At 42.4% G+C, this 72,089-nt stretch overlaps 2 protein-coding genes across 3 annotated transcripts; both read left to right on the top strand.

Moving 5' to 3' along the window:
• Positions 1 to 14,345: 14,345 nt before the first annotated feature.
• MEAF6 (MYST/Esa1 associated factor 6) lies at positions 14,346 to 23,271 on the top strand. 2 transcript variants are annotated; one of them, XM_063444488.1, is made up of 8 exons: positions 14,346 to 14,467; positions 15,992 to 16,107; positions 17,015 to 17,102; positions 17,645 to 17,690; positions 18,527 to 18,719; positions 20,291 to 20,320; positions 21,138 to 21,171; positions 22,968 to 23,271. In XM_063444488.1, the coding sequence occupies exons 1-8, from the start codon at positions 14,378 to 14,380 to the stop codon at positions 22,974 to 22,976; spliced, it is 606 nt and encodes a 201-aa protein (XP_063300558.1). In that variant the 5' UTR covers positions 14,346 to 14,377; the 3' UTR covers positions 22,977 to 23,271. The 2 variants fall into 2 exon arrangements, with proteins under 2 accessions (XP_063300558.1, XP_063300559.1); XM_063444489.1 differs by lacking the exon at positions 20,291 to 20,320 and having other exon boundaries at positions 14,347 to 14,467.
• Positions 23,272 to 48,383: 25,112 nt separating this feature from the next.
• Positions 48,384 to 50,486, top strand: LOC134611105 (tigger transposable element-derived protein 1-like). The gene is made up of 2 exons (XM_063454719.1): positions 48,384 to 48,456; positions 48,673 to 50,486. Exons 1-2 carry the CDS (start codon positions 48,384 to 48,386, stop codon positions 50,484 to 50,486), a joined length of 1,887 nt encoding a protein of 628 aa, XP_063310789.1.
• Positions 50,487 to 72,089: the final 21,603 nt, after the last annotated feature.

The following is a 72,089-nucleotide window of genomic DNA, read 5'->3' as shown; positions in this document are numbered from 1 at the left end:
AGTCCTGGGGGCTCTAGTTCTTACAAGGACTTTCCCAGCCGAATCCTCCACAAGCTGGAACAAGGTGCTGAGAAGTGATTATAGCCCTTTACCCTCCCAGTAATTACATGACACATAGCTGTGGGAGTACAACTGATTTTAATGAGCCAAACTCTGCCCCTCCCAGGAATCTCTGAGCCTGGGAGATAGTTGCGTTACAGACTGGTAAGTGGTTGAAAACCGCGAACCAAATTGTCCAGGAACCGCACGGTCACCTCATGCCGAAACCTGCTGAGGTGACCAGGAACCCATGAATTCCTCATGTCGAAATTAGTTCCATAGTCGTCGTGGGTACGTACCGCTGAGGACTATTCATGGATTTGGCCGCCATAGAGCTAGTGTTTGGTTCCATTTGTTTGAAGGGAAAGTGCCGAACCAGGGGCACCCAGGGCAAGTTACTAATGGCGGCTGGGCAGGGTAACTCCCAAACGGTGTCCCAGACCTGGACCATAGACGGTGGGCAAAAGACCGGCTTCCACACTCCTCCAGGAGTGTGTGGCAAACGTACATGGGAAGGAGCATTTGTCACAGTTTCCATTCCAGAACTACAAGACATACACCACTACTGGCCCAAAAGCACAAGAAAAGTTGGCTCCAATATTTTCAAAATCATATAAATAAGCCATAGAAATGTTGGGATTGTTCTGTGGAGCAATGAAACAAAACTGGAAATCAGCCCAATGGATCAGCGGTATGTCTAGAGGATGAAGACTGAAGTATACGCTAAAAAGAACACTCTGCCGTGCGCTTCCCGGACAACTTGGTTCGCGGTTTTCAACCACTTTGAAATCCGCCAGGAGAGTGCTTTTTGGAGGGAAGGTGCCTGAGACTAAGGGGAACAAACTCTACCTAAGAGTCAGGCGAAGCATCCCGTATTGCGGCTGCAGAAGCTCCTGAAAGTTGAGCAGCAAAAGCACCAATGCCCTAGAACTATTTTGGGCCTAGGACCACGTGTGCCGCCGGTCAGAACTTTAACATGGTGTCGTTTCCCCTACATTGCATGGATCTTAGTGCTATTTAAAGAACTTGGGCACTCAGATCAGGGCTATTTGGGGATGTATTATTTGTGGGGTAATTTTATGTTTTTATTATGTTTTGGGGTACTCTTATGTTTTTTATATTTTTGTGTTTGGCTCTCTGTTCCTGCGAGATAATTTGCGTAATGGTCTTTAATGCAATTATCACCCAGGCCCTGTCAGGGTATTTATATCGGCAGACATTTTGTGCTATGATAGAAATACAAAGTATATATTCTGAAGTAATCTGAACATACCAGACTCCATTTTGTTAGTTTCAAGCTAACAAAAGAGACACAAAATTTCTATCCTTTCTCGAAAACTGAGCCAGAGCTTAGAATGTCTTAACCAAAAAGATAAGACATTGAGAACGGGGGATGGACAGACTGTCTGGGTACTAATGGAATAGAATAAATTCTATACCCAGACATAGGTGACAGAAGATTAAATAATTTTATTTTACTTTCGATATTGTACAAGATTCCCATTGTAGTCTAAGTTGAAACTTAGTTCACAAACTGTCATATTAGGAATTATTACAGAAAATGGGGACGCATAGTCTGGATAAAACTGAGAAAGACCCTTTGAAGTGAAAGGATATTTAAAGTTATAGCCACCATATAGATAACGTAAGTGACGTCAAAATAGCCACCAGGAAAAGTTAACTCTTTCCTGGATAGGTATGTTTAGTGGGACAAGACTGCCATCTAGAGTCCAAATACTAAAATAGTTACCTGGAAAGAAACCACACCCCTGGTCTGCTATTGGTTCTCATTTTAAGGAATTTTCCCTTTAAAAAGTTAAGACAAGGGAGGAGATTGACATTCAAAGTTTGAGGAGAGAGATCCAGGGAGAATCGGACACTCAGAAAATCAAGACACTCCATGCAGAGCAAGAGAGAAACATTCCTTGACACTTAGCTACCTGAGAATATCTGATGAGAAAATATCTACTTAACTGGTAAATATACTGGCTTCCATTAATTAATTAAAATTAATTAAAATTAATAGCATGATATATGACTGGATAAATCACAATTAGATTTCAATATTTAGAAATCTTAATTAACTAAGAATTATATATTTATAACCATTTCATACTGCAGATGAAATTGGGATAAGTGTTTATTTCTGTGACATATCACAAATTTGTATATTGTGACATTTATCCAGCTGTACGGATTTGCTCTAAAATAAGATAAAATATCTGTTAGACAAATTAATTAAATTATCAGCTTATATACATAGTAGGTTTCTCATTGGATGGATCAAGGAAGTGATTACTGACTGATTAAATATTATTTTAATTAAAATTACATAGGAGTAGATCTTAAATCCCTAGAAGAGGTCTAGCCAGCACTGAAAGTAGGGATCGACCGATTATCGGTTTTACCGATATAATCGGCCGATATTCGGTATTTTCGGCAATATCGGTATCGGCCAATAGGGATACCGATATTGCCGATAATACCTCCCAGGACCGCCAGGCTCATTACAAACCCGGCGGTCCTGGGGGGGCGGGCAGCAAGCATTTACTCACCTCCCAGCAACTCCTCCAGCTCCCCAGTGTAAATCTCGCGAGACCCGCGGCCAGCTCTGACGGCCGCGGGTCTCGCAAGATTTACACTGGGGAGCTGGAGGAGCTGTTGGGAGGTGAGTAAACGCTTGCTGCCCGCCCCCCCAGGACCACAGCTAAGCCAATGCCACTGACTGCCACTGACCCCCCTCCCTGGCAAGGCAACAAACAGGGAGGGGGGACAACAAAAATAAATAATTATTCTCTGTGAAGAAAGGGTCATAAATCTTGTCTTGACGGCCTAATGTGTAGATTCTAAGCTACATCTTAGTCATTAGGGGATGTTTTTAATTGCCACATTGTATTGCATATTGCTTTATACTGAATTTCCATTGCATGTTACTCATCATTATTATTTAAGTTGTTAAAAATAAATGATCTATTTTTATACAATTTGTGATTTATTATATGGTTTACATTTCACTTATAATGATAACGATCTTTGGGATCTGAGAATTGAAAATCGTGGGCAATTCTCTCTGTTTACAATTATTATCCCATAAATATCCCCACAGCCCAGAGATTCCTGGGAGGGGCTTGTGTTGAATACAATGCTGGGGTTTGTGCATAAAAGGCTGAGTTTGGCACATTAAAATTAGTTGTACTTCCAGAACTATGTGTCATCTAGTTACAGGGAGAGGAAGAGCTATAATCACTGCTCAGCACCTTGTTCCAGCTTGTGGAGGATTTGGCGGAGAAAGTCCTTGTAAGGACTAGAGCTCCCAGGACAGTGTACAGTCCAGTCCCTTGGAGGGAATAGAGCTAGTCCCCTATCCTGTTCAAGGACGGAAAGGCTCCAGGAGGACCTCAGTCAAGCCACGGCGACTGGGGAAGAAGCGCTGAGGTTTTCCCCGGTTTCAGCTAGGAAGCTGTCCTTGGTGGAGGTGATACCGGAGAAACTGACGGAAGCCAAGCACAGAGAGATGGACACAGGTTTCTTCAGGAAGGAAGAGATTCTTTATTGGATCACCGATCGGGACTCAGAGGGACTAGCGTCACCAAAATACAGCAAAGTCTGAGTACTGAATACATAGAGTACATTCCTTATATAGCACTGTAGCTCCTCCCACAATTAACTACACCCACACATACCCTTAACCTATTTAATGAATAGAGTCTAAACTCATCCATCCGGTCTAACCACGTGGCTCATCTGATACAAAGGAGAGGGACGCGTAATTCCAGTTCTTACATTCCTGCACCTGGTCAGTACAGTGATGACAGTATCTTAGCTACGTGTAATTAACCAACTGATACTACAAACACATATACATACATATGCCTTGTGGCAATCTTAGCCTGCTAAACTTGTATTTTACTGGAATTACATCACATTCCCCCCTTTGATGCCTCTGATATTTCACAATTACTTGAGGCATCACTTAACCTTGGTTTGCATATACCTCAGGTTACCATGAACCAGACCAGACTTATCTTATGATGTGAATCTTCAACATTCATCTTCTTGCATTGGTTCTCCCTGATCTAGAGCCTTATACTTATATATCGCCATTATCTGTGCAGCAGCCTTCCTCTCTGCTATACTTCCTATCAGGCTTTGCACAGACCTAACTACTAAGGGTATAAGACACGGTAGGAGTAGACACAACAGTAAAATCAGTAGGACTCCACCTACCACTGCCTTAAGCCCTCCAAACCACTCATACCAGCTACCAAACCAACTACTTGGATTGTACCCTTTCCATACCTGAGTAGGCACATGCGCTAGTTTAACCATATGGCTAGTAAGCTCAGCTATTGCTTGCCCTTCGTCATCTATTTGAAGACAGCAATTACTTAGGTTAAACTTCCCACATACACCTCCCTCTACTGCCAAAAGGTAATCCAAGGCTAATCTATTCTGGTATACTGCTGTCCTCATCCTGGTATTATGCTTCGCTAGAAGATTGAGCGCTTGTGATGTTTCGTTAGTGATAATCTCAACCACCGCCTGTAATCTTATAATACGGTTGAGCATATAAATAGGGGTTCTATAACCAAAGGTACCATCCTCAGCCCACGTGGCTGGCCCATAGTAATCTATAATACGCTGGGGAGGCCATTCATCATCTTCCCAGGTGCCTATCTCTATGGGTCCCCTTTTCTTCCTATGATTCACATCATACACTTTAACACCTAAAGTCTCACCTGTTTCAATCGGTAACAAGAAGAAGGATGGTTTGAGCATACCCAACACACATGCCCCTTCCCAGTCCTGTGGCAGCTCCGAATAGGCTTTCTTACCACAGATCCAGTACAAATTTGCTGGGGCTCTCCAAGTAGATGTGATGGATAGATCAAACCACACATCCTTTAAATTGGCATATCTAGCAAACGGGTTAGATGGTTCTGAGACATTTGAAGCCGACCACCAAGTTGTATTTTTAGTATCATCATCATAAGCTTTTTGCCCTAGACAAGTTAATTCTCCTACAGAAGTATTATACATTATTCCTTTCCTTGCTATGCAAACATAACCTATGATGGAGGTCTTTAATCTCCACTCAGATTTACCTCTAACACTCATATGATAATCGGCTTGTGTAGATATTAATTGGTCAACTGCCTCAGAACCGGACATTACCTCCTTTGCTTCCCAAGGCCATTGGTCTCCCATGTTAGTACCTCCACACACATAGCAGTTGGTAACATTAAGACTACCGGCAATACTTTCAGCTAAATCGATGAACAGGTTTTTAGCATTATGGGGGATCTTATTATCTATACTCATCTCTTCGTAAAAGGAATGGTATACTTGATGAGTCTGGGAGGATACCGTATCAGTCTCTATTCCTATAAACAATAATGTCCCAGGATCTAAACCCGTCCCGTATATTTGAAACCCAAATAAATTTCCATACTTATCTAAGAACTTGTCGGGGTTATTAATGAGTATATGGACTGGGTTGCATTCCATAGACTTACAATAAGGGCTAGTCGGCAACTTAGTCACTATCATGTCTTTGTCTACTGTCTGTCCCCAAGTTGCCCACCCCACACAAGACCAATATGGGCAAAAGTTATAATCTCTATTTGGGCATCTAGGACTTACATATTTATTTTTGCTACTGGGACAAATATATTTATCGTTAGACCCATACGTCCTCTCCCATCTAAGATCCCCACATACATTCCACGGTTTTCTACCACTCGATATCGCTTTACACGCATCAAATAGCAGAACACCCGAAGAATGTACGGATTCTAACACCGTTTTATTAATTAGGGTCCCCTGAGGATCTCCATTCCTGAGAGTCAACCAAATTGTACGAGGCTGATACTCCGGACTGAAGCACTTAGGTTCTCCTACTCCTAAATGGCACACACTATAGTCTATATTTAAGTATCTACATCTCGATACATCTCCTTTACACTCGTATTGTGAATGCCAAATTAGGGTTTGGGATATATGGTTACCTGTTCTCGTAGTCTTAATGCATACCTCACAGCTAGGAGTGTCGGTACCTCTACCTTCCTGAATATAAAAACACATGTAAATAAACACAATCAAAAGCACATCTTTCGCCGTCATCCTCAGTCTTCGTCCGTGCGATGGAACCTCAGCTTCCAGGATGTGAGGGGCTGCAGGGAATGGAGTTCTGCTCATCTTCACAGGTGTCCCTTCGAGACTTTCCTGGCTTATACACTATGTGTTGGTAAGCGGACAGGCTTTATTATGGCCTTCTCACTCACACCTGTAACAATAAAATTTGTAATCCACAATAATTCCTCGTTACTCCGACTGAGTAGTGCGTTTCAACCGGATCTTGCAGGGATTCTCTGGATCTGCTGTAACTTGCCAAGAATCGACTGCTGCTGGTTTAACCCTGGAGTGATGTATCCACGGAGTTACTTCGGCTACTTTTATTGCTGTAGGGGTAGACAAAAGAACAACATAAGGACCTCTCCACTTGGGCCCTAACGGTACATTATTCCACTCTTTAATCCACACTTGGTCTCCTGGATGATAACTATGAACAGGGGGATAAATATTCACAGGTAATCTATCTTGTACCCATTTCTGTACCTCCTCCATAGTCTTACCCAACTCTACAACCTGCTGCCGGGTAATTCCTTCTCCCAACTGACTCAAGTCCCCCCTTAAGTTACCAAGTACGGGAGGTGGTCGCCCATACATGATTTCAAAAGGAGAGAGGCCCATCCTTCTGGTAGGGGTACTGCGGATTCGCAATAAGGCTATAGGTAAGAGAACGTTCCACTTAAGTTGGGTTTCCTGACACATTTTAGCCAACTGGTTCTTTATAGTTCTATTCATTCTCTCTACCTTACCAGAACTCTGGGGTCTATATGCAGTATGAAGCCTCCACTTTATACCAAGCATATGAGTCAGTTGTTGTAGGCACTGATGAACAAAAGCTGGACCATTGTCCGATCCTATAGAACAGGGTAGTCCATATCGGGGTATTATTTCTCGTAGCAGGAATCTCACAACTTCTCCTGCTTTCTCTGTACGAGTAGGACATGCTTCTACCCAGCCTGAATAGGTGCACACAATTACCAACAGGTAACGATGTCCACCCGATTTAGGCATCACTGTAAAGTCTATTTGTAGATCGGACATGGGGAGTCCCCCCATAAACTGAACTCCTGGTGGCTTTACTGGTCCTTGTCTTGCATTATTCTTAGCACACGTTACACATCTGCGTACAATGGCCTGAGTCAAGTTGGACAATCTTGGTATGTAGAAATGTTTCCTGAGAGATTCTTCAGTACTGTCTCTCCCAGAATGTGTCCCGTTGTGATAATTTTGGACAATTTCTACCGCTAGTGATGCTGGTATGACTATTCTTCCATCTTCTAGCTGATACCACTTGTTCTCCAAATACTTTCCCGGTTCAGTCTTTAACCACTCCTCTTCTTGAGCTGTATAAACTGGAGTCCATTGGGACAGTGGAGTTGGTATAAGAGCAGCTATATGCCCTACATACTCCTGTCTTCCTGATTCAGCAGCACGCTTAGCTGCACTATCTGCCATCCGATTTCCCTTGGTTACATCACCATCTCCTCTCAGATGCGCTCGACAATGTATGATACCGACTTCTTTCGGCTCCCACACTGCTTCCAATAGTTGTAGGATTTCAGCTGCGTACTTGATTTCTTTGCCTTCTGAATTCAGTAGTCCTCTTTCTTTATACAAAGCTCCGTGGGCATGAGTGGTTAAAAACGCATACTTAGAGTCCGTATAGATATTTACTCTTAAACCTTCAGCCAATTGTAACGCTCGTGTTAGTGCTATTAATTCTGCCTTTTGTGCTGATGTTCCTTTCGCCAGTGGCCGAGCTTCTATCACCTTGTCTATTGTTGTCACTGCATATCCTGCATAGCGGATCCCTTCTTTCACATAACTACTGCCGTCGGTGTAATATTGAACATCGGGGTTCTGGATGGGAAAATCACGAAGATCTGGTCTACTTGAGAATACTTCATCCATTACTTCCAAACAATCATGTTGACTTTCAGTAGGTTGTGGCAAAAGGGTAGCTGGATTTAAGGTGTTTACAGTCTCTAAATGCACTCTTGGGTTTTCACACAACATTGCTTGATACTTGGTCATACGGCTGTTACTAAACCAATGATTTCCTTTGTAATCCAACAACGTCTGTACTGCATGTGGGACTCGTACATAAAGTTCTTGACCCAGAGTGAGTTTATCGGCTTCAGCTACTAGCAGGGCGGCTGCAGCTACGGCTCTTAGACAAGGTGGAAGTCCGCTGGCCACTGCATCCAGTTGCTTAGACATGTAGGCAACAGGTCTTTGCCATGATCCCAAGTACTGTGTCAATACTCCCACAGCCATTCTTCTTTGCTCGTGTACATATAAGTAGAATGGTCGTGTGTGATCAGGTAGACCTAATGCTGGGGCACTCATCAAAGCCTTCTTCACATCTTCAAATGCCGTTTGCTGTTCTTGGGTCCATAAGAAGGGGTCGTGCTCTGTACCTTTGATGGCTGCGTACAGAGGTTTTGCTAGTATCGCATAGCTGGGAATCCATATCCTACAGAAGCCTGCTGCCCCCAAGAATACTCGCACTTGTCTTCTATTCTTGGGTATTGGTATTTGGCAGACAGCTTCTTTTCTCTCTGGCCCCATAATTCTTTGACCTTCAGAGATATGGAATCCTAGATACTTGACAGTTGGCAAACACAACTGAGCCTTCTTTCTAGACACCTTGTATCCTGCCTTCCAGAGAATGTGTAGTAGATCGTGCGTTGCTTGCTGACAGATTTCTTTTGTAACTGCTGCTATCAACAAGTCATCTACATATTGTAACAATACACACTCTCCTGGGATGGACTCGAAATCCAATAGATCTTGACTTAGGGCTGAACCAAATAGGGTAGGTGAATTTTTAAACCCTTGGGGCAGTCTTGTCCAAGTCATTTGGCGTTTTGAGCCCGTTACAGCGTTCTCCCATTGGAAAGCGAAAATACATTGACTTTCTGCGGCAATTCGGAGGCAAAAGAAGGCATCTTTGAGGTCTAAAACTGTGAAGTAAGTAGCCCCGCCCGGAATTAAAGCAAGCAGGTTATATGGATTGGGTACAACTGGATGTATGCTAACAACCGCATCATTGACTGCTCTTAAGTCCTGCACAGGTCGATACTCATCTGTGCCGGGCTTTTGAACAGGCAGCAATGGGGTGTTCCAGGGGGAAGTACAGAATTTTAGGATACCATACCGTATGAACTTATCCAGATAGGATTGGATGTTCTTCTTAGCCTTCTGCGGAATGTGATATTGTCTTAGGCTCACTGGATAAACCCCATGTTTCAGTTCAATTTTTATTGGTGGAATATTGCGGGCCAGTCCTGGTGGGTTGTTCTCTGCCCAAACTCCTGGTATGTTAAACAATGTCTCATCACTCCTAGGGTTTTGGCTAGTCAACACTGTATAAAGTCGCCACTCTTCTTCCTTTGGTACGGATAAAGTCATAATACCTGAAGGTCCATTAAACTTTAAGGATGTTGTTCCATTTGGTAGGAACGTAATCTGCGCTTGTAATTTTGATAGCATATCACGTCCCAGCAATTGGACTGGACATTCAGGCATATAAAGGAATTGGTGTTTTACTACGTGGCCTCCCAATGTACAGAGTCGACTTTTAAGAACCGGTTTTTCAGCACTTCTTCCAGTTGCTCCTATCACAGTAATAGTCCTTCCAGATGGAGGAGCAACTAGATTAGTCACCACTGAATGTTCAGCACCAGTGTCGATCATGAACGCACTCCTTTTCCCCCCTATTGATACATCGACCATAGGCTCCGCTCGACCAAGGGGGATGGAGCCCGGTCGGTATCAATAGTCCTCCATGACAGTGTCAGCCAATCCTACAAAGTCCCTACCTTCTCTATCGCGGGACCTTTGCGCTGCTGGAATATACCTGTCTTCCCTAACACTTCCTCTGTTCCCATTACTCCCTCTATAACCATTACTCCCTCCGGGGCCTCCTCTACCTCTCGCTCTACCTCTAAAGTTTCCGTAGCCTGCCCTGGGTTGGTCTCTCTCGTACTGCTCTCTTTGCGGACATTCGTTCCTCCAATGCCCTTCTTCCTTGCAATACGCGCATTGATCCCTACTCAAAGGCTCCCTACTCCATCTATTATTGCCTCTATCTGGGCCCCGTTTATCTACGCCTGCGATCGCTACCGCTAGCATATCAGCCTTTTTACGCATCTTGCGCTCTTCCTCTTTCTTGCTTTCTGTTTCCCTATTCATATACACCTTATTTGCTACCTCCATTAGTTGGGTGATTGACATACCTGCAAACCCTTCTAGCTTTTGTAGCTTGCGCTTAATATCTCCGTAAGCTTGGCTGACAAAGGCGGAGTTCACCATTCGGGAATTGTCTGCGTCTTCCGGATTAAAGGGGGTGTACAAGCGGTACGCCTCCAATAATCGGTCATAAAAGACACTGGGCGCTTCATCGCTTTTCTGAATCACCTCAACTGTCTTTGACATATTAATAGCCTTCTTTCCTCCGGCTTTCATGCCAGCAATTATAGCGTCTCTATAGGCTCTGAGTTGAACCATATCAGCACCATTTACGTTCCAATCGGGATCAGTGTTGGGATAGTGTGTTGCGGCCCATGCTGCTGGATTGGCTTGGTTCAAAGCACGGGCTCTATCCTCTAATGCTTTAATGGCTGCTTGATTTATTCTTGTCCTTTCCTCATTGTTAAATAAAGTCATTAGTAACTGCTGGCAATCAGCCCATGTCGGATTATGCGTCTGTACTATTGAGGTGAACAGATCAGTCATAGCTTGTGGTTTCTCAGTATACGAGGAATTATGGGTCTTCCAGTTTAAAAGGTCGGTAGTGGTAAATGGGACATATACGAAGACTGGGTCAGCGTGTGCCATTTGACCTGCGGCATCGATATAAGCTGACCCGGGATTTAGGCGAAGAGGCATCTGATAGTGCTTTAATTGTTGGGCACCAGTCAACTGTCGGGTTTGGATGGGGCTACGTAGAGAGGCGTCAGTCATGGGTTCCAGTCGGGGAGAAATAGGGTATGGGGATGTGGGAGTTTGGTTTTGGGAAAAGGAGGTAAATAAAACACTTCGGGCCGAGCTAGATGAAGCTTGACCGGAAGTCTGAAGTGGCGCCAAATCAGGATATTCATTTTTAATGGGGGTGGATTCTGGTTCCGGAAGGGGAGATTTAGTACGAGGGGGGGTGGATCCTGTACTGGAGGAGGAAGCGGAAGTGGATGAGGGTAATGAGGGGAGGGGTGCAGGACTTCCTGCGTTTGCGTCACTTCTTCTTAACGGAAAGTAAGGGGGCGGCAAAGGGATCTCGGACTCAGGGGGCGTGTCCAAAATGGGCCTAACACCAGTCCTAGTGGACGAGCAAGTCCTAGCTACCATGAGGCGACACTGCTCCTCGTGGCATGTCTGGAGCCATTTTTGCGAGTCATTTACGGCCTGTCTCCAACAGTCAATATAAGGAAACTGGCCGTAAAGTTCAGGCCTACCCGATACAGCCACGTGTAAGCGCTGTACCAGAGTTGGATCCAAACTGCCACGTGGCGGCCATGCCGCAACCAAAGTAGGCCACTCCCTAGTGCACAAAGTGACCAAACGTACAGGGGACATCTTAACCCCAAAATCACAAACTTTGAATCCCTTTTTAAAATTCTTAACCATACATCCTAAGGGATCCGGAATCGTTGACTGCGACGCACCCATATTAAACAATGGAACGTCGTCGACAACGAATACTATACACGCGTACTATTCAACAGTCACACCCGTTTCCTCTGGCAACAGCACCACGTGGTACGGTTACCAAGTGAAACGTACACAATAACAATAAACACTCAGGGAATTCCCGTACACACACAGCTGCTACACCAGTCACTATATAATCAATATTATGCCCTTTGGCGTAACTACACAGTCACCCACGCTATAATTCTCTATATACGAATTACCCGTCTATAACACACCCAGTAACATCGTCTTTTACAAATAGCGGTTACAGCACGGTTAGCATAGGTCAAAGCACAAGTTAAGGTCACAATACAATTATTAGTGGTTATGGTGTTAAAACATGCAATGGACGACAATGATTAGTACTTATTATACAATGTCAGTAAATATACAGGGTTATGGTACCGTGCACTATAATACAGCAACACACTATTAACACTCTCGCTAGACGGCTGAGCTCGCGCTATCTAACAAGATATACACTTTACTAAACAATCGTTAACACATTTACAATTCCCAACTAAACTATTGGCCAGTACCTTGAATGGACTACCTAAAACTATATACACCCGTTTTGGTTAGCCACACTGCCCAATCACCACATATATAGCGAGCTAGAGAACCGAATTTACACAGGCGCCTCTTAGTCGCACTATCAAAAGTCTAGTGGGTTCCAAATTTACACGCCTTCCCACTTAGCCCAGATAGGATGAGAACTAGCGAACCGAATTTACACAGGCGCCGCTTAGTCTCCCGGTCCCTCCGACCTAGCGAACGTAATATACACCCTAGAACGCTAGTCTAGACAAGACACCGGTGTCCGGCTAGGGCTATCTTACACCTGGACCCCGCCTGACTAACCAAATCAAACGGTCTGACTAAAGAGCGTTCGATCGAGCGGTGCGCCTTCGCTCCTTCCCTCCGACAGAGGGGGCAGATACAGATTCAAAAACCCCTTTGGGCCTACCGCACAATCGGTATACCCCTAGCGGGTCCTGCCGTCTAAAACAGCAGTTATCTTACCTCCTCGTTCCTGAACCTGAGTTCACACTCATCGACGGGGACACCCCAGCACTTCTTACGTAGAGGCCGATGATCTCCTGGACAACAGACCAGTGGCGCCGAGACGAAGGGAGGTCCACGCAGAAGTTCAGGGGTGCAGCCGTAGAGAACGTGGGCAAAGATAGACCGTCTCACGCCTCTGCCTCTCAGCTACCGTTGAACGATGAGCTTCCCGGCCAATGCACCAAATGATACCGGAGAAACTGACGGAAGCCAAGCACAGAGAGATGGACACAGGTTTCTTCAGGAAGGAAGAGATTCTTTATTGGATCACCGATCGGGACTCAGAGGGACTAGCGTCACCAAAATACAGCAAAGTCTGAGTACTGAATACATAGAGTACATTCCTTATATAGCACTGTAGCTCCTCCCACAATTAACTACACCCACACATACCCTTAACCTATTTAATGAATAGAGTCTAAACTCATCCATCCGGTCTAACCACGTGGCTCATCTGATACAAAGGAGAGGGACGCGTAATTCCAGTTCTTACATTCCTGCACCTGGTCAGTACAGTGATGACAGTATCTTAGCTACGTGTAATTAACCAACTGATACTACAAACACATATACATACATATGCCTTGTGGCAATCTTAGCCTGCTAAACTTGTATTTTACTGGAATTACATCACAGAGGAACCCAGCCAGGGTACAGGGACTCCGCTACAAAATGTGGAATGCTCTGCCTGATGTAGTGGTTTTATCAGAGTCTCTACAGATGTTTAAACAACAACTGGATGCATACTAACCAAAACATAATTTTGAATTTGTGGGGTAATAGCTTCTTAATCCAAGGATAACTATGACTACCTATACGGGGTCAAGAACGATTTTATTCCTAGTTTGTTGCAAAGTTGAAAGTGCTTCAAACTGTGTTTTTTTTCTCTCCCTTTTTTGGTTCAACAGCAAAATGTGATAAAGGCTGAACTTGATGGACACGTTTCTTTTCAGCCTATGTAACTATGTAAGCCACAATGTATTCGGAGTTCTGTATGTCATTTGGGGCATTACAGAAAGAAAAAAAGTATTCCTTGCTGCAAAAAAGGAGCCATAAATTCATAGTGGACCCCTAGTGAAAGAATTGCTAAATGCAGTGCTTCTACCCATGGAAGTGGCTGTGATTCGTTTAATGAAAAACCCTGTGTAATTTGGATTTTATATTTAAGGCCAAAATAGTTGAAAATGAAAAGCTGATTGGGAGATTTTTTCCAGTTGGGCTTTTCTGGTCTAACATTTGAAATTCACTTTGATTAAATAAACTGACATTTCCCAGAGTCAACTCTGAAAACTAACACAGAGCGAGGCCCGTCTCCCTCACAGGTTCCCCCAGGCTGAGCTCAGCACACACTGAGTGAGGGAGACTCCATAAGTGGGCCAGGCTTATTTATTCCTCTCTATAACTCTCCTCCTCCTTTCTCCTCACCCCTCCTCCTCCTCACTCCATCATGGCGATGCATAACAAGGCCACTCCACCACAGATCCCCGACACACGCAGAGAGCTGGCCGAGCTAGTGAAGCGGAAACAAGAGCTAGCGGTAAAGCCATCTTTTATTTCTCTATTACTAGCACGGTCAGAGCTGCTGTGAGATGTGTTGTAGCCGCGATTTTACTCGGCTTCACGCCATAGAGTTGACGATTGCTGCGCCGGTTGCGTACTGCTAGGTTTATTACATCCGCTACGTCCGTTGCAGCGCGTAGTTGGCTTTTAGGAATTTCCCTTGCTACGAAGTTTACGTATTCCTGCAGCCGTTGTGCGACCGAACGTAAATGGCGTAACTCTGTTTTGCAGCACTTTGTTAAGAAGAAGGGAAAAAAAAAAACTGTTTGCGTATTGCTTTTTGCACGTAACATGCGTAAGCCACCCAATGCGCTAGCATATACTTTAACTATATATACGCCGCTGCTTTTGTGAATAGTATGTTGCCTTTCGGCGGGAAAGAGAAAAGCAGGGGGCTGGGCAGATGGCTTTCTGTTGCAAAGTTGTAGAAAATGGCGTTTATTGTAATTATTATATTTAAAGCAGAAGCCTTATTTTTTTTTTTTAATGTATTTTATTATTCCCTCGGCACGAGTATTATATGCACAATTTATTTTGTTCTACATAGTCAGCTCTTGTGTTTTCCCTGTATGTGTCGTATTGTTTCCAGTTTTTATCCTGTATTAAATGTTTTATATTTTATTTTTTTGTTTGTTTATTGAAAGTGTGATTTGATTTCTGTAGCATATTATTAGCAGAGGGAAATGTTTCTAGGTTGGGTTTTAGTATATGGTTACCATGGCAACGGTTTATGCTTCTGCACTCTCCAGTATCCAGACTTTTAAGGTGTAGGAAATAAACAGGAATATAGTAGTCTCTACATTGTCACAGTATATCTCTTGACTGAATTGAAATTTCAGTGGATTTCCAATAGTCAATAGAAGTATTTGGCAAAGACTCTATCTTTATGAAATAATGATTTGAGATGGGGGGAGGCTCCTATGTGACAGTGCTGCGTCAATTATAATTCTACAATTAAATAATGTAGTGCCAACATATTCCCCATCATTGTACAATAGTTAAACAAGACCCTTATTTAAAAGGACCGCTTAATGTAGTGGTTCTGGTGGCTATAGCAGGTCTCTGCATACTTAGCAATGTAAACTCTACTCTTTAAGAGAAAAGGCAGTGTTTATTTGCCTGCAGTCACTTGCCTGCAGCTGCAGTCACTCGGTGACTAGAGGCGCTTTCGAAATCGGTGCACTGTGTGCAGCACCTACGTTCAGCACATGGAGATGCTGAACATTCCCCATAAACATGCATTGATTCAATGCATCTCGGAGGAGATGCTGATTGGCACTATGTTTTGCTGCGCATGCGCAATAGCTTTCCAATACTTTTTTTATGGGAAAACATTGGATTGGCAGACATTGGTAAGATTGATAATCTCAGCCATGCAGGCGGGGCGAGTGATGGAGCAAATATAATTAAAATGCCTTTTTAATTCCACCGACATCATTGAATAAGGTTTTTTATTTTTCTTCTTCATTGCGAAAGCTTCATTGTTGTATTGTCTTTGCAGGAGACGTTGGCGAACTTAGAACGTCAGATCTATGCATTTGAAGGAAGTTATTTGGAAGACACACAGATGTATGGAAACATTATCAGAGGATGGGATCGATACTTAACAAACCAGAAGTGAGTGTCATAAGTACTTTAAAAATACCAAGAAATTAAAGGATATAAATTTCTTTCTCATAAAGTATTACTGTGTTGTACTACTGCAGTTCAAGGATTTCAGATATTTCTGGCTGCATTGCTCATGCTTTGGTGATACTACTAGATCCAAATCTCCAACAAAAATAAATCAAATGTTAAAGGAACCCTCCAAGCATTCCAATCACTACAGTGGTGTTTGCAAATGTACATAGGGTCTGCTGCACTCCCGCCAATAATCCATTAAAAGCTGGAAGCTCCTACACAGAAATTCTGTTGGCTGTCCTTTTCAGGACAGTGTGTACATTACTGCCTAGAAACACCTTCACTGGCAGTCACTCAGACAGCCAATAGAGGTGCTTCCTGGGTCACTGACGTTCAGCCTCTGCATGGAGGCGCTGTACGCTCTTCATAGAAATGCGTTGATTCAATGCATCTCTATGAAGAGATGCTGATTGGGGCAGTGTTTTGCTGCGCATGCATGATTGCCTCCCAATGCTTTTCTTTGGGAAAGCATTGGCTCGACTGATATATGAACTCAACCGAGGAGGCAGAGTGGTGCGGTACCAGCCGTGAGGAGACCCGGTGAATAAAGTAAGGTGAGTAAAATCAACTTTTAAATTGGTTACAGGGGGCTGGTCACCTAAATAGTGTTATTACTGTTACAGTGACAGGAATACATGTTTGTATTCCTGTAACTATAGTGTTCCATTAAAGACGGACAGTCTACACTGATGGGGAATGTACCCAATCTTGTATATATCGTTTGATTAAGCTCTAGTTTGATTATTCTTTTCTCTTATTTCCCTTTTGTTGTTATATAGTCACAGCACAAATGCATATAACTGGTATTTCTTAAATATTTATTTTGGCCCCTCTTATGTTTCAGAAATTCAAATAGTAAGAATGATAGGAGAAATAGAAAGTTTAAAGAAGCAGAAAGACTTTTTAGCAAATCTTCAGTCACATCTGCAGCGGTGAGTACATCATCTGTGGCGCTGTCAACTATAACCAGTTTTTATACACTTCAGTACTGCAATAAAAAAAAAAATATATGTGTGTGTGTGTGTTTAGACAGCCACCACACACAAATAATTAAAACCACTTGTACACAAATATGATACAACAAGATGTCCACAAAAACACACACCATACCACAAACAAAAAAGCATGCACAACACAGACATCCCAAACACATGTACAACTCCACACAGTATCTCACAAAGCTGCCACCACACCCGTACATAAGAAATTCCTTCACATACATAAACATTACTTAACAATAGGATTCCCACACAAAGGGACTTCAGTGTTTTTACTTTGACAGAGTGCCACCAAACAGTTTCTTACCCCTGGTTTACATGGTCATCTGCACATTGAGAAATGATTGGTCCACATTAATACTGCCCATAACCAATGTATTTTAGTGATTTTCATTTATATAGAAATATTTTGAAATGTTTGCATAAATTTTCACAGGCCATTTTCTTTTCTTTTTTTTTTTTTTTCTTTTTTTTAGGCTGTAAGTGCATTGGCCGGTGTACAAGACCAAATGGTTGAAAAACGTAAGTATTATCTCTTGCAATTTTTAAAATTAATTTTTTTTTTTTTTTAAACTTCATTTAATAGTTGAATAAGACTTGGTGAAACTTACATTTTCACATTTGCCGCATTGTTTTATATATGGAAATCTTTCAAATCTGCTCAATGAGGCGACACCGTTACCTTTTTCCCATTTGCATCAGGAGTAATGACTCAGGAAAATCATAAACACAAAGCTCTTTAATGTCAATGTATTCTAACACAGAGCTCAACATTTCCACTCTCCACTAGCCATTGGTTAGGGAAAATGTATCCATTGTCTTTGTGCCGAACCTCAGGCTTACAGTGGCAAGTAATCTTTAAGGCCTGGCTAGTAGTGTAAGACTTGAAATGTAAGTCCTATTCTAATGTGCTCCAACTTGTGCATAAGGCAAAATAGGTCAGATTAAGTCTTTTTTGTATATATTTTTTGACCTCTATTGGAATGACATTCCATCACATGAATCCTTCATGTGTTAGTACTGGTATGTCCTGCAAACACAAACCAAGAATCCTCCTCTAATGCAATGTTTGTCTTCTGTCTCAGTGTATGTAGTCCTTAACACAACATATGAAAAACTGAATCATCCATTCCTTCCTAACTCCATGTGCATTGATTACATTTTGTTGGCACTTCACAGACCCAATGAGGTTGTGTTTTTTTTTTTTTTCCTCCATTGCTGGTCTTCTCCCAACAGAGAAAAAAGTCTCAGCCACTAGTACTGTCAGTACTCCGGCAGAGGGAAAAAATCCACTCTTCTCACTTTACCAGATTTAATTATTTTTTACTTCTCACACACTGTTGTGCTGCTATTTTTAGGAGAACCTGGCAGTGGAACAGAAAGCGACAACTCTCCAGACTTCCAGAATCAGGAGAATGAACCCAGTCAGGATGATGTAGAGGATCTTGATGGTTCTTTGTCTGGTGTGAAGCCTCAGAAAGCAGCTTCTTCAGCCAACTCTGGCAGCCATCATAGCAGTCACAAGAAGCGCAAGAATAAAAATCGGCACAGGTTGGCTAAGGAATGGTTTTATGTACTATCATTCCCTGCTAAGCTGTTACGTGCTGCAATTGTGTTTTATATTAGCTGAAACTTACACAAAATACACAGAGTGGCTTAAAGTGTTTTTTTTCTTTAAGTGCAGCAGGTTGTTTTGATTGCTAACCGTGACAAGGAAATACATTCTATGTTTGGAATACCAAATATGGAAAAGCAGCTAATATAAATTTTCATTACATTAATTTTATTGCAAAAAATGATTATTAGAAAGTATGTTAATTTGTAGAATACACTTATTTTTATTTAGATGACCTGGAATACTTACTTTGGTGTATAGGAAATGCTTGGCGTCAGCATATGATGTCAAGCAACGAGTCAGAGGCAATAGGCAACAGTAGTGTGCTTTTTGTTTTATTACATGCAAAACATTTGTGTGTAATAATTTTTTTTATATATATATATTACTTAAAAAAAAAAAAAAGTGCTGTCAATAAAATCTGATTAGGGTCTTAAGGTGGCACTGTCATTAGTTTTATTTTCTCAACTTATTTATGGTTTTAATTTCCTTTTTGCCCTTTGTATCTTAATGGTTATACTCGCCACTTACATTGTATTTTATATTGGCTATTGCTTGCTGGATTTTAATATCTGGGTGTCTGCTTTTTTTATTTTTTTTCCTCACACAATATTCTACAGTATTCCCTTCTGTAAAGTTTAATGGATTGTGGGTGAAATTGCCTTGCTTAAGCTCCGACCATTGCAAATTTTTTTTTTTTTTTAATTCACGCACTACAAAAGACGAATTAGTCGCTACTTTTTCTTATGTATAAAATGAAAACTGAATTCCACACAAAAAAAGCCCTGCAACGTGACAGTGTTGCTTTAACACATACTTTCCTTGTTTTTGTAGAGAACAGTTAGCATGAGTTGCAGATGGATACGGAAATGACTGACACTTAAAATTACTATCTATATACACATTTAAACTTCACAAAATGCATGAATATCTCATTTAAAAAAAAAAAAGTTCAGTTTCTTAGCTTTTTGGGGGGGGGGTTCACATTTAACAATTATTTGTGTTTTTAAATTGTGTTGAAAAAGTATCTGTGGAGCAAGGAGAGGAAAAAACAAACAAACCCAAAGCATTCAACAAGAAAATAAATCTTTAATATCCCCCCACTTTTTTTATTTTATTTTTTTGTATGTCGGACTCAAATGGGTTATTAAAGATGGATTGCCATGCACTAGTTAACTGAGATTTCTAAACGGCTAGAATCTTTAAAAAATATAAATATATTCCTAAGCACAATTGCAGTGGCAGCAATTTTGTTTGTGGTGGATTTGCATTTTTTTGTTTTTTTGTTTTATAACTGCTTTATTTGGCTTTCCTCTAATCCAAAGCACCAGACAGATTTACTTGTGTCTTGTTTTTTTTTTTTTTTGTAATTTTATTTTTCTTTCTTCCCTTTCTCTTTCAGATTAGCATAACATATATCAGTCCAGTTAAACTAATTGGTGTATTAATTCCTATTGCTTTCTTCTATTTTTTTTTTTTCTTTATTTTTTTTTAATGCTTCCCCCAGTCCATCTGGCATGTATGATTATGACTTCGAGTAAGTGTGCATCTTCTGTCTGTACTACTGCCTATGTGTTTTGTTTTAAAAGTAATAATGCATGATTTCAGTCTCTGCATCTGTCATTGATTTTTACCTTGAAATACTGAAGGTCATACTGTTTTATATAAGAACTAGAATTGATAAATGTACTTGGTTGCTCATTATGTAAGAATATTTAATCTTTCAATCTTCTGGCAGTAGTGTTGGTCCCACTAAAATGACTCCTCTAAAATTGTGCTACTACTCATTTATTCTGTTATGCTTATCATGTTTGTGATTCTGTAGCTGTGCATTGTTCTGTCAGACTTATGCCTGTGGTATTTTTTCATTACATTATCAGTGTCCTATGTAATGAAAAAAACGTCTATTTGGACAGCATGCATCTTGCCCCAAGTACTTATGGTATGACATTATATTTTGTAAGAGCCTGCTATAGAGCTGTTCACTCTAGTAAATATAAAGCTATGGAAGCTCTGTGTAACAAATAGATTTTGCTACACGGCTTATTTGTAAAGACAAAAAAAAGTCTTGATTAATCTGAGTATGAAACTGCAGAATGTCAAACTTTTTCCGTGGTGTTGAAGTGCTTAGGATTAATAGATGGCAGATATAAATATTTATCTTTTGTAAATGGGGAAGTAGTTAAAAAATATATGTATAAAAAGGTCTATAAATTAATATACATATTACTCAAAATTGCATGCTATAGCAGACTTAACTGTTTTACATACAAGCTTTTGATCTTGTAGATTTAATGATGTACTGTAATGTTACAAAATGTGAAGCATTTTTTTTTCCCCGTTTCTTATTCTAGGATTGACCTCAAATTGAACAAAAAGCCAAGATCTGTAAGTATCTGTCCATTTTATTCTTAATCTTGTATACTTTCATCTAGACTTTCTGATAACCGTAGATAGTGTTGCAAAATTTGAAGCTTCATCTCTAGTCTGAAAATGTGGGTTGAAGTTTGTTCAATTAAATGGGTATTCTAATCACCATAACCACTACAGTGCATTATAGTGGTTTGCTAAACCAGACATTCATACTTCCATACATTAGCATATGTACTTGTCAGCTGACATTCTCAGCCAGTAAATACTTTTCACAGCTGGTATGGTTATGCTTTAGTATGAAATCCAGTTTTAGCCTATCCCTGCTGACTAGTAAAATTGTGGGAGCCAAATAGAGCCAGGTAAGTGCTAAACTATATGGCAATTATTTGACATGTTGATAAGGAAAGGTGTTGGGCTTTGTAGCAAACCACAATGTGGGTTAATTCACTGCTCAAACCAGGGAGATCTGGGGTATCAATGGATACCTGGGACTCTGTCAGCTGGAGCTATTTTTTCACAGCTACAGACTGAGCGATGAGCTGTATGCAGCACCTTAAAGTCATTGAGAACACTAAGGCTGCACAATTGTTCTCAGCTGTGGTGATTCTAAGGCTGCAGACTGCTGAAAGGAAACCACTTTTTGAGATGGTGCTGGGACTTGCCAGCTGCCCAGCACCAATCACAGTGCAATTGGCTGGAAAAGCATGTTTTGCATCACATTACATGAAAATGTTCCTGTAATGCTGAAAAAAGCCAGTAGATGGCAGCAACATAAGTCTGTACTGGTTTAACTAGGAAACACATCTGCTATCTGTGCTGACATTTGCAGATGGTTTCCTTATGGTTGGGGGTAGTAGTAGGGTTAGAGTTTGTTAGGTTTAGGGTAAGACAGTGGTTTCCAAACCAGTCCCCAAGGCATGCCTACCAGTCCAGGATTTAAGGATTAACCAGTTGTGTCAAACAAAACACTTTAGACCCAACTGGGTAATCGCTAAATCCTGGATTGGTAGGCATGCCATTGGACTGGTTTGGAAACCACTCGGGTAAGGGGTATGATAAAGTTAGCAATAACTACCAAAAATGTATAATGTAGGTATAAATATAGGACATTGAAAGAAAGCACGCTCTGACATTTTTTAGAATCCATGTATAATGTAGAGACCCTTAAAGTAGAAAAGTTGCAAGAATTCTAGGTTTTCTTTTGGTTCAGAACATGGATAATTACCTCTGTCCTTAAGGGGTTAAGATATTTTTATGAACTTTGTCTGCAGAGATGCAAAACATTATAAAATAAATATAATTATAAAATAAACAAACTCACACTTTTTTGAGAATTGCAGATATAAGCATCTGGTATGTCAATACATTTGAATAGAAAAACTGTCCAAAATAACCATATAGAAACTTCTAGGAAAGGATGACCTCCATGATATTGATTACTATACCAAAATATAGCTAAATGATTAAAATGTAAATTGCAATTTCCATGCCAAAGAATATTCTTTTCTTTTTATTTTATTTGAGAGCAGATGTTATAATTTTACTATGCATACATCTGGAAACTAGAAGGGGAAAATACCTTCTTGCTGGCAAATTTGTCTATATTGAATATGTATTTACTTGAAGGTTAACTTGACATCTACATGCTTAAGTCCTCTGTAATTCGCTTTCTTTGAAAAAAATTAAAATTTTGCATCACTAGAGAGTACTTCTTATACCGTACTCAAGATTTTTAACACATGCTTTCCGCTTCTCTTTATCAAATCTGCAACATACGTTTCAGTATAGAACTTGTTCATGTTTGTTTTTAGGATTACTGAGGAGCGTGAATCCACTCTTCCAGAGGCATCACAATCCTCTGCACAGAACAACTTTCACTTCCAATCCAAGAGTTTCCCACAGCTTTATGCCAAGAGGAAATTTCAAGAGGACTGCAAAAGCGTGTATTTTTGAAATATGAATGAAGATTCCGTGGATCCAGCAGAGCAGTTCGTTAATTTTTTTTTTTTTTTTAATCCTGAATTCCGGCCATTGCTTGTATAGCAATTTGCAACTGCTTATCTACAAAATGACATTATCAGTCGTGCAGCAATACAAAGTTGATGGATTTTTATTTTTTTTCATGTAGGAGGGTTTTTTTTAAAAAAATATATAAAAAAGAGAAACTTTGTCCACTTTTTTTTTTTCTTAAATCAATATGTAATGTGTCTGCATGTCCACTTCCTACTGTAGTGTCTTGAAAAGACATCATCTCTAAGCAAAATGTTGTTTAGGTAATGCTAGACTGTGGACTTTTCTTAAGTTCTATAGAATATGTTTCATAGGATAATATAGAAATTGAAAAGGTTGATCACTGGAAGTACCTTTTACATTCTGGTACTTTGGTGTCCAATTTTAGTTGCAGTCAACCATTTGTATGACTGCTGATGGACATCTAAGCCAGGCAGTGTTTGTCTCTCGCTCACCCCCTCTTCCCCCCCCCCCCCCCCCCCCAAGGATATTTCCTGATTACTAATTAGTTTGCCTTGCTGCCTTTCATTCAGAATATACAATCTTTAAATTAGACTGCTAACATACTCTTATTTAAGAAGAACTTGTGCTCTACTGGTTGTTAATATGCATTTAATAGATTTTTGTATTGTGATGTATAGTTTTTCTTTTAAATTGTGAATATATGTACATATTTTTGTTTTATATGGTTTGTTTTCGCTTCCTTCCCTCTATCCAAACCTGTTAAAAACAACCATATTCTGTTTGCTTTTTAAATGTTAGGACTTTGAAAATAGTTCTGTAGGACATATTTTATTGTTTATGCTCCACCACTCCACAAACCTATGTTAACCCCTTAAGGACCAAGCTTCTGGAATAAAAGGGAATCATGACGTGTCACACACGTCATGTGTCCTTAAGGGGTTAAAAACAGCCATATTTCATTTTTTTTTCCAATTACCGTATTTTTTAAAAGCGTACTGACATAAAACCTCCTTAATTTCTGTCTAATTTAAATGTTAGGACTTTGAACATTTGCATTTTTGAAAATTGTTCTGTAGAAGTAATTTTATTTTCCTATCCCTGGTATAGATCATGCATCTCCAGTCTCACTGCTCAATCCTCTGCCATTTATGTTTCTGTTCATGAAGCCCTAGCCACACCTCCCCTGGCAGTGACTCACACAGCCTAAATGGGGTGGGGGAGGGGGAGAGAGAGGAAAGGTTTCCTTTTTAACCCCTTAAGGACCAAACTTCTGGAATAAAAGGGAATCATGACATGTCACACAGGTCGTGTCCTTAAAGGGACACTCCAGGCACCCAGACCACTTCTGCCTATTGGAGTGGTCTGTGTGCCAACTCCCATTACTCTTAACCCTGCAAGTGTAATTATTGCATTGTTTATTTTATTTTTTTTATAAACTGCAATAATTACCTTGCAGGGTTAACTCCACCTCTAGTGGCTGTCGACTAGACAGCCACTAGAGGGCACTTTCTCCTTCATAGCACAGAAAACCTGTGCTAGAGCGTTGCTGGACGTCCTCACGCTGTGTGAGGATCTCCAGCGTCGCTTGCTTCCCCATAGGAAAGCATTGCGCATTCGGTCTCACCGGTGGGTGGGATCAGTCTCGCCCATCGGCCTACGTAATGCAGAGGAGGAGTGGCGGCGGAGGGAGAAGCAGCGACGTGGGACATGTCTGCCTCTGGTAAGTCACTGAAGGGGTTTTCAACCCTTCATCAATTGGGGGGTGGGAGGGAGAGGGGACCTGCAGTGCCCTTTTACTGGCACTGGAGTTTCCCTTTAAGGGGTTAATCAAACATTGGCTTACTTGAGAGGTATTTATCTCCATCTCTGTAAATTGGACTTTGATCACACACAGGAGGGTGCTGAATGGTCCAGAGGCTATTAACAGAGCAGGAGGGAGATTCTAAATTTAAACAAAATGTGTAATAAAGGAGGTTTAAACATTAGATCTCCCTTTATGGAAAGTTTTTAGGAAGACTAATACACATGCTGTGGCTAGGGCTGCATAAACAAAAGTAAATTCCTAAATAGCAGATAATTAAACAGTGAGACTGCAGGGGCATGATCTATACACCAAAACTGCGTAGTTAAGATAAAGTTGTTTTGGTGACTATAGTGTCCTTTTTAAATTAGTGTCCTGGTACATACTTACTCCTAGATGTCAAAATACAATACCAGTTGTAACTGGATGGAACGTTGGCATGTATTCATGGTTTTTTATGCAGTCAAATATTGACCTTGTCCTTTTAAAAATGTTTCTTAGAATAGAAATTGACTTTTGTCTACGGAGACCTACTTGTTACTGGAGTACGTTTACCTAGCTACTGTGTGGCTTACATGTTTTAAAGTAGTTAAAAAACTACAATTAAAGCTAGTTAGCACAGGAGCTAATACAAGTGTATTTTTTTTTGTTCCATATACCCTTCATGATTTTTTATTTTTTTCTTATTGTAATGGGAAGAATATTGATTAACTCTTTCAGCAGACGATTGATGTTAGAATGCAGAATTTATATGTTTGGTATAGTGTCGTGTCTTTTTCGTTTGCATTGGATTTCTATTTATATCAAAATTTAACTCTAGTGCTTTTATTTTTAGTTTTATCCATATTTAATTCAATTATTTGTTATCATTTAGCAATGGTTAAAAGTTCCTGTTCATGAAGTCAGGACATAATCCTCCGTCCTCCAAATCTGTTTAAAAAAAAAAAACCAAAACAAACAAACTTTTAAATCGATTACTTGTTTGGATTTTTTTTTTTTTTTTTTTTTTTTACAGTGACGTAAAGCAGAGCTCAATAGAACCCAGGAGTCAGATCCTCAGGTCAACTCATGCCAAAATGTCAACCAGCACATAAATTTAGGTCCATTAAAGGAGAAGGTCTACATGTGTATCTCCTACACTGCCATACCGTTAAATACTCCCAATCAACCAAGAATCTGTATAATACTGATTTACTTAACCTTTTAGCGGTTCCCCTTGTCCCTGAAGTCATTGACTTTTCAGTCTCTCAACATGCCATGGGGGGCCCTAAAAAAAACTCCCCCTCCCATGCCTGTATGCTGTTTCTGCCCTTGTACTTGTTATCTTGCAGAGTTGATTACGGGTGCCTGCCCAGATGTTCACTGGGTTATATAGGTGAGCCAGTTTACACAAAAAAACTTGTACATCCATATGCTTTTACAAATACACAATTTTCTAATGTATACATTTTGTGTGAAATGTAGCAAAATTGGTTTTTGTTTTTTTCCTCTGGCTTCTTGTTTCTGTGAAAACGTCTCAAGCTTTGACTAAAGAGGTGTTCCATAAAAATTAAGAAGGAAAAGTAAATGGTGACGTTGGTGGAAAACTGGAGTCAGTGGAAACACTCATGGAAAAGGGGGAAAAAAAAAAGTGGTGGAGGTAGTGCTTTGATATCTTTCTAGAGTTGGCCTTGGCTACTCATTAAAACCTGATAGTGGAACATTTATAGCACTGTCCTCCACAAAACATTTGGTTGGCTGAGTCCACGATTGCATCTGTATACACATAATTATTGCTTTCTTTTTAAATTCAATTTACATAGTAAATATACTGTAATATATTTTACCAGGGAGGCTGCATTAGGATTTCTCTAATTTTTAAGTATGATCTGGGCCCACAAACAGTGCATTGTTACAATAGGGTGCAGCATAATATTAAAAATACAAAGTAATATTTAACCCCTTGAGGACCGATAACGGTTCAGGACCGTCATCGGAAACATCCCTTTGAGGACCGATGACGGTCCTGAACCGTCATAACAGTCTTCGGGTACTTACCTGATCGCTGTCTGTCCCCCAGCGCCGATCGGCATTTCACCCGGTCTGGGGGAGACTGTATGTCTGCCCAAGCAGTCTCCCCGCGGCAGATCAGGACCCCATGGCCACGTGATTGCTCGATCACATGGCTGCAATAGGTGCCTGTGTATATGCCTGCAGGGAGACTGTCTGTGCTGACAAGTGAAAAATCCTAATTTTTTTTTTTTTTTTTTAATGGCAATCCGTGTTAAAAAAATAAAGTGTGTGAGTGTGTATATTCTTACATGTATTATATCTATATATGTGTGTGGGAACTTTCCAAGGAGTCTTGATTACCATGGATGTCGGCAGCCTGTACACCATCATCCCACATGATGATGGTGTACAGGCCATGCGGGACCTTCTCACGCAATCACCAAACTACCATGGTCCAACCATTGAATACGTTTTGGAGTTGTTGGATATAGCGTTGCAGAATAATTACTTTCGCTTTGAGACCTCATGGTACTTGCAGGTAGCAGGAACCTCCATGGGGGCGGCCATGGCCCCCATGTATGCGAACGCATACATGTACCAATATGAGTTGAAATACATTTTGCAACAATATGAGGAACAGGTCATCAGATATTTCAGATTTATCGATGACATCCTCATCTTATGGAAAGGCACGGTGGAGGAAGCAACCCATTTCATAAGGGGCCTTAATGAGTTACCCACTCCGGTCAAAATGACCAGTCACATTGACGAACATAGTGTTCAGTTCCTGGACGTAGAGATCATGATTATTGATCAAAAGTTGGAGTACAAACTCTTTACTAAACCAACTGACCGCAACACCATTTTACACTATGGGAGCTTCCACCCTAGGCATTTAAAAACGTCTTTACCGTTCTCTCAGTTCTTGAGAGTGCTACGCAACAATTCCCAAGCGAGCCAATGTGACCTTCAACTTCAAGTGATGTACAAGAAATTTCAAACAAGAGGATATCCTCGTACCATACTAGAAGAGGCTCTTAAGAAAGCCAGAAGTACCTATACGGTCCCTGTAATACGTGATGATAAATTGACTAATCCTAGACCAGTCTTTCCAATGCTTTTCAACACCGCCAGCACGGAATTAACTACATCGGTTCGGAGAAACTGGAATATTATAGCATTGGATCCATCCCTTCCCAAGAATCTCCGCCAGAAACCATTATTTTGTTTTCGAAGAAACAGGAATCTAAGGGATATGCTGGTGAACACAGATCCCACCCACTGTTACAAGCCGACATCTAAAGACTCTAAAAACATGGGATGTGTAAGGTGTTTGGGGTGTGTCACCTGTGGACACATTATCCCTTCCAAAACCTTTAGCCATCCTCACACGGGTAAGACATTCCGAATCCAACATCGGATTCACTGTCGGAGTGACTTTGTAATCTACAAGCTGACTTGCCCGTGTGGCTTGAACTATGTCGGCAAGACAGAGACGGCACTCTGTGAAAGAATCAGGGGCCACAGATCGAGTATACGACTTGCCTATCGTGATGGCAAGTCGGACAAACCTGTGGCCCGACATTTTCTAGAACTAGCACATCCCCTAGCCTCTCTCAGGTGCGTGGCCATTGACCAGGTACCGACCCCACTTCGGGGTGGAGATCGGGGCAAACTCCTGTTACAGAGAGAGACATATTGGATAACACGGTTGGACACTATCTCGCCCAGGGGTCTGAACGAAAAATGTTCCTTTTCTATGTTCCTATGATTCCCTACTATTAGGTTGATTTTAGCACACAGCATCTCATCATCTAGGGTATAGAGAGGTGTATCATTCCACTATTTGGATGGTGTCCAAGTAATAATTTAATAATTCAATAACTTAGTACTGCTTTTTACTAAAAATTTTTTTATTCTTTATTTAATATAAAGATAACCTTTTAGCTATTATAAAAACAATTTTTTGTTACTTACATATTGATTGAGGCAGAGCAAATTGGGGGTAAAGGAAATAGTCCTGTACTCACATATTGAGACTGGACCTATTGCATATGTGCAAATCGGAAATGTTTATTATTATTATTTTTACTAGGCACTATTTTAGTCCCTTTCCTTATAAATTTACTGTACATTGTATATACTAGCACTGCTTTGTATTTTTCACTAGAGGCACATTTGATATATGTTTGTTTTTTATTATTTCACTTTAGCACTGAGGTAGAGCACTATATAATACAGACAATATTTTGGCCTTAGTTGCAGGCAATTGTTTCCCCTTAGATACATTGTTATAACTATGTTCACACCATACACTACAGGCATACATATAGCCCTTACCAATAAGAACATATAGACTTTAGTGATCGCACATCACGATATTCACACATAGCTACACAGTATAGTTCCTACATGATATTTGAGGCCATGACTTTATCACTCACTTAAGATATGATATATACAGTATCGATTTGTATTCCACATATATGCTTTCCCAATAACACCTAAATACTATTGACTATCCGCTACTGCTCGTTTAACAATTCTTTTGTTTCCCCTCCTCTCCCGACGGTCCACGGTCCGGTTGCCACGGTAACACATATACACACTGAAGGGCTTGGGAGGTTTGACTCTTGCCGCAGTCCGTAAGTGAAGGGTTTGACCAAAGTGACGATGGCGTCCCTGGTCGCCCGGCAACGACATACGGCGAATCAGACACCTCGGATCCGACCATGTGGGTCAGGTACCCGGAAGTGAAGTGTGTTGATGCGGAGGCAGCTGTGATCCGTTCGACGGCGGGAATAGAGGGGTAACACCTGAATATGTAAGTACACCAATTAAGATTCTCCCTATATAAGCTTGCTTATTTCATTGTCTAAGTTGTCCTGATGAAAGCTCCATGAGGAGCTGAAACGTTGACGTCTTGAACTGAATTAAAGAAAACTTGTATTTGAGAATTCCTGGAGTGCCGGTATTTTTTTGGATATTTATAATTTTTGCTGCCAGAGCACCAGGTAACATTGTTTTGTTTTGTTGGAGTGCAAGAATATTCTCTTGTTTTTATATATGTGTGTGTGTGTGTGTATATATATATATATATATATATATATATATATATATATATATCTTGTATACATAATGTCAAACTAAGTGTATATTTATATATACACATATTAATATAAAAATACACTTATATTTAAACTACACACGTGTGTATATATACAATATACATAATAACTATATATTGTATGTGTATATATAAAGTAGGCTAATAAAAATAAATTAAAAAAATGTAATTTTTTTCTAACGGTATTTTGATATTATATATAAATTAATATCAATACACTTAGAATGTAACGAGAGAATATATATATATATATATATATACGTAGACTTAAAATATATAAATATATTTAAATTCTACGTGCATATTTATGTAATATTTTTACCTAATTAATTTTATTGATTGCAATTTGAGGGACATGCCTGACAACCCAGGCCAAAAGTCCTGAGAATTTCATTTGCTAGCACTGTGTTTAACCCTGTAACTTTTTATGACACCCTAAAACCTGTACATATGGGGGGAGGGGGTACTGTTTTACTCGGGAGACTTTGCTGGACACAAATATTAGTGTATCAAAACCGTAAAACGTATCACAGCGATGATATTGTCAGTGAAAGTGATGTTTTTTGCATTTTTCACACACAGACGTCACTTTCACTGATGATGACATTGCTGTGATACGTTTTACTGTTCTAAAACACTAATATTTGTGTTCAGCAAAGTCTCCTGAGTATAACAGTACCCCACATGTAGAGGTTTTATAGTGTCTGTGAAAGTTACAGGGTCAAATATAAGGCTTGATTTTTCATTTTTTGGCAGATTGGTTATGTTGCCTTTGAGAAGTGTATGGTAGCCCAGGAATGAGAATTACCCCCATGATGGCATACCATTTGCAAAAGAAGACAACCCATGGTATTGCAAATGGGGTATGTTCAGCCTTTTTTTTTAGTAGCCACTTAGTCACAAACACTGGCCAAAGGTAGCGTTTTTTTTGCATTTTTAACACACAAATATAAATGCTAACATTGGCTAGTGTTTGTGACAAGGTGGCTAAAAAAAAAATGGACATACCCCATATTGAATACCCTGGGTTATTAAAAAAATATGTACATGTGAGGTGTGATTTGGGGATTTATGACCGATAACAGTGTTACAATGTCACTATTCATAAATAAAAAAGATATATGCTGCAATTTCCTACTTTTATTTATAAGCCTATAACTTGCAAAAAAACAATAACGCGTGTAAACACTGGGTGTTTTTAAACTCAGGACAAAATGTAGAATCTATTTAGAAGTTTTTTTTTCATTAGCTTTTGTAGATAAGTAAACGATTTTTTTAAAGTAAAAGTCTAAACTTTTTTTTTCCTTTTCAATTTTTCACTTTTTTTTTTTTTTATAGTAAAAAATATGACATGATACAAATAAGGGTATGTAAAGAAAGCCCTTCTTATCCTGAAAAAAAAAATATAACTTGTATGGGAACCGTAAATGAGAGAGCGGAAAATTACAGCCATACACAAACGCCACAAAAGTGTCAAAACTGCTCTGGTCCTTAACGTACAACATCGCAAAAACAGGCCCGTCTTTAAGGGGTTAAATACACATATACACTTAACACAGAACAAGTAGGAAATATAATCAACCATGATTACAGATGCTGCAGTCTGTACTGAGATATGTTGACAGAGACCTCTAATGGGATTTTAGTGTGAAGGAAGATTTTATTGCGTATGTGAGGTTGTTCCATAGGTGTAGTTCTGTAGGAAAATAAAGATCAAGCTACTTTCTTTTTGTAATGCAGTAGACTAAAGTGCTTGTACTGGATCTGAGATTATAGGAGATGGTAATGGCTGGGGAGAGCATTCTATTCAGGGTGGGAGCTTCCCAGAAAATCTTAAACACAAGACTGGAAAGATTGAGAGTGCATCTGGACTCCAGTGACAGCCAGTTTAGCTCTTTCAACATGTTACAATGGTGGGCCATGTAATTACATTATAGCACAAAGCGAGAGAACTAATTCTACAATTTAGTAAGTTTATGAAGGTGGCTTTGTGGCGCAGGCGCACAAACTACATCACCATTCTATGTCTGGCATTGCAGTTGTTGCACAGCATACTTCCTTACCGAGGGGGCTTAGGCAGGATTAGTTTCTGTTCGAGGCACCAAGTTTGATGAGCGTTTTTCAAGAAACCAGAAAATAGATTGGGGTCTAGCAACATACCTATATATTTGAAAGAGTGAACTTCGGTCAGTGTATTATTTCATTTTGTATAGATGCATAGCTCTGAATTTTTTATTTATGTAATTTAGGCATAATGATGTCGCGAACATAAAATTTTTGGTTCGCAAATGCGAACTTCCGCAAATGTTCGCGAACGGGCGAACCGCCATAGACTTCAATAGGCAGGCGAATTTTAAAACCCACAGGGACTCTTTCTGGCCACAATAGTGATGGAAAAGTTGTTTCAAGGGGCCTAACACCTGGACTGTGGCATGGCAAAACTCCCATGGAAAATTACATAGTTGATGCAGAGTCTGGTTTTAATCCATAAAGGGCATAAATCACCTAACATTCCTAAATTGTTTGGAATAACGTGCTTTAAAACATCAGGTATGATGTTGTATCGATCAGGTAGTGTAAGGGTTACGCCCGCTTCAAAGTGACAGACCAAACTCCCCGTTTAACGCACCGCAAACAGTCCATTTGCACAACCGCAAACTCCCCATTTGCACAAGGTTGGATACCAAGCTATCCATGTCCCGTTCCTTGTCCTCACTGATGTCATTGAAGGTCTCTTCCTCCACCCAGCCACGTACAACACCAAGGGTCCCCGAAAGGTACACTACTGTTACACCAGATATGAGGTGCACTGGTGTGACACTGTGCCCTGGCAGGCCCTGAAGCGCACACGTGTGAAGGAAACTGACTGCTATTATTTCACAGTCAAATTTCTAGTTTTTTTTTTAATGTACACTACTGTTACACCAGTGATTGGCCCACGTCATGCCTACGCCCCCAAAACGTTCGTGTGTGGGGGTGCTGGAATGACGTGTGCCAATGGGAGCCTGAATCAACTTTTGGCTCCCACTGCCCCTTTAAGAGCGAGCTCGTGACTCGAGCCGTGCTCCTAGTGCCAGGCGGGCCACGTGACCGATCACTGCGGTCAGTGCACGCGGCTAAGTCAGAAGAGGAGATCAAGCCGCATGCGGCTCGTGTGGAGGCAGGAGTGATCCAGCCACGTGCGGCTCAAGCTTAGGAGCCAGGTCGGTCCCAGGATAAGGTAAACACAGCCACAACCACTTATCCCAATCACACACCTTTCCTAACGTCCTATCCCATTAAAAGCATTTTACCGCGTATTTAATAAAACAGACCCCCTACTTCATCCAGGTTACCGATCGATGGTTCGATATTCTGAGCCCTCTCTGATTTACTGTACACGACTATTCGATATTCCCACAAATTTTATATAGCATTTTATGTTTGCTTGAGACCACCTTAAAAATATTGGATATTGCTAAAAATCATGATCACTACATACTTTCTCTACAAACCTCTAAAACGAACCAAACTACTCATTAGACTTGGGCACTTCAGAAATTTCTGTTTCGTACAAATGTATTCTTACGAAAAAGAAATTAGTTTAGTCAGAACCGAAATTCGTCAATTCTTCCATTCGTTTTCGTACGATATTCGTTAATAATTTCGTTTTAGATAAACTAATTCGTTCATTCCGCGCAATTTAATTGAACCAAATGAATTGAATACATAAAACTATGTTCCCTAATCCCTAAATACCGAATAGCTTCAACCGAACTCAGTATAACCATTCGTGTAAAATTTTTTACATTGATCTAACAGCATGGCATTGAATGCTGTATGTCGTTTAATTTACGCCTAAAACTCCCGAACCGTCAAATGCGCGAACGCTGCCAATCGCATGAAAATGTATTGGCAATATCAGTAAACTACCGAACACCACTTACTATAGTCATTCGCATCTCGAATGACATTGCAAATGCAATGCATTGCTTTTGCTTAGTTTCTTGGGCTCATGAATCATCATGCTTCCCTGACAGGTGGTACTGGAAACAGAGTATAATTTTATAAGAGAGTGGGAAAGTAGGAGCCAATTAAATAGGCTTTTACATACTGCCAGACAAAACTGTAAAATAAAAAGTATCAACTCAAGGCAGTCCTTCAATGCAAAATCTATCCAGATTTTCTATAGGCCAGCCATTCAGCCATTTTGGAGCTCAGCCAGCCCACCACCCTGTCAGCCATTTTAGGCACTTTGATAGGGACCTTGCCAGAAGTGGTCATGTCCTCCTCCAGCTCCACATCCAACTCTGGCCAGGAGGAAGGAGAAGCAAGTGGGAGAAGCATGAAGAAGCAGAGACAGCCAATGATTTTAAAAGGAGCAGTTCCTGGGAGGAAGAATAAATATGCTGATAGCTTTCGTGCAGAGGAGAATACAGAACTGGTAAACAAGCTTTGCCAGTACTACCAATGTATGTTTGGGGGAGCAGCCAAAAAGACTTCAAGAGCAAAGAAGGACAATCGGTGGAGGAAGATTGTGGCAGCGGTGAATGCTGTTGGAGGGAACAACCGCACCCAGGAGGTGGTGAAGAAACGGTAAGTGCACTTATATTCCTAAAAAATAATTTTCTTTATGCCATGTTTTTTTTAAACTTATTTTTTTCCTCCATGTGCTTTTGCTACACACCCAACCAGTGTCAGCTATGCTTTTAAAGTCTTTTAAAAGTGAGGGTTGGGTCACTTAAGCACATAGAGGGAAAAAAACACCATGTGCAGCTCAGCTTTAAAGGAACACTATAGTGACAGGAATACATGTTTGCATTCCTGTCACTATAACTGTGAAAACACAGTTTAACCTCCCTCTCAGCAATGTAACTGTAATTAAAGGGACACTCCAGTGCCAGGAGAACAAATTGTTTTCCTGGCACTGCAGGTCCCCTCTCCCTCCCATCCCCCACCCCAGGGGGAGACCAATTGCGCATGCGCGGACGCTGGCGGGGTGAGACCTACTGCGCATGCGCGGCAATGCTGCACATGCGCATTAGACCTCCCCATCAGAAAGCATTGAAAAATGCTTTCAATGCTTTCCTATCGGGGTTTCAGCGACGCCACTAGAGGAGGAGTTAACCCTGCAAGGTAAATATTGCAGTTTATGAAAACTGCAATATTTATTTACAGTTGCAGGGTTAAGGGTAGTGGGAGTTGGCACCCAGACCACTCCAATGGGCAGAAGTGGTCTGGGTGCCTGGAGTGTCCCTTTAATTACTCATCCTTATAGCAGAGCTGTGCTCTGCCTCCTTGGCTGCAATCTTCATAATTGACAAGATCAGCAAATCCAATGCTTTCCCATAGGAAAGCATTGGGAGGCTGTCATGTTGCAAAACGCCGCTGTTCTATCAGATATCTATATCTATCAGATTTCTATATTGACGACCCTTCCGGTGCCCCCATGTCACCAGAAGTGACGCGAGATCAGCTGCGCACCAGCAGGCATCGAGGTGTAGAATTCTGGTGGAGGTACCGCGAGCATGTGTGCCGCCTCTGATGACACTCGATCAGCTGGGCCTTTAATCTGAAGGGTGTACCGCGCATGCGCTCGGCACATCCTTCAGCTATAGAAATCTGATGGGTGTAATGCGTATGCGCGCAGCCCATCCATCAGATATAGCAATCTGATGGGTGTGCAGCACATCCTTCAGATATAGCAATTGGATGGGTGTACTGTGCATGCGTGCAGCACATCCATCAGATATTGCAATCTGATCTACAAATCTGACGGATTTCTGTACCACAGCTTACACTGTGTAGTAACATACACAGTGTAGGTGAATGTGGTGTTAAATAAAGGAGATGCATGGTTAATGGGGGTGACACACAGGGACAGGGGGTTAATAGGGGTGATACACATGGGATGGGGGATATGGAGGGGTGACCAAAAGTTGCCTAACAACCCAGTGGCTAGAGGTGGAGTTAACACATAAAGATAATTATTGCAGTTGCACTTGCAATAGTTACTTTTACACAGTTAAGGGACCCGGGACACTGAACCCAGACCACTTCAATGCGCTGAATTGGTCTGGGTGCCTATAGTATCCCTTTAAACATGTCAGTAAACATATATATAGAAACATATTAAAGTAATTAATCAATTACACGTCATTGCAGTTACTACGACATCAGGCGGATGGTGAAGAGGAAGGTGAAGGCAGCAGCCGCCTCCAGGAAGACAGGAGGCGGTTCGCAAGAACCGGACCTGCTGCCCTATGAAGAGGAGCTCCTGCAGTTCCTGGGAAGAGACAACCTCCTTGGGATTAAGGGGACATCTGGCGCTGAAACATCTGAAGGTACGTTGTTAAAGGACCACTATAGTGCCAGGAAAACAAACTCGTTTTCCTGGCACTATAGGGTAATTAGGCCCCCCCTCCCCAACCCTCATGGCCCCCTTCCCACTTCAGCCACTTACCTTTCTCCAACCCCTTCAGCCACTTAACTTTCTCCAGCGCCGGGCTCCCTCGGCGCTGGGGAACACTCCTCCCTCTGCCGACGTCAGCTCCGAATGCACAGCAAGAGCCGTGCACGCATTCAAACCACCCATAGGAAAGCATTACTCAATGCTTTCCTATGGACATCCAGCATCTTCTCACTGTGATTTTCACAGTGAGAATCGCGGAAGCGCCTCTAGTGGCTGTCAGTGAGACAGCCACTAGAGGCTGGATTAACCCTCAGTGAAACAGCAGTTTCTCTAGAACTGCTATGTTTTCAGCTGCAGGCTTTAAACTAGAGGGACGTGGCACCCAGACCACTTCATTGAGCTGAAGTGGTCTGGGTGCCTATAGTGGTCCTTTAAATTCATATTTGTTTGTCGAAATGTACATATATCAGTTTTCTTGTGTTAACCTTTCAATGTGTGTTTTGTATGCCATCAGTGCAAGCCCCTCAATCCCCAGAAGAGGCACCAGGAACTGCAGGAGATGCTGTCTGCATGGAGAGCAGGGCAGCAGGTTCACCTCCTGTCTCCCTGGAAAAGCTCCTGGCTTCACTTTCCTCTCGTAAGTACTTGCAAAGCATTGTTAGATAAATGTTATGTGTGTGTGTGCGTGTGTGCGTGCGCATTTAAACATACACAAACATACACAAACATACACACACACACGTATGTGATTTTACTGTATATGAAGTTAATTTATCACATACATGTATTTCAGACCATCCGCAACTTGTCGACGTTTCTTCACTACGTATGAGTGTGGTTTCCCTCCAACAGCCGGCCACTGGTGTCCAGGAACAGGGATCCACTGCTGAGCGTAAGTAAAAAATTCTTTACTGTACACATTTTCTTTGCAGGCATACTAGTTTATGTAACAGGCAGGGTCGGGTCGACCGCTAAGCAAACTAAGCGTCTGCCTAGCACTCACTGGCCAGGGGGCTCAATGTCTGGGTGAACAGCAGGGGTGGGGGGGAGCTCACATCGCTCCTCTCCTTCTGTTCACTTTATGTACTGTGGCTGAGTGGACCACGTGTGATCTTATCTACCATCTACTTGCCCTGACAGGAAGCTGAGTGCAACGATCAGCTTCCTGTCATGCAGAAGAAACAGGAGATTCTCTACCTGGGAACGCTCGGCCACAATACATGTAGTGAGATTAGAAGGAAAGGGAGGTGGGCACAAAGACATGCGTTGAGAGGTCACAAAGAGACAGAGAAAGGGCTAGGGGGGACAAAGATGCATAACTATACTTAGACATAATAATAAATTAATAGCATGACTGCATATATCTTATTTCCAAGTTTAAATAATATTGTTGTACAGATGATAGTAAGCATTGCAACATATGACACATGCTAACAATGTTCTTTCTCTGTTCTCCCCTATAGTACTCTCCCCCTGCCCCCTCCCCCATTACCCTAACTGCAGTGGATCCTGATTCAGTGTCATCAGTGGCCGAAGAAATGCAGTCTCCACAACTTCCTCCACCGTTGGCTGCGCTGTATGCGACGATCCAGGCTCGTCAAGCTGAACTGGAGACGTCCATACAGCAGGATAGGGAGAATCAGCGAGAACTATTGCAGAATGTAATAACCGCGGTACGCTCCATGTCTAACCTTTTGAATGAGGGCGTTAGGCAATTTACATCAGCAATGGTTTCCTTGCAGCAAAATATGCAGCGCTTTATGGAAATAAAGGAGGAAGAGTGCATTTTAATGCGCGCGCAAGCTGGCCATAATTTGGGCATAACCATTGCTAATGTAGATAGCCTAGTTCGTGAACGACGTGCGCAGGGTCTTCCCAGAAGGGATGATGATGATGAATAGATATCTGTGGGAAGAATGCACTCAGATGTTTATTTCTCATTATCATCCACAATGTGAACACAACTGACGCTGTTCATTATAAGTTGTTACATTCTCAATTTCCTCCTGGTTTTCCCTATCCTTCCCCTGAATATACATTGGTTCATTCTCCTCTGCACTATATCCTCCCAGAACTGCTCCTAACAACCTGGGCTGCCTCTGCTTTATTGCTTCTCCCACTTGCTTTTCTAATTAAAAAAATATTGGATTACAACTTCTGACTAGTGATGTCCCGAACTATTCGCTGGCGAATAGTTCCTGGCGAACATAGCATGTTCGCGTTCGCCACCGCGGGCGAACACATGCGATGTTCGATCCGCCCCGGGGACCTACTGTCCTCCCCCCCGGCCCCCACCCCTGCGCGGCGGGTGGGGGCCATAAATCACAATGGGGGGGACCGACTGTCCCCCCCCCCACCCCCACCCGTGAGCGTTGGGTGGGGGCCATAAAAATAATGATGGGGGGACCTACTGTCCCCCCCCGGCCCCCACCCACTGCCTAAAAAAAACAATAAGAGGGGGGACCTACTGTCCCCCCCGGCCCCCACCCCTGCGCGGTGGGTGGGGGCCATAAATCACAATGTGGGGGGACCTACTGCCTCCCCCCCTGGCCCCCACCCCTGCGAGGTGGGTGGGGGCCATAAATCACAATGGGGGGGACCTACTGCCTCCCCCCCTGGCCCCCACCCCTGCGAGGTGGGTGGGGGCCTTAAATCACAATGGGGGGGACCTACAGTCTCCCCCCCCGGCTCCCACCCCTGAGCGGTGGGTGGGGGCCCTAAAAAAAACAATAAGCGGGAGACCTACTGTCTACCCCCCGGCCCCCACCCCTGAGCGGTGGGTGGGGGCCCTAAAAAAAAAATAAGGGGGGACCTACTGTCCCCTCCGGCCCCCACCCCTGAGCGGTGGGTTATTTTTAGGGCCCCTAACCGCCGCACAGGGGTGGGGGACGGGGGGGAGGACAGTAGGTCCCCCCCTTATTATCATTATGGCGAATTAAAATTCGCCTGTCTATTGAAGTCTATAGCGGTTCGCCCGGTTCGCGAACATTTGCAGAAATTCGCGTTCGCGGTTCGCGCACCGAAAATTTTATGTTCGTGACATCACTACTTCTGACTCCTCTTTTCTTTAATAATTTATATATATATACACACACACACACTTGAACGAAAAATATCACTATATATATATACCTATATATAAATAAAAATAATTACACAAAATGATATATATATATATATATATATATATATATATATATATATATATATATATTTACACACATAAAGCAAATAGTGAACAGAGCACTCCTTAGGAAATGTTCAATTGTGTATTTAAGTAATCTTGATTACTTATTAAATACGCGATTGAAAATTTCCTAAGGAGTGCTCCATTCACTATTTGCTTTATGTTAGGCGCTGGAAGCACCCAGGTATTACAAGTTATATTTTTTAATGATGGTGAGTGTCGGAGGTCGGATTATATATATACACAAACACGTATATATATATATATATATATATGTATAAATATATAATAATTCTATGTGTATATTTATGTAATATTTTTACATAATTAGGTAATTTTATTAATTACAATTTGCAGGACCTGCCTGACAACCCAGGCCGAAAGTCCAGGGAATTTAATTTGCTAGCACTGTATTTAACCCTGTAACTTTCTATGACACCATAAAACCTATACATGGAGGGTACTGTTTTACTTCGCTGAACACAAATATTAGTGTTTCAAATAATATCGTCAGTGAAAGTGACATTTTTCTACACACACTTACCCGGACGAGATAATTGTTGTGATACGTTTTACTGTTTTGAAACACACATTTTTGTGTTCAGCGAAGTCTCCTGAGTATAACAGCACCCCTCATGTACAGGTTTTATGGTTGTAACTGATCGACGGGCACCCTGACTGGGTACCTTCGTTGGAGGATGCTCCTAGCGCTTCCTGAGGGCTTCCAGCACTCCAGCCGACACCATAACCACCGTAGACTCCTTCAGAGCGCAAACCAGGTACAAGCTCTTGCAAGAGTTTAGGAGTGATTATAGCAAGGGAATATGCAGAGCATAGCAATCCTTGTAGCAGATTCCCCCAATAAGAGAGAGGACTCAAATTGAGGGTAAAGAAGAACTGAAGCTTTTAACCCCTTAAGGACACATGACATGTCTGACACGTCATAATTCCCTTTTATTCCAGAAGTTTGGTCCTTAAGGGGTTAATGAGACACTGCTTTTATGCACATTTTGCACACATAGTACTGCCCACAGGGTTTTGTAAAACAACCAATCAATACGTACAATACACTTAGACACTCCCAGCAATTACAGGCAAAATCCTCCCCTCTGTCTGTGATTTAATTACCTTACACAATGGGTTAATGTAATTATCACTGGCAGAGAAATAAAGTTTTTACACATGTAATATAACTTTAAAACCATACATTCAATATTCATAGTCAAAATTCAGCCAATTACATCCAGGGGTTTAAAAGTTATCTGGAGGTCCCTTTATGACCGACCGCAAGCACATTTTCCTGCCCAAAACAGTTCCATAGATTTGGGCTGTGCGGTCGGTCAATTTCACACTGAAAAAATGACTAAGTCCCACCGCCGAATGGGACTTAGTCACTGCTGCTGCAAAATCATTGTGGGAGAAGGTAATGCTCAGCGGTGTTCGCGGAACTGTATAGCCGATTTCAGTTCCATGGATTTGGCTACACACACCGCTGACCGCATTGAATGAACAAAGATGGGCGCCGCCACGTGTTCGTTTGCATGAACGGCAGCCCCCCAGCGTTCGGCAATTTACCTACAGCAGGCTCCCAGCCTGGGAGGTAAATTGATGGCACACTTCCACTTCTGGGTGGTCCGCCTGTGTGGTATCTGGTTCAGTAATTCCCATTTACTGAACCAAGTGGAAAATAGCAATGAACAAAGGATTTTAACAGTCTGGGGACAACGTCTTAAAGGGGCATTGTTCCCAAAAGTCACAATATGTCCCCAGATGGTTCTTAAAGGGGCATACACAGTCCAATAAAAGTCCATTCACTGTGCTTAAAGGACCAGTAGCCGCACAATTAAAATCTATTATGCCCAAATATGTTCTTAAAGGGCAATACATCATAGGGGCTGTAGTCACAGGGCAGGAGTCGGGCAAGCAGGCCCCTCCAAAAGCTCATGGCAAACTCCCTTAAAGGGGTGAGTTTGCTACAATGGTGTTTTCAAAAGTTACTGAGCCAAATATAAGGCTTGCGTTTCAGTTTTTTCACATTGAAATTAGCCATATTGGTTACGTTGCCTTTCAGACCGTATGGTAGCCCAGGAATGAGAATTACCCCCATGATGGCATACCATTTGCAATAGTAGACAACCCAAGGTATTTCAAAAGGGGCATGTCCAGTCTTTCTTAGTAGCCACTTAGTCACAAACACTGGCCAAAATTGGCATTCAGATTAGTTTTTTGCATTTTTCACCCACAATCAAATATTAACAATAACTTTGGCCAGTGTTTGTGACCAAGTGGCTACTAAAAAAGACCGGACATACCCCATTTGCAATACCTTGGTTTGTCTACTATTGCAAATGTTATGCCATAATTTTCATTCCTGGGCTACCATATGGTCACAAAGGCAACATAACCAATCTTGCGAATTTCAGTGTGAAAAATGTAACATGCTATATTTGACTCTGTAACTTCCCAAAACACCATAAAACCTGTACATAGGGGGTACTGTTATACACGTGAGACATCGCTGAATACATATATGTGTTTTATTGCAGTAAAAGCAAACAGTATTATGACATTCACAGTTAAAATGTCATGCAGAAATAAAAAAATAAATCTTATTTCCTACCATTCTTTAATATATTATTCATATTAAATTATGTTTTATACCTGTGAATTATAGCTCCCAAACATGAGCCCAGACTTCATGAAGGGGTAAAAACGGTCTGTTTAATGGTGGCCCCAGCTCAGCCTTTTATGCAGGTCCTCCAGCAAGGTATACTCCCACATGGACCTTTTTTCACAATGCTAATCACTCCCACAGAAACAGTAAAATCCCTCCCCTCTATCGTGGAGATAATTGGGTTAAGTAGCCATAGAAAACGTAAAGGATCACTATAGTGTCAGGAAAACAAAGCGGTTTTCTTGACATTATAGTGCCCAGATGGGGGCCCACATAGACATAGAATACATAGATGCCGCATTGACTGCTACTGCCTGCTGGCGCTGAGGAGCCGCGGGGCCGCCATCTTTCAATGGGCACCGCTCTACTCACGGTATTGAAGAACACTTGGAAAGTCCATCTGTCATTCTCATTATCCCTGCACTGACTGAGTACTACCATTCTCATTATCCCTTCACTGACTGAGTACTACCATTCCTATTATCCCTGCTCTACACTAACTGAGTACTACCATTCCTATTATCCCTGCTCTACACTAACTGAGTCCTATCATTCCTCTTACCTCTGCTGTCAACATCGCCCGTCCCAAGATGGTGCCCGCATTTCTCGCCGCTCAGAAGTCAATTCGGTGTCTATGTATACTATGTCTATGGGCGCCCACACCCTCAGGGTCCACCTCCCGTGGCGCTGAAGGGGTTTAAATCCCTCTTCTCCCCGTCTGATGTCAGCTCCTGATTGGAGCGGAATGCACATTTGAGGAGCCCATAGGAAAGCATTTCTCAATGCTTTCCTATGGATGCTCTGCACGATGGATGCGAAATTTGCATCCAGCGTCGCAGATGCGCCTCTAGCGGCTGCCCGGAAGACAGCCACTAGAGCAGGGATAGGCAACCTTCGCCACTTCCGATGTTTTGGACTATATGCCCCATAATGCTCTTGCACCCGTAATGCTGGCAAAGCATCATGGGAGGTGTAGTCCAAAACATCTGCAGTGCCGAAGGTTGCCTATGCCTGCACTAGAGGCTGGATTAACCCCTAATGTAAACATATCAGTTTCTCTGAAACTGCTATGTTTACATCTGAAGAGTTCAAACCTGAGGGACCTAGCACCCAGACCACTTAATTGAGCTGGAGTGGTCTGGGTGACTATAGTGTCACTTTAATCATCTCCAGGTACAGAAAATATTTCAAATTTTTCCTGTAAAAAAACACATTAAAATACATAACTCAAATTTCACACAACTGGACCCCCACATTCAACATATCCCCAGATAGCTTGGATCTGAACGCTCAATATATCCGAACAGCACTCTGATCCCATGAACACAGTCGAATCGCCATGGAGTTAAAGGACCACTAAAGTGCCAGGAAAACAATCTGGCACTATAGGATCTTTAGGTCCCCCCCACCCTCAGGGCCCCACCCCCCGCCGGGCTAAAGGGGTTAATCACTTACCTTTTTCCAGCGCCGGGCTCCCTCTGCGCTGGGGAAATCTCTCTCTTCCGACGTCCGTGCTGAATGCGCATGCGCGGCAAGAGCCGTGCGCGCATTAAATCAGTCCATAGGAAAGCATTACTGTAACGGATCGCCTGGCACCCCGACTGGGTACCTCCGTTGAAGGATGCTCCCAGCGCTTCCTGAGGGCTCCAAGCACTTCAGCAGACACCACAACCACCGCAGACCAAACCTCTCTTCCTACAGAGCGAAGCAGGAACAAGCTCTTAAATGAGCTTAGTAGTATAGCAAGAGAGTATGACGAGTATAGCAATCCCTTGAAGCAGATTCCCCCAATAAGAGACTCCAAATTGAGGGTGAAGTAGAACTGAAGTTTTAATGAAACACTCAGCTTTTATGCCCATTTTCTACCCATAGTACCGCCCACAGGGTTTTGTAAGACGACCAATAAAACACGTAAATTATAGTAAAACACTCCCAGCAATTACACACAAATCCTCCCCTCTGCCTGTGATATAATTACTGAACACAATGGGTTAAAGTAATTATCACTGGCAGGAAAAATACACTTTTTACACAGTTACTGTAACTTTAAAAATATACATCCAATCTTCCTAAAAGTTACATATTACTAGCATCCTTTAAATATAAACACTCTCAAAAACAATACAAATCCCTCCAGTAGATAAAAAGTAAGTCGGAAGTCCTTTGTGATCGGTCAATTTCAGGCATAAAAATGATTGTCTTTTTCGAATGCACGAACGGGACCGTTCATGCAATTGGCTCAGTATAGCAGTGAGTCCAAATAGCCGAACTGTACCGAACGGCGACCACCCAGCCGTTCATCAATTAGGTCAATTCGTTGCGGTTAACCACAGCTTCTGGGAGGTTAACAGACTGCACACTCCCATTGCATGTGGTCTGGCCGTTCGGCAGTTTATTCGGTAAAATAAAAGGGAATAAATAGGGCTAAATGCACGAACGGCATACGAAAAAAGGGCACTGGTGTTTTGTCAGTTACTTACTACACAGTAAAAGATATATATATATATATAAAAAAAATATATGATATACAATTCTATACCCCAAGGCCTGCTAGCGGACATGCGCGCTGCTGAGATCAGCAAGTGCTTTAGCAGACCTTGGGGTATAGAATTTTATATCAGATTTTTTTATATATCTTTTACTGTGTGTGTAGTAAGTAACTGTGACAAAACCCCATTTTTGTGGATACCAGTGCCCTTTTTTTTTAATATGCCGTTCGTGCATTTAGCCCTATTTATTTATTCCCTTTTATTTTAGTTACGGTGACGTGACATTTTTTTATTTTACTTACAGTCACATGGGTGCACCGTAAGTGACCTAGGTATAGAAATCTGATAGATACAGATTTCTGATAGAGCACAGGAAGTCCCTTTAGTGCAGTGGTTCCCAACCAAGTCCTCAAGTTCCCCCTAACAGTACAGGATTTAAGGATTACTCAATTGTGTCTAAGGTGTTTTGGGGAAAAAAACAAAAAACACTTTAGACACAACAGGGTAATCCCTAAATCCGGGACTGGTAGGGGGTACTTGAGGACTGGGTTTGGAACCCCTGCTCTAGTGGCTGTCTGGTAGAGGAGGAGTTAAAGAAGCACTATAGTGCCAGCACAACAAACTTGTTTTCCTGCCACTATAGGGTCATTAGGTCCGCCCACACTCAGGGTCCCTGTCCTGCTGGGATGAATGGGTTAAAATCCCTTCAGCCACTTACCTTTCTCCAGCGCCGGACTCCCTCTGTGCTGGGGAACTCTCCAACCCCTGACGATGTCAGATCCGAATGTGCATGCACATATTTAATTTGATTCATAAGAAAGAAAGTGAAAAAGATAGAAAAAGGAAAAAGTGAGATAGTAAATAAAAATGTAACCACAAATGGTAAAGAGAAGTGAGTGGGCAATTGGTGACCCACTCACCTGTTTCATCCCCAGGGCAGAGCATCCAAACTCCTTCAGTCCTTGGCATGGGGAGCGGACCTCCAGAGCTCAAACACAATGCCCTAGCGTTAACTGACTGCGCTGGTGGAGGTAGACGACGTTGCCACACCACTGTCAGACACAGCCAGAGGGGAGAAACCAGTACCACTTTAAGGGAGATTTTAAGGTATTGGGGAGGGGGGGAGAGAATGGAAGTATAAGGAGGAATGAGAAAAAAAAGATGTTTTGCCACCACCAACAGCAAAATAGAAAGAAATAAAATGGTAAAGAGGAGTGAGTGGGCAATTGGCGACCCACTCACCTGTTTCATCCCCAGGGCAGAGCATCCAAACTACTTCGGTCCTTGGCGTGGGGAGCGGACCTCCAGAGCTCAAACACAATGCCCTAGCGTTAACTGACTGCGCTGGCGGAGGTAGCAGGCATTGCCACACCGCTGTCAGACACAGCCAGAGGGGAGAAACCAGTACCACATTAAGGGAGATTTTAAGGTATTGGGGGGGGGGGGGGGGAGGGGGGAGGGGGAGAGAATAGAAGAATAAGGAGGAATGAGAAATAAAATAAATATTTTGTCGCCACCAACTTTATACAATTAGAAAGAAAGTTGAGAAACCCTAAGCTCAATTACAGTCAAAGTGTAGAGCAGGGTACCCCAATTTAGGCAGATTGAACTTAAGAAAGGCAATCTGCTCCATGAGATGAGGTGACATTTGTATAATAAACACAGGTTACTGGCTATGGGGGGATAATGTATAATAAACACAGGTTACTGGCTATGGGGGGATAATGAATAATAAACACAGGTTACTGGCTATGGAGGATAATGTATAATAAACACAGGTTACTGGCTATGGAGAATAATGTATAATAAACACAGGTTACTGGCTATGGAGGATAATGTATAATAAACACAAACACAAAAAAAAATGAATGCAGCTTCAGAATTAATCTAAATTGTATGCTGTCTAGGAGGTGAGAGGGTCTGGGAGGGAGGGTCTGCTGCTGATTGGCTGGAATGTGTCTGCTGACTGTGAGGTACAGGGTCAAAGTTTACTCAATGATGACGAATAGGGGGCGGACCGAACATCGCATATGTTCGCCATCCGTGGCGAACGCGAACACGCTATGTTCGCCAGGAACTATTTGCCAGCAAACCGTTCGGGACATCACTATTTAGGCACTATTTTAAAGATCATTGTGACAGTTTTGTCAGTGATTAGGATATGGTTGTTATCCGCAATCCAATTTTCTGTGTGTGTATATGTATTTATTTATTGCAAGTGCATATTTGTGAAATGTAGGGATATTCATTATGGATATCTGGTCTGTAAAGCTTCAAGCCTTCCTAGGAAGTAGCCCCCATATTTAACTAAGCTAAAGCTTCCAATCTCTTCTGCTCCATAAGAATATACACATTAATGTAGGAGACTTTTTTTATGAAGCTGGAACCACCATGTGTATGTCTTGATGCAAAACTGACAACCGGCACAAAAGGCACAGGGAAGGGGTGCACTTCATTTTTAGCTGGGTTTACTTACAGAAAATGTGGAAAGGCAAGCATCCATGAGTGAAGATATTATGGCTGTACAGAGAAAGGAAGAGTGGAAGCAGTTAGCCTGAGTCTTCTTTTAGACTGGAAAAGAGGTGGAAGGAAACTCAGACATAGGTAGAAGGCGTAAAATGGAACAACATAATACCCTTTTTTTATTTTTATTTTTCCATTATTTTGAGCATTTTGCAGAATGTTATAATCACAATTGCATTTTCTTAATCTATTTGTACAAAACATAAATAAAACTATCAAGAAACACACATACAACATAAAACACTTTGCCAGTAATATGTGTACGGTAGTTTTAAAGTGCAGAGATTCGATAGCTAAGTAAACACCATGCTTAAATTTTATTACCAGCCTAAAATTGTAATACTTAAAAGTGGCTTCTTATTTTACTTTGATAATCGAGTTATCCATGGATGCCATTTATCTTTTGACTGTTTTCTGAATCCCGCTCTCCATGGTAAGTTGTTACCTAAAATGATTTTTAACTTGCTTCCAGCAAGGTGTATTTATGTTTTGTTTTGTTTTTGGTTATTCAATGTTCTATTGCAATGTAGAAGTAAACTTAGTCAGGTTTTTCAGTTTTGGATGTAGTAGAAATATCTCTGCGAGGGGATTTATTTTCTTCTAAGGGTTTCTAATTACTGTGATACCTCGGTTCACGAACGCTTCTGTTCACGAACAACTCGGTTCACGAACAGAAAAGTTCGTAAAAATATGCTCCGGTTCACGAACTCCGCCTCGGTTCACGAACGCAAGCCGCGGCCATTTTAATGCTAATTTCAGGCTGTCACATGGTCGGGACTTCCTGTAGGAAGACCGTGGAGAGAAGAAGCAAGAATAAGAGACACAGAAAGAAGTACTCTGCAAGCATTATAAGTGATTATACTGTATTTTATCACATACAGTACATACTGTACACAGAAAGAAGTACTCTGCAAGCATTATACAGTACAGTAAGTGATTATACTGTATTTTATCCCATACAGTACATACAGTACACAGAAAGAAGTACTGTACTCTGCAAGCATTATAAGTGATTATACTGTATTTTATCCCATACAGTACATACTGTACAGTTCACTGGACACCCAATATGGCTCCCAAGAAGCATAGTGGAAAGAAGAAAGTGCGGAGCAGCAATAAAGGTGACAAGAACAGCAATGCAGGTGACAATGTGCAAAGTGGAAATGCAAGTGACAATGTGCAAAGTGGAAATGCAAGTGACAATGTGCAAAGTGGAAATGCAGTTGACAATGTGCAAAGTGGAAATGCAGTTGACAATGTGCAAAGTGGAAATGCAAGTGACAATGTGCAAAGTGGAAATGCAAGTGACAATGTGCAAAGTGGAAATGCAAGTGACAATGTGCGAAGTGGAAATGCAGGTGACAATGTGCAAAGTGGAAATGCAAGTGACAAGAATGTGCAGCGCAAGCATGGTGGCAAAAAGAAAGTGCACAGCAGTAGTAAAGGTGACAGCAAGGTTGTGAAGAAAATAACCATTGAGCTGAAGAAGGAAATTATAGAAAAGCATGACCGTGGTATTCGTGTGACTGATCTGGCTTCGGAGTACAAGATGGCAAAGTCAACAATTTCGACTATTCTGAAAAACAAAGCCGCCATCAAAGGAGCTGATGTTGCAAAAGGAGTAACAATGTTAACCAAGCAGAGGACACAAGTGCTGGAAGAGGTGGAAAAACTTTTGTTGGTGTGGTTGAATGAGAAACAGCTGGCAGGTGATAGTGTAAGTGAAGCTATGATCTGTGAGAAAGCCAGGAAATTGCACAGTGATTTACAGCAAAGAAGCCCCTCTACAAGTGCAGCAAGTGACGAATTTAAAGCCAGTAGAGGGTGGTTTGAAAAATTCCGCAGGAGAACTGGCATCCACAGTGTGATTAGACATGGTGAGGCTTCCAGTTCTGACAAGGCCGCAGCAGAAGCTTACAAGTTAGAATTTGCAGAATTCATGAAGACAGAAGGATACGTCCCTCAACAAGTGTTCAACTGTGATGAAACAGGGCTCTTCTGGAAAAAAATGCCGAACAGAACCTATATCACACAGGAGGAAAAGGCCCTACCAGGGCACAAGCCCATGAAGGACAGATTGACCCTTTTGCTGTGTGCCAACGCAAGCGCCGATCTGAAAATTAAACCACTACTGGTGTACCATTCTCAGACCCCTCGTGCATTTAGGGAACAAAATGTGAACAAGGCCAGACTGCCCGTCATGTGGAGAGCCAATGCCAAAGCTTGGGTCACAAGGCAATTGTTTATGGAATGGCTGCACGAGGTGTTTGCACCCACCGTCAGAAAATATCTTTCTGATAACCAGCTGCCTGAAAGGTGCCTTCTTCTGATGGACAATGCCCCAGCACACCCTCCAGCCTTGGTGGATGATATGGATGCTGAGTATGACTTCATCAAGGTAAAGTTCCTCCCCCCCAACACAACACCACTTCTGCAGCCCATGGACCAGCAAGTCATCTGCAACTTTAAGAAGCTGTACACAAAGGCGCTCTTCACTAGGTGTTTTAATGTCACTAAAGAGACATCCTTGACTTTGAAAGAATTCTGGAAGAAACATTTCAATGTTGTCCACTGCATTAACCTCATTGACAAAGCCTGGGAAGAGGTCACTTCCCGAACCCTAAATTCAGCCTGGAGGAAACTGTGGCCAGAATGTGTCGCTGAACGTGAACATGACTTAGAAGGGTCTGATGCAGAGGTAGTGGAGGAAATTGTGTCCATGGGCAAGAATATGGGTCTGGACGTTGATGGTGCTGATGTGGAAGAGCTTGTTGAGGAACATAGGGAGGAGCTGACCACGGAAGAACTTTATGAACTCCACAGTGAGCAGCAGAAGGCACTTCTTGAGGAGCATTCCACTGAGGAGGAAGAAGAAAGGGAGGAGGTTAGCAGTGATGCCATAAAATCCATTATGCAAAAATGGAATGAGTGCCATGATTTCTTTGAAAAGCACCACCCCAACATTACTGTCACAAACAGAGTGTTAAATCTCATGAATGATAATGTGGTCTCTCATTTCCGGAGGGTTATGCAGCGCAGAAAGAGACAAGTGACATTGGACAGATTTTTCAGACAAACTGAGCCTGCAGCTAGGAGACAAAGGAGAGAGGAAACCCCTGAAGAAGATCTCCCTGATGTCCTTATGGAGGGGGACTCTCCCCCCAAACAATAACTGCCTCCCACCTTACTGTCCTCTCTTAATAAATAACTACAGTATACTGTACTTTACTAATGTGTATTGTCATTTGTTTCATATTTTTGGGCTTCAAAAACCCCCCAAAAAAAGTCAGCACGGATTAACCGGATTTACATTGAACCCTATGGGAAAATGTGCCTCGGTTCACGACCAATTCGGTTCGCGACCAGAGTCAGTTCACGAATTAAGTTCGTGAACCGAGGTATCACTGTATTATTATTTGTTTTCCATCATTTGCCAAAAGAGAGATGGGACTGCAAGACCATTATATATGCATAAAATCTGCTGAAACTATGTTACATCTCCAGCAAATGTTTGAATGTTCTGGATATATTTTATATTTCCTGTGGCTCGTCTCCAGTCAATTTTAATTTTAAAGAAATGGGTAATTTTATTAATATCAGCTGACCAAAATCTTGATTTTTTTTTTTTTATGGTATATATACCAGATGTTTTTGAATATAAGATTTAACTCTTATATAAGTAAATAACTGCTTTCTTAAGGACCCATACGTTTTCTGCAAGTGCTCAAAGGATTGAGTGATGTGGTGATGATCTAGTAAATCCTTAATCTGGTGTATTTCTGATTTCACCTAGTTCTCGATCTTTAAATCACTTATATTACACTTTATAATTGCAATGGGGAGCATAGAAATGCTTTTATTAATTAAATATTCATTTTATTTTTTGGTTCACTATTTTTTTTCTATTGTATACTATAAAGGTATTTTTTTTTTTAATTCTTTATTTTATTTTGTGCAAAGTTTAACAGTTTGCTTACTCAGCCACAAAAGCCGTCGCAAGCAGTGTGGTAACAGGTGTAATACACGTAATCGTGGCACATGAATAGACAGCACAATTTTTGTTTTGTTCAGAGGGAATATAGACATGGGATAAACATAGCATATAAAATGTAAGCTTTTCCTTCTGACTGTGATGGTTGTGTAAGATAGTGTTCTACATGTGTGGTGCATGCTAAGCAAGCTAGAAGTTTATTATCTGTAGTGTAGTATCAGGTGTGTGGTACAAGCATGATGTTGAAGAGAAAACATGGGTCAATATCTGACTATACTATGTGGCATCGCTTGAGAGAGTACATGTTTTATAAGGACTGATTTGCTACTTATGCCAAATAACTGTTATAGATAATGCTAGGCAGCTGATAAACCTTCGAAAACTTCTAGTGTGCTATAAACTTAGAAAAAATCAACATGCTTTGCTTGTTAGAAGCTGATTCAGAAGCTGAGGTCTTAGAAAAATGTAAATGAAACACAAAAAATGGAACAGAAAATACTTTACGCCTTATTCTCTAACATGTTGGTGTCAGAATAAGGGTGGCTTGGTCAGAGAGTCCAGCGTCAGCCGATGCCCAGACTTGGGGGGGAATAAAGGCTGTCCATGGGTTGTGCCATGTGGAAGCTGGGCTTGAATTCCCTCCAGCTCTGGGTCGGGGTGAAGAGCAGCATCGCAGGGTTAGAGGTTCGGGTCCTCTGTCTCGAGGCCAAGTCTCTTTGATGTAAGGGACAGCCGGTGCTCCTGCTGTAGCGTTGCCGCCAGCGGCGGTGGATTCTTAGCCTCCGCAGCAGATGTCGGGGTAGTATGCCCCTGGTGGCCTTGGGCCTTGTCTGGTCCGTTTGCGCTGTGTCAGGCATTTGATGTGGGAGTTCGCCTTGAGGGGGCCTGCTCACCTCCCGCTTCTCTCTGCTGTGCTCTTGGTTCTGACGCGGTGTCTCTATGGCGTGGGCCTCTAACTTTGCCCAGAAGTTTATAAAGAGCCTGTCTACGTTGTGGAGCAAACGCTCAAACGTGCTCTGGAGTGACATCGCAATTAGTTCTGTGTCAGGAGCTTGTGTGTCAGGATTGTCCGCCATTTTAAGTTTGACAGTTGCTGCTTAATCTTGTTGCTTGATGGCTTCTTGTAACCGGCTTGTTGGTGCTGGGTATGTTGGGGGGGACCGGGATGACCCCCACCGGTCCAGAGGGGGGGGGGGAGGGACAGCTTGGAGCTATTTGCACTCCGCCGGGTATAGGGCTCGGAGAGCGGCCGCCTCTCCTCTGCCCACGTTTGTGTAGGTCGCAAGCCTGAACGACAGCTTTTCAGTGCCGAAACGGCTGGATTTTGGTATCCCTGGATGCACCGTCGTTCCCTTATCTGGGAAGTCGTCGGTGGCTGTTCGGTTTGGCGAGTGGCCCCGGTAATTCGTAGTTTATCAGTCCCAGTCTGTGGAGCTCAGTCGATGCACGTCTGATCAGCTCTGCATCCAGGCTCCCCCCCCCCCCTAAAGGGTCGTTTTTTAAGGCCATCTATAATCTGAGCAAATCTGCTTGCTATATAGTCGCTTTAATTTTTATAAGCCACAAATGCAAAATATAATTTTAATGTAGAGAAAAAACGGGTCGCAAGAGTATTCTGAGAACGGACAGCTGAAATAGCCTGCCCTTCGGTGGGTCCCCGCTCAGAACTCAAGCTGGTTTTAGCTCATCTTGTGCCATTACAGAGAGAACATATCTGAAGCATATCAGACTGGTCCCACCCATACGGGCAGTCCAGATCCGAAATGCCAGCAAGTTCTCTCTGCACGAGAGATACAGCAACCCCAGACGATCGTTTCAGCCTTGTTAGGCATCATCAGTGAGGCATAGCTGATATCTCTCTAGGCACCGTGAGCAAGGGGTCCACGTCTGGATTACCCTTTAAACTTATGGAGAGAAAAAACGGGTCGCAAGAGTATTCTGAGAACGGACAGCCGTTTTCATTATAATTTTAATGTCTGCATTCAAAAGTGCAATTGTGTGATACTTCGATCTTTTCATAGTCACTTTATATGTTTTGGGTATAGGTAGTATATTTGACTAGTGTTGTCGCGAACCCGAAATTTTCGGTTCACGAACGGCGAACGCGAACTTCCTCAAATGTTCGCGAACCGGCGAACCGCCATTGACTTCAATGGGCAGGCGAATTTTAAAATCAACAGGGACTCTTTCTGGCCACAAAAGTGATGGAAAAGTTGTTTCAAGGGGACTAACACCTGGACTGTGGCATGCCGGAGGGGGATCCATGGCAAAACTCCCATGGAAAATTACACAGTTGATGCAGAGTCTGCTTTTAATCCATAAAGGGCATAAATCACCTAACATTCCTAAATTGTTTGGAATAACGTGCTTTAAAACATCAGGTATGATGTTGTATCGATCAGGTAGTGTAAGGGTTACGCCCGCTTCACAGTGACAGACCAAACTCCCCGTTTAACGCACCGCAAACAGTCCTCTATATACAGAGTAAACATGGCTCCCTCTATATACAGAGTAACATGGCTCCCCTCTATATACAGTGTAAACATGGCTCCCTCTATATACAGAGTAACATGGCTCCCTCTATATACAGTGTAACATGGCTCCCCTCTATATACAGAGTAACATGGCTCCCCTCTATATACAGAGTAACATGGCTCCCCTCTATATACAGAGTAACATGGCTCCCCTCTATATACAGAGTAACATGGCTCCCCTCTATATACAGTGTAAACATGGCTCCTCTCTATATACAGAGTAACATGGCTCCCCTCTATACAGGGGCGTACCTGGAGCATTTGGCACCCGGGGCGGATCCTTTATTTGGCACCCCCCTCCCCAACTTTGAAATGTAAAAAACAGCTGCAATTTTTTTTTAAATGTATGTTTATGCAGTGTGTGTATAGTGTGTAAAGTGTGTGTATATTGTGTGTATAGTGAGTGTGTATAGTGTGTACAGTGTGTGTATAGTGTGTACAGTGTGTGTGTATATTGTGTGTATAGTGTGTGCAGTGTGTGTATAGTGTATGCAGTGTGTGTCCCCAAGCCCCTAGTCACACAGCCAAATAAAAAAGCCCCTACCTACCCCCCTCACCCTAAAAAATAGTGAAGGGGGAATAAAATTACTACCCTGTAAAGTAAAATTCTACTTACTATTCTTCTAAAATCTTCATTTTTTTTAGCCCCAAAAAAGGCCAAATAAAAAGCCATCATACCCGTCAAACTTAAAAATAAAATAAAAAACCCGAGCACAAAAAAAAATTAATCCATCTTTACCCATGGAGGGCTCCGTGTCAGTGTTTATCAGGGATCCTTAGGATAGGTGTCAATCCATATCTGCCAAGTGACCCTATGTAGGGGGAACAGTCCCTATTCTGCTCTGTGTCAGTGTCTGGAGGGAGTATCTGCAGTAACACAGAGTGTCTGGGGGGAGTATCTGCAGTAACACAGGGTGTCTGGAGGGAGTATCTGCAGTAACACAGAGTGTCTGGGGGTAGTATCTACTTGTAACATTTATATGCACTAAAAAAAAAAATAATAAATTGAAAAAAAAAAAATGGTTGCAGCTTCCGAATTAATCTAAAATGGATGCTGTCCAGTAGGTGGGAGGGTCTGCTAGGGAGGGTGTGCTGCTGATTGGCTGTAATGTGTCTGCTGACTGTGAGGTACAGGGTCAAAGTTTACTCAATGATGACGAATAGGGGGCGGACCGAACACCGCATGTGTTCGCCCACGGTGGCGGACGCGAACATGCTATGTTCGCCGGGAACTATTCGCCGGCCAACAGTTCGGTACATCACTATATTTGACTAACATTTCCTTTGGAACCCCCGCCCCTCCCCCTATGATGAAGCAATTTAAGACTGGTTAATTCTGCCCTATATTATCCTTATGTAGGTTTAAAAACAAATTACTGTAGCCATCAGGGCCTGGTAACTTCTTTAATTTGAGTTTTTCAATTGCTATTTTAACTTCTTTATTCAGGGCATCCAGTTGTGAGGGGTTCAGTTTGAGCATTTAAAATTTGCAAAGCACTCCTTTATTTTAGTAAAGGATATTGTAGTAGGCTGATTACAGAGTGTATAATAGAAAAATGATTTTATCCTTATCCATTATTTTAGAGACATTTTTTTCTTGTCTTTTAATTTGTTAGATAAGTCTTTCTGCTCTATTACTCAAGTAATACCATTTAATTTCAATGGAACCACATAGTACCTTAACCATACTTTTGTACCATACATTAGTAGACAAATCAGGAGTAAAGGTGAGGGGGGGGGGGGGTGAGGTATAACAAATTTTAAAGTAACTCTCCAAGTACCATAACCTTTACAGCGTACTGTAGTGATTCTGGTACCAGGAGTTTCCTGTTATCCACGCAGTGCAAGTAGTCAAGCTATTTGCGATCATTAGGCAAATAGTACGGATAATTATTGTTCACTTACATAAAACAAGTGAATGGTAACGGATAATGCTACCGAATGCTTTCAATCCTAATTTTTGCTTAAAATTGATACTTTGTAAAATTTCCTTATCATATGTTTAAGGCCGTAAGGCCTGTATTTGTGGGAGGAGTTAAGCGTTCCATATAAACGCTACTCCCCCCCCTTCCTACCTGCCGTACGCACGCTGTTCACCTCGTCCCCGTGACAGCCGAACTTCCGGTCCTCGCTCTTCCGGTCCCCGGCGTCCTCTCCGTTCTTCCGCTCCTCCTCCAAGGTAATCGGCAAATAGCCGCGTTCGGGCTATTTGCCGTTCGACAATCTCAATCAACATTATCACTTTGGCATATTCTTGCTAAATTGCCCAGAGGTACTCCATTAATTTATAATTAACATACAGGGGTTGTTAACATACAAAGGTTGTTTACTCGCCTTGCCGCGTCAGGCCACGGCGTCACTCGACTACTCGTTCCACGTAATAATCAACGCACTATCTCGCAACCAACATCCTAAACTCCTGTAACACCCTTCATTCCTTCACCATTTTCCCTCCATCTATACTACTATGTTAGGGTTGTCACCTTATAGGGAATTTTGGTTAATGTCCTTAGTCTCTTTTGTACGCACAGGACCTTTGGTTATTATTCTATATGTAATATCACGGGATTCACGATAGATATTCCCTACCATCTTCTACTCCTATGACCAACTGCATTACTTTTACATGTTCGGCATAATTTGATTCCGTTTAGAGGCCTAGATTGTAGGGTGTCCTTTTTTTTTTTTTTTAACTGCACCTTGATTTCAGGTTCATGACAGCATTCTATCGCCAATCAATTACTGGCTTGTTTTGTCTCCAGGTGTCATCATTAGACAATCACTAGTTCGCTATTGTCGCCTATTTCTATCAGGTACAATTAAGTTTCGTCCACATTTCAAACAACTGCCTCGGCAAGGCCACGTTGTTACACGATGGGGTATCGAACCGACATACAAACGAACGTTCAGGTAATCAGTGGGAATAGCCTCGTTCGGGCTATTCCCGCCATGCAACACCTGTGCAAGTCACGACCCATATTTTATACGCTCAAGCTCACTAATGGTCTAACTCATGAATGCTTGACACTCACAGACAACACGATTCGTATGAGACCGGCAATCAGGTTACATTTCAGCAGACTATTTGTTTTTGGTAATTATTATCAATTATGTCTGTATATTTATGCGAAACTATGTTTGTTGCAGGTACCACTTCCATAGTTTTTCTTCTCACATTTGCACCTATTACATTGCGACCTTTATTCAGTCGGTATAATTGGGATTTCAGCGTTTTCCTTAGCGATTTTGCAATTTTCTGTAACCGTCAGTTTCACTGTTTGGCTGCAACCAAACACCGGTGTGATACATTAATAACATGGTTTAAACAGGTCTTCAAATGTTTTTTATTTATTGTGGTCTTACGTTGTAGGTAATTCCGTTGGTGTTTAAATCACGGTTGACTCAGACTGTGTCAGGGTACCTGTAGTCTCTGCCTCAGAGGAGGTGAGAGACTTAGACGTTTATCCTCCCGGAGGGGTTGTTTCCTCCGTTCCTCGCGGTCCTCTCGGCCATTTACAAGCCGACCGCGAGGGATCCACTTCCTTATATGACGCGACGCTCAGTAGTCGACGTCATGACGCCAACCCGGGTCGACCTGTCAGTCAAGTCCCGAGCACTAATCAGGACTCGCCGGGGGCGTGATTACCCTCTAGAATCAAGGTATAAAGTAAGGCTTTCGGCATCTGCTCATTGCCCTGTCGTGGTTCTAGCCTGTCTAGTCACTCAGCGCTCTTGTATTCTAGTTGTCTCTTTGGTTCTGACTCGACTTGTTTGTACTACCCTGTTTATCTCTGTTACCCTTTGACTCGGCTTGTCCCTCGCTTACCTGTCCTCTCGTTCCCTTGACCTCGGCTTGTCTCTGACTATTCTCTACTTACTACTTACGTTAAGTCCGGCCATTCTAAGGTCCGGTATACGTACCTACCACCTGTTTGTACTCTGCGTGTTGGATCCCTGTCCCGATCCTGACATTACGACAGGGCCAGTGGATCCTGCAGGTACAAACACTCAGGTTGGTCCTTCTGACTCTAGGTTCGACGCCATGGATCACAGAATGGACCAGATGGCTCTAGCACTACAGGCGTTACTATCTCGCTCTAGTAATCAACCAGAGGAGATGCGTAATACTTCTATCTCTCCTGTGAGTTCAGGTCTAGAGGTAGCCACTGTAGGTGCTTCTTCCCGTATCACTCCACCTGTACGTTATGCTGGTTCTCCAGAGAAGTGTCGTGGTTTCTTAAACCAAATAGGTATCCATTTCGAATTACAACCCCGCTCCTATCCCACAGATAGGGCGAAGGTTGGATTTATTATCACATTACTTGTCGAGAAAGCTTTGAGATGGGCCAATCCATTGTGGGAGAATGATAATCCGTTAGTATACAATTATAATGCCTTTGTAGCTGCTTTCAGAAGAACTTTTGACCCTCCAGGTAGAAAGGTCAATGCAGCTAGATTACTGTTGCGCCTTAGACAAGAAGACCGAACACTTGTGGATTATGCACTAGAGTTCAGGTCCTTGGCGGCAGAAGTTAAGTGGAATGAACAGGCTTATATAGATGTATTTTGAAACGGGTTATCAGACATAATCCTTGACGAGGTTGCTACTAGAGAGCTTCCTGAAAATTTGGAGGATTTAATTTCTTTTATTTCTCGCATTGATGAACGTTTAAGAGAGAGGCAGAACACTCGAGAGAGAAACCGTAGACCTTCCTTTAAACTAGCCCCTTCATTTCAAAGTTCTGAATCCACAACCTCACTTCTTCCAGAACCTATGCAGATAGGCAATACTCGTCTCTCAGAAGAGGAGAGACAGTACAGGAGAAGGGAGGGGTTTTGTATGTACTGTGGAGCCAGAGGCCATTTACGCCTAAATTGTCCTAGTCGCTCGGGAAACGCTCGCACCTAAGTTTCTCTAGAGGACAGGCCTTGGGTGTTTCTATTTTGTCCTCTAATCATAATTATAAAGATCACAGGCTTCTACTACCCGTTTCTTTAACTTGGGAGAAGGGAGTATTAGAAACTATGGCATTGATAGATTCCGGAGCTGCTGAGAACTTTATCGACCAAGTTTTTGTTACTAAACACACTATCCCATCCCAGTTAAGGGAGACACCCTTGGCCGTTGAGGCCATAGATGGTAGACCTTTGGTTGAGCCTGTGATTTTTCGTGAAACCATACCCGTTAAATTAACTGTTGGTATCTTACACGAGGAAGACATATCTTTATTGCTTATTTTGTCTCCATCTGTTCCCATAGTCCTGGGGTACCCTTGGCTAAAAAAACATAACCCTATTATTGATTGGGAATTAGGGGAGATAGTCTCTTGGTGTCAGGGTTGTCAGGACAGGTGCCTACGGACAGTGTCACCACTTTGCGCAGTTAACACACCGATTAATTCTACCTACTCTACAGGGGTACAAATACCGCCTCTGTACCTGGATTTAAAGGCAGTATTTGACAAAAAGAATGCTGATACGTTACCTCCTCACAGGTCTTTTGATTGTAAGATTAATCTACTACCTGGTACTATGCCCCCCAGGGGTAATGTATATCCTTTGTCCACTAAAGAGAACTTAGTCTTAGAGGAGTACATTCGTGAGAACCTTGAAAAAGGATTCATTAGGAGATCCCCCTCCCCTGCCGGGGCTGGGTTTTTTTTTGTTAAGAAGAAGGATGGTACACTAAGACCGTGCATTGATTATCGAGGTTTGAACAAAATAACCATTAGAAATGCCTACCCTATTCCTTTGATTACCGAGCTCTTTGATCGTCTAAAAGGCTCCAAGATTTTCACCAAGTTAGATCTCAGAGGGGCGTATAACTTGGTGAGAATTCAGCAGGGACATGAGTGGATGACGGCGTTCAATACCCGCTATGGGCACTATGAATACACAGTAATGCCTTTTGGTCTCTGTAATGCACCGGCAGTATTTCAGGACCTAATCAATGAAGTTCTTAGGGAATTTCAACATGACTGCGTTATTGTATATCTGGATGATATACTTATACACTCTAGAGAGATTGAGACTCACCACAGACAAGTCAGAAGGGTATTGTGCAAGCTTCTTCAACATGGCCTGTATTGCAAATTGGAGAAATGCAGCTTTGACCAATCCCAGATAAATTTTCTTGGTTATGTGATTTCTGGGGAAGGGTTTAAGATGGACCCGGATAAGCTCCAGTCCATTTTGGATTGGCCTTTACCCAGGGGTCTCAAGGCCATTCAGAGGTTTATTGGATTCTCCAACTATTATAGGCGCTTCATTAAAGGTTACTCTTCAGTTATTGCTCCTATTACCAATATGACCAGACAGGGGGCTGACACTAAGAACTGGTCTACTGAAGCCCTTTTTGCTTTCAAAACACTCAAGGAATTGTTTGCTTCTGCACCAATTTTGGTTCACCCTGATACGACCCTGCCTTTCCTACTCGAGGTAGACGCCTCAGAGACAGGTATAGGTGCCATCCTGTCCCAAAGGTTAGGTGTGGATAAGCCCTTACATCCATGTGTTTTTTTTTCCAAGAAACTATCAGGTCCTGAGAGCAGATATGACATTGGTGACAGGGAACTACTAGCAGTTATCATGGCTTTAAAGGAGTGGAGACATTTATTGGAGGGCACCTTACATCCTGTTACTATTTTGACAGACCACAAGAACTTGTCCTATATTGGGGAGGCCAAGCGCTTGTCGTCCAGGCAAGCGCGTTGGTCTTTATTCCTCACGCATTTCAATTACGTACTCACTTATAGACCTGGTTCTAAGAATTCTAAAGCCGAGGCTTTGTCTCGCCAATATGAACCTTCTGCCATATCTGAGCCGGTTTTGTCTTCTATAGTACCCAGGGGCAATATTATCGCCAACACGAGTCTTAAGATTCACTCTCCGTTGCTTGGTCAGATCATGAGCTTGCAACATCTGGCTCCTAGACAGACCCCTGGGGCAAGGCATTTCGTTCCTCCTGAACTCCAACTGGAACTCTTACAGTGTTTTCACAACAGTAAGGCGGCTGGGCACCCGGGTATTCGCAAGACATGTTCCTTGATCTCTAAAGATTTCTGGTGGCCTTCTTTACGAAAGGATATTAGGGATTTCATCGGAGCATGTGAGGTCTGTATGAAGACTAAGCAACCTCATACGCTTCCATGTGGTTTGTTACATCCCTTGAACATTCCAGAGAGACCATGGTCCTGTTTGGCTATGGACTTCATTGTAGATTTGCCTGTTTCAAAAAAACAGACGGTGATCCTCACGGTGGTTGATAGGTTTACTAAGATGGCTCATTTCGTGCCCTTAACTAAACTCCCGACTTCTCCTGAATTGGCGGAGATATTCGCGAGAGAGATTTTTCGCTTACATGGGATACCTTCCGAAATTGTTTCCGATAGAGGCTCCCAATTCGTTTCACGTTTTTGGAGATCCTTCTGTTCTCAACTTGGCATCAAATTGAATTTTTCTTCTGCCTATCACCCTCAGTCTAACGGAGCTGCTGAACGTACCAATCAAAAGATTGAACAATATTTGCGTTGTTTTGTTTCTGAACACCAGGACGATTGGGTCGGTTTGATTCCTTGGGCGGAGTTTGCACACAATAATCTCGTTTGTGATTCTACTCGTTCCAGCCCCTTCTTCATGAATTATGGCTTTCACCCTTCCATTCTTCCCTCGGTTTCTCCTTCCCAAGGGGTACCGTCGGTTGATGTTCATGTTGCCAATTTGAATAAGTTGTGGGATCAGACTCGACAAATTCTCCTACATAATTCCATGTTGTTCAAGAAACACGCTGATAAGCACAGAAGGGCGGCTCCGGTTTTTGTTCCAGGTGATAGGGTATGGTTGAGTACAAGAAACAGTCGTTTAAAGGTCCCTTCTATGAAATTCGCTCCTCGTTACATTGGCCCTTACAGGGTTCTGGCTCGAATTAACCCAGTTGCGTATCGCTTAGCTCTTCCAGCTGCCTTACGCATTCCTAACTCCTTTCATGTTTCCTTACTGAAACCGTTAGTCTGTAACAGATTTTCCTCCACTATATCCTCCCCTCGCTCTGTGCAGGTTGAGGGTCAGGAGGAGTATGAAATCAACTCCATCATCGATTCTCGAATCTCCCGGGGGAAGTTACAATATCTTATTGACTGGAAGGGATATGGTCCTGAGGAGAGGACTTGGGTTCCTCAGGAGGATGTACATGCTCCTCGCCTCCGCAGGGCTTTTCACTCCCGTTTTCCGTCTCGTCCCGGTTCATTCCGCCCGGTGGGCGTTTCTGAGAGGGGGGGTACTGTCAGGGTACCTGTAGTCTCTGCCTCAGAGGAGGTGAGAGACTTAGACGTTTATCCTCCCGGAGGGGTTGTTTCCTCCGTTCCTCGCGGTCCTCTCGGCCATTTACAAGCCGACCGCGAGGGATCCACTTCCTTATATGACGCGACGCTCAGTAGTCGACGTCATGACGCCAACCCGGGTCGACCTGTCAGTCAAGTCCCGAGCACTAATCAGGACTCGCCGGGGGCGTGATTACCCTCTAGAATCAAGGTATAAAGTAAGGCTTTCGGCATCTGCTCATTGCCCTGTCGTGGTTCTAGCCTGTCTAGTCACTCAGCGCTCTTGTATTCTAGTTGTCTCTTTGGTTCTGACTCGGCTTGTTTGTACTACCCTGTTTATCTCTGTTACCCTTTGACTCGGCTTGTCCCTCGCTTACCTGTCCTCTCGTTCCCTTGACCTCGGCTTGTCTCTGACTATTCTCTACTTGCTACTTACGTTAAGTCCGGCCATTCTAAGGTCCGGTATACGTACCTACCACCTGTTTGTACTCTGCGTGTTGGATCCCTGTCCCGATCCTGACAGACTGATCAGCTTACAGTACATTTGCCTGTCTCAATTACGATTACGTAAGCTCGCAAATATTAATGTTATAACTAAGGTTATCTATTATTCAGCCGCTTCACCATGTGGATAACCATTCTTTCACTGTTATTGGACTGCCTGTCCTATTACTCCCTGCTTTGGCTAGGGTAGTAATTTATGTAATACCCTCGTTGGGGGGACTACTCTGTAAGTTATACTGTGCAGGCAAGACTTTCAGGTAAATGTTTTCCATACGTGTAATTGAAGGTGACAATCAAATGTTACTTTAGTTTCACAATTACTATTGTTGTCATCTGCTATCAGTAGACAATTACTGGTTCGCTATTGTCGCCTGTTTCTAACAGGTATAAATGTGTTTTCGTTTACATTTCCTACAATTGTTACGCAATTGGCCTTTAGTCAAACGATTGTCACCTGTTTCCATCAGGTTTACTTTCGTTTTGTTTCCAAACAACTGCCTCTACTAGGCCACGTTGTTACACGATTGGGTTTTGGGGTACGGGGGCTTGATTCCTGCCTTGCCTCATCAGGCCACGGCTCCACTCGACAACTCTTCATTCGTACTCACTACCCGTAACATTCGTTTGTTACTCACTACCTTGCTAAATTTCACCCTCCTCTCTCCGTCAGCTGCACAACACCTTCTTTCATCTCCTGTCAGGTTTATTTAGTATCCATCACGAGAATCTTCAGCACCCTCAGGGTCTATCGATACTGTTCTATCAGCTATATCTCCATAGTACTTCACTGTACGGCACATTATTTTCCTTCCCTCGACTTCAGTTCCTTTCCTCTTCTTTTTTCCTCCTTCCTCTCCCTTCGTTTCCTCTGTCTCTGTCTGGGAATCTCCGGGTACCTATCATTATCCACAACTTGGGTTACCGAACACGTTACGTTACCCCCTTATCAAGCCCCTGTCTAGGGTCAGAGAACTGACTATCTAGGGTTAGGAGCTGGCCTCAGCTGTACAACGTAGCTGGTCCCGCGAGGCCAACTCCCCAATCTCAACACGGAGATTTTCGCCCCTCGGCCCAAATCATAGTTAGTGCCTCGCATTCACCCACCTATCGGGTTTATAGTTAGGGCCTCACCTGACACGGCCACATGTTTTTGGATCTTTATTGTCATTGTCACCGAGAGGCCACCACCCCGCCACCACGCTAGTGGCTCGAGCCCCACGCCCAAATCAGGGGTAGAGCCTCTCACCAGCCGCTTGGCTACTAGCAGGGCCTCACTTGTCACGGGGTAGTGAGCTTTTCGCTTCGGCACTAGTTAGCCAGCCAGTTCTATTTTACTTAACCGTGTTGTTGTTATTTGAGTTCATTGTTGTTGTCATGTTCTTTTTCAGGATGTCCTACAAAGGCAACGTCGGACGAGGGATTGCAGCATTTTCGTATCTATTAGGGCTGACTATCCAAGAGTCGCTCAGTCTCGTACCTCACCCAACTCACATCTCTCAAGCATAATCCGCATTTTAGCATCCCCTTCCGGTCACTCGGCTGTTGGGGCTCGACACAAGTTATCATCTAGAACATTATTCGTGTGCTCTAAGATACATATAACAGAATCGTGACATTCTTCCAAGAATCAGTGGAGCATGTCTTCCACAGGCATACTGATCACCCTGTAGTCTTTTCTACATTTTTGCCACCTTTTATTCAAACCTTCATACGCACACGATCGCACTATTCCGAACTGACATACACGTTTCTGACAAGCCTTTCAAACCATACCCCATTTTTTACACAAGATATCAAAAGATAATTGGTTTATCGCTCTACAGTAACGTACGTACACAGATGGGAATACCGGGCAGTATCAGACTCCCTAAAACAGCATTCGCGCCACACAACCAGGTCTTAAATCTATGTGCCTGCAACCATACAAGGGTTCGGGAACCCTACAACTCCACGATCACAACTAATCAGACAGGTAAGTCATGTCTCCCCAAGGAAAATTTAAGAAGGTACAAACACTACACCGCGTCACGTCAACATTCGAACCAGACAATCAAGACACTTGACCTACTAATCATTCCCTAACTACTTCTAAATACGATTCTACATTCACACTCCTGTCATTAGAGTAAGTAGGACCACGGGCTCCTATTTTTCACATCCATTCTATAAGCACGACATCCAGTAGCAGTACGCCGGAACAAACTATTAGAGGCACTAGGAATCGGCTATTTCATACAGGAACATTCCCAACGCATGAGTAGCAAGACAACGGATTTTATATAGTGCTATAAGTGTGTTTTTTCTGGCATTTCCTTTTGCCCTCTTTTTCAGGCCTACCCTCTACGTCGGTTCCGGCACACCACACCGACTTAATTCCAATCACAAGGTATTTCACTATACGATATTAACCGACCACAAGTTTAAGGCCGTAAGGCCTGTATTTGTGGGAGGAGTTAAGCGTTCCATATAAACGCTACTCCCCCCCCTTCCTACCTGCCGTACGCACGCTGTTCACCCCACCCACCTCTCCCTCTTATACAATTCATTCAGGGGGGCCCTCTTTTTCAGGCCTACCCTCTACGTCGGTTCCGGCACACCACACCGACTTAATTCCAATCACAAGGTATTTCACTATACGATATTAACCGACCACAAACTTTATATAGGATTTGCATGCTAAACCCATTTAAACCAGACACTGACTTCATCCAGCTGAATGGGGCAGATTTAGGCGTTTGGACCCTGAATTTTGACTTGATTTCACTTTAGCAAATGTTAGCATTGCCATTTTGGTCAGATATCGGTCATCTTAACCAAAGTTTGTCTATTCGTGAATAGCCCTCATTACATCTCAAACTCACCTCTTTTTACCCTATCCACCAATGTCAAGGATGTCAATTTAGGAGGGCATGGGTTTGGTTTAGAGATTAACAAAGGGTATATTTATTTTTATATATGCATCCTGTGAGTTTCCCTCCAGCACTATCTCCACCAGATCAATGGCACTTGGGAGGTATGACTGTTTTATTGTTTTCTGTTAATAAGATTTTGGAATCAGCCTGATGGGTTTATTATCTGGCCCTGGCGCTTGCCGTTCGTAAACTTCCCACTGTGCTGTAATACGCAAATGTGCGAATTGTCCACAAGGCTTGTCAAAAAGACTCCTCTGACTGGACATGGTACAGCACAGATCAGAAAGTCTGTGGTGGAAAAAAGGGGAAGCTTGCAGTGCTAGCAGAAACACATTATGTATCTAATATAAACTAGCATTCTAACTTTTGCATGCCTCCCTACCCCTGCCCAGCTAAAAAACAGAATGTTCAAAAAAAACCCAAACATATGCATGTTTTGGAGGGTTTATCTGAAAAATTGTTGATTTTATTTCGATACAGAGAGCTCACTGAAGGCAAAGTGTAAGAGTAAAAATAGAAAATTGTTTCCATGCTTACCGTTATTTTCTTTTCCTGGCTATTATACATGGTAACATCACATATGGGTAAGCTCCTCCTCCCAGCTGTCAGGACAGGAATAATTAAACCATTAACTTTCCAATAATAGCCCCCGCTCCTCTCGACCCCTCAGTCTTGTTCAATGGCTCCAGTTGCAGAATCCAGAAGGGAGGGAGCGTGATGCTGCCTTGTATAATAGCCAGGAAAAGGCATAACGGTAAGTATGGAAACATGGCAGCATGGTGGTATTTAACCAAAAACAGTCAATACAGAAGTCATGATAGATGCTGAAAATAAATCTGAGAATTTATTAATTTTGCCCTGCCACTGTGGCAAGAACACCCTTCCCTAAGCGAGCATCATTTGAGGAAGACAAATTTAGTTTGTAGTATTTGACAAAATGTAATCAGAGAGGACCATGTAACTGCCTTACAAATATCCTTAACCGGTACCTCCACTCTTGAAGCCCATGAAGTAGCCAGTTTCCTTGCTGAATGTGGTTTAATGACACTCGGAGCTAGATGACCTTGGGAAGTGTAAGCCCTTTTAATCACTAGAGTTTGCCACCATCTCAATGTTGTAATGGAGGCTGCTTCCTGAAGGTAGGATAAAAAGCTTTTCTGACTTTCTGAAATCCTTTGATCTATTTAAGTAGATGCTGAGGCATCTCATCACATCCACTTTACTCCATCCCAATTCTTCCTCGTTTGCTGAATTCGAAAAGAATGAAAGTTAAAAAATTCTTGAATGTGGAATCTAGAAATTCTTTCGTAAGAAAGTCAGGTCTAGTAACCAGCACCACCCGATCCTGATGGAACACTGTATATGGTTCTTCTGAACTTAATACCAGGATTTTAGATACCCTTCTGGCCGATGTTATTGCTAATTTGCTATTAGGAATAGTGGTTTTATGGTGAGTAAAACAATTTCGAGTCTAGTGACTCGAATGGTAAATGTAATTAGAGCATTTAGTACAAGAGGCAAGTACCAAGGAGGTGCCAACTGTTTGGTAGGTGGTCTTATCCTCAAAACTGCTCTGAAAAACATCATTTGAAGAGGATTTATAGCCCATCTGATATTTGTCATGGCTAAAATTGCCAAAAAACGTACTTTAAGAGTGCTTAGGCTAAGCCCTTTCTTGAGGCCCTCTTGAAGGAAATTCAATATGTCTGCTATGCTGGTGCATCACAAGTGATTCCCTTATCCAACATCCAGGAGCTGAACTTTTCCCATATTTTAGATAGGAAGCTGATGTAGAGCATTTCCTGGATTTTAGCAGTGTATTAGAGACAGACTCTGACAGGCCAGATTTCAAGAGGTTGTTTTTCCTCAAGAAACATGCCACTAACTGAAGAGACTGGGGATCTGGATGCACTGCTGGACCCTGGACGAGCAAGTCCCATCTCAGTGGGAGTATTATTGGGTCTCTTTTGGCTCATCTGTAACAGGAGCGGAAACCAAGGTCTCCTCAACCATGATGGGATGATTGCAATTACAGTGCAATTCTCCTTCCAAATTTTCCTCAGTACTTTGCTGATCAGTATTATTGGTGGAAAAATGTATGCCAACTCGAACTCTCACCTTTGGGATTGGGCATCCTGGGCTTCGGCTTGGTTGTCTTTCCATCTCAAGAAGAATCAGGGTGTTTGTGAGTTCCTCGATGTGGCCATCAAATCTATTTGTGGGGTTCCCCATATCTTCACTACCTGCAGGAAGACTTTCCTGTTCATAGACAATTCTTCTGGCTCTATACTTGCTCTGCAGAGGAAGTCTGCTAAGGTATTTTCTGTTCCTGGTAGGTATACTGCTTTTAGGTCTTTCAGGCTGCATAATTGGTTGCAGTTGAGAAAGCAGCTGATAGCTCTTTGTGCCCCCTTGGTGGTTCAGGTAGGTACCAACCACCCCGTTGTCTGTTCTTAGCAATTATCTCTTCCCCTTCAGGTAAATGGCAAAGGACATCATTGCCTTGAAAACTGCCCTCATTTCCAGGATGTTGGAGTGAAAAAAATGGATCTGGTTGTTCCATACTCCTTGCGCGACAAGGTCCTTGTAATGAGCTCCCCATCCCCATGTACTTGCATCCGTTGTAATTACTTCGGATGTGGGGATCTTCCAGGGGAAAATCCTTGTTCAAATTGGATTCCTTTATCCACCATCTCAGTTTAAACTTTAGGTCTTGGGGAATTATGATCCATTGATCCCAGTTCATTGCTGACCTGTCTGAGGAAGTTCATCTGAGCCTGTCTTGTTTTCCAATGTGCCCATCTGACCAGACCTATGGTAGACGTGAGGGATCCTAGTACACTCATCATTTTTTGCTGGAACTCTTGTTTTTGGAAGTAGTTCCGATATCTTGTTCTTGATACAAGCAATATGATCTTGGGATAGAGAAATTGTTGAAGCTTCTGTGTTTATACTTGCTCCTAGGAACACTGTGTCTGGATGGAATGAGGTTGCTCTTGTCTCTGTTTGTAAGCCACCCGAATTCTTTCAGAGTGGAAATCACTTCTTCTGTATGCTTGACTGCTGTGTGGTATTTCTGTGCCACTACCAGGATATCGTCCAAGTAGTGGAATACTTGGATCCATCTCTTCCTCAGAATTGCAATAACTGTGACGAGAATGTTCTTGGTGCCTAACTCAGGCCAAATGGCATGCCCTGGAACTGATAGTGTTTTCCCGATATCCAGAATCTCAGGAACTTCTGATGGGATTGATGTATTGGGATCTGGTAGTACGCATCTTTCAGGTCTATGGATGTTAGCCAGTCGCCCTGATGGATGGCCTGTTTTTATGGAGGCTATGGACTCCATCTTGAAAGACATTTTTGAGATATGAATTGATTCATTTTAGGTCCAGAATAAGTCTCCATTTCCCGTTCGGCTTGGGAGCCAAGAATATATTTGAATAGAGTCCCCTGCATTCCTCTTTTTGAGGGACTTGTTTGATAACCCCTTCTGCGATCAACTGCTGAAGGCAATTCTCCATTGCCTTCTGTTTTACGACCACTGACACCTTTGATCGATGAAATATAAAAAATTCTTGGGAATTCTTTGAATTCTAGTTTGTAGCCATCTTTGATTATACTCAGGACCCATTTGTCTTAGATGTCTTCGCCCATTCCGGAAAGATCTGTTTCAGAGGCGCCCCCACTCCCTCCCCCCCACTATTGCAGTCTGGGCATCCCGACCTTCATAAAGATTTTGTGTTCTGGCGGGTACCTCTACCTCTGGATCCTCTATTTGAAAAAGAAGATTGAAATCTCCACTGGTATGATCTACCACATTACCTTCCAGGCTTGTATGACCTACTTTTTCGAAATGACCTCTCCTTGTGAAACTTGTCCCTGTAAGGCACATTGTTGGGTAGTAGTAGAAAGGCTTTCTTTCCATCCGCGGCCTTCTGAATGGCGTCATCTAGGATTTTACAAAATAATCTTTCCCATTGGAAAGGTAAGGCACAAAGGCTGACTTTGGAGGCGTAATCTGCTCTCCAGGAATGGAGCCACAGCAAGGCTTTTTTAAAGAGATTTTGTGACCTCTAAAGTAGATTCAGACGAAGTCTGTTGCCAGTTTTATATCTTTCAGGGATTCCATTAAGTACTCTCTGCTCATGCCGGTGGCTATATCTTCTTCTAGACTTTCAATCCAGACCTTCGTGCTTCTGGCTACTGACGTTAAGGCCGCAGCTGGATCTCATCCCAGTCCAATCGCCAGGTATTGTTTAACCAGATTAGAGTCCATGCTCTTTTCCATAGGTTCTTTCAGGTACGCAATGCTGTCAATGGGAAGTATGGTCTTCTTTGCTAACCGGATCACAGCAGCGTCAATTTTTGGAATGGTTTGCCAATGCTTTACATCCTGTGAAATGGGTACATTCTTTTCACTTTCGCTTGCAGAGCAAGTCTCTTTTCTGGTTTGGACCATTAAGAATGGACTAATTCTTTAATTGTGGAATGGAGCAGAAAAGTAGGTCTGGCAGCTCTTAAATCTCCAAAGAAGACATCGGAAGCTGAGGTTTCCTGGCTATCTTCTGGAATTTTTAAGGTGCTTCTAACCAAAGAAATTAATGTATCCACCTTTCTGAAGTCTAGAGATTTGTTCCAGAATTCATAGTATTTATAGTCTGAATTTGGATCATTTAGCTCCAGGCTAGATCCCGAAGAGACAGAAGCTTCTCTATACATTTTGGTTGCCCCTTGGATGCTGATTGAAGGCCTTCAGAGATGGCATCAGAAATCCATTTTTTTAAAATTCTGTTTGGGATCAGCTTCTTTTAGTTTGTCTCTTCGCTACTCCTCTTTCATACATTGGAAGCACGGGTTCTTCCCCTCTGGGGCTTTTGCACTGGAGCCCATACAGCGATTAGTTTTCTGTGTCCTCTTTCTTGGAGACGAATCCTGAAAGGTTCAAGGGCTGAAAGACAAAGCCATATGTTCATACTTCCAGGCCATCAATGCACTCTTTTTGCACCCCCATGAACTAGACTCACCTTTTTCTTTTAGATACTTCTAAGGGAGGTAGGAGAATTATCCATCTAAGTTAAATAAAGTAAACATTTTAGAATACTTTCAAAGAAACATTTAATTAATTCTAAGAAAATCGTAGCATATTTTGAAGTATAACTAACCTTGGAGACGAATGCAGGAAGCAAAGGAAGCCTACACTTACACCAACGCTGAATTTAAATAAATTTCCCGGACAATTCCTAAACGCAGTATACTTTTATACCACTAGGTGTTGCCTGCACGGCTATAAGAACTTATCGCGCTTGTGCAAGTGTTCCGCGGTCAAACGAAAGTGATTGCACCCGCCATCCAGGAAAGCGGGAGCGCAATGCCGGAGCTCACATCGCTGGATGCTGAAGCGAGCAGGATTATTCAGGAACCATGGTGCACACAATACAAGGATTTAAAACACCTAACTGGTAAGATGGCTCCCCACACTCCTTTAGTTAGGAGGTAAAATGGACTGTTAGACATACATCTAGTCCAAGCTGCTGGGGATGATAGGAGTGGTATTCCTTGGAAACATAAGGCACAATCAGTCCCACGGTGGAGTCTCTTTTGCTAAAAAAAAGACTCAAACCAGTTAGGGCTGCCAGTGCAGTCTTTTTACTGGTTTCTTCAGTTGGAGAGAGGCTGAACTTCCCCTGGATGTGAGTAGTGGTAGTGAGCCCAGAAAAAAAAAGCTTGTTTAAAGAAATCCCAAATCCCTGTCTGGCAACTGGGACAGGAAAATTGACTGAGGGGTGTAGAGGGTAGGGGGCTATTATTGGAAAGTTAATTAATTGTTTAATTATTCCTGTTCTGATAGCTGGGAGAAGGAGCTTACCCTCATGTGATGCTGCCATGTATGGCCAGGAAATATAAATCAGTTTCATCGTCTAGGACTCTAGGAAGAATTTTGTGTGTACCCATTTTTTTCACCCATTGCATTCTGAAGTACATAATTAGCTAAGAAGTTGAGCCTAGCAACAGGGAGTAGCTTGTCAACAGAGCAGAGTCTAAATAATGAGTATATTGTAAGCTTGTTTCAGGTTTACCCTGGGTATGAACAATGTTACACTGCATCTAAAACACTGCAGCAGAAGTTGGAAAGAAAAAGGGTGTTTGAGGAACATTCAAAGGCAAGTAGTAATGGTACCTATATTTATGAAATTTTATCTGTTTAAAGAATTTTATTGTTTTGTACTAAAGAGTTAATATTAAACTGCAAAACTTATCCAGAGCATAACAAAACTAAAGGCTTGCATGCACGCTATTGACAGTGTATGGGTTTAACCCCTTAAGACCGCAGCCAAATGTACAAGTTGTGATCAAAACAAAACGTAAACAAAACCTGGCATTTGCGCTATATGTCTGTCCAACCGTAATTCACCTCTTTCATATTAAATGCACCCACACTTATTATATATCATTTTATTCAGGGGAAACAGGGCTTTCGTTTAACATCAAATATTTAGGTATGGAACATCATTT

The sequence above is a fragment of the Pelobates fuscus genome, chromosome 1 (genome assembly GCF_036172605.1).
Source record: "Pelobates fuscus isolate aPelFus1 chromosome 1, aPelFus1.pri, whole genome shotgun sequence".
Taxonomy (NCBI): domain Eukaryota; kingdom Metazoa; phylum Chordata; class Amphibia; order Anura; family Pelobatidae; genus Pelobates; species Pelobates fuscus.
The sequence above is the reverse complement of the archived record's forward strand: the minus strand, read 5'-3'. Positions and strand labels throughout refer to the sequence as shown.

Coding starts and splice junctions, on each gene's coding strand:
- LOC134611105 (XM_063454719.1), top strand. CDS start 48,384: ATGGCTCCCAAGAAGCATAGTGGAAAGAAGAAAGTGCGGAGCAGCAAT. Junction 48,457..48,672: donor TGACAAGAACAGCAATGCAG/GTGACAATGTGC, acceptor GTGGAAATGCAG/GTGACAATGTGCAAAGTGGA.
- MEAF6 (XM_063444488.1), top strand. CDS start 14,378: ATGGCGATGCATAACAAGGCCACTCCACCACAGATCCCCGACACACGC. Junction 17,691..18,526: donor AGACCAAATGGTTGAAAAAC/GTAAGTATTATC, acceptor TGCTATTTTTAG/GAGAACCTGGCAGTGGAACA. Junction 20,321..21,137: donor ATGTATGATTATGACTTCGA/GTAAGTGTGCAT, acceptor TTCTTATTCTAG/GATTGACCTCAAATTGAACA.